This window comes from Convolutriloba macropyga, chromosome 13, assembly GCF_964194025.1.
Source record: "Convolutriloba macropyga chromosome 13, txConMacr16.3, whole genome shotgun sequence".
In the NCBI taxonomy this organism is placed as follows: domain Eukaryota; kingdom Metazoa; phylum Xenacoelomorpha; order Acoela; family Convolutidae; genus Convolutriloba; species Convolutriloba macropyga.
The window spans coordinates 38,909,129-38,981,217 of NC_134480.1; the positions used below are offsets into that span (position 1 = coordinate 38,909,129).

A 72,089-nucleotide genomic window follows, 5' to 3' on the forward strand; every position below is an offset into this window, starting at 1 on the left:
GCGCGACAATCTTTTTATCATCAGAAACACATAGAACTAAAAACACCTATTTTTGCCGAGTCCAATCATAAAACTAAAAAGTGGCAGCAAAAAAAATTAAAAACGCACAATCCTGCCGAGAAATAATGTCCAGTAAGTTAGCTAAGTTTTATCATAAAAATCATTTGCTTAGGCGTAATTGGATAGCCTCAGCAGATGAAATATGTCAAAAAAGAAGCTTAGCGGCAAGGGTAATAAATGCAAATAATTAATTGTGAATCAAAATTCAAACCAAAAATTGTAAAATTTTGATCAAGCATTAAATATAAACTGACGCCAACAAAATTTGTTTTTGTCTGGTTTGGAGATGAGATGCTTCATTGAAGATACTGTATAAAAACACAAAAAGCAGCAAATACAGCCGAAAATCAAAATCCCACGAACAACTTATGATACCAATTTTGCATCACAGTCATCATAAATGTTTAAACGTTTTAACCGAAAGACCCAAAAAATGAACCAAAGTTTCACTGGCAGTTTATGAAAAGCAACAAAGGCAAACTTATAACAGTATTTAGCTGTTATCTAAAATACCTCTATTTATTCTTTTTCCGAATGGGAAGACGGTAGGAACGCTCATTATTTAGCTTATGCATATGACATTAAAAAGAGCGGCAGTTGCGGGTAAAACTTAAAAAAATTGTTGAAAAAATTTGCGCAAATATCATTAAATGCATTAGATATCAACTTGAACACTCGAATGCAATTAGGAGTGCCTCATTGGAAGTTCCGGATTAGACTTTCGTGAGCCAAGGGAAAAGATATCAAAGACCAATAGTTACCAATAGGCAAAACTCGAAAGTTTTTGTTGATATGTGAAATTCAAAGCCAGTTTTTCGGCCGTTTCTACGTTTCAGACAATTTAGAAGGACTAATTAAGCATGATTGTCAGGAATTAGAAGTTACTAAACTTGTTTTCTAGAAACAGCTTAGTTCAAAAAATGTTATTAACAGGTCAATCAAAAGACTTCCATTCACAGCTTTGCAAGTTCTTTTAGACGTGATATTCTCTACGTAAATATATTTAAGATTAAGCGATAAAGAGTCAGTAATTGGAACTAGTATGCGGATTTTGGGATAAAAAATGCTTTTTCGTATTGATTTTGAGTATGTACTAATTTCAGGTCTGCACCGACTTTTACCGGCAAATATCTATCGGTTTTCAAACTAAATTTAAGCTACGGTGATATTTTGTAGGTACTGAGATAAAATATTTTGTCAATAATTTTTTCTTAATTTTTAACTAAAAAAGATACTGGATATTTAGACTCGCGCTGAGTTTAGCATAGTTTTTTTTAAAAAATATATTGATTTAATATTTGTCTCCGTCTATTTTTAAGCGGTGAATAGCTCTATTTTCTACTGGGATGCGTCGTTTGAAAAACGAAGTCTTTTAATTTTTCCTATTTTTGCACCCATCAGTAAAGTTGATGATACCAGATATTGCTAAACATCATAGTACAAAAGTTCAATAGAACTACTACTCCTCAATCGGATCTATCCTAAATTTCAAAAGCAATCAGAACCTAATGTAACAGTTTTGGATTAGCTTATCATTGGATTATGAGACTTTTCACGGGAATTGAAGTAAAGATTATTGCTTTTTAACTTATTTTCACTTTTTAACTTGACAATTGTTATTTTGAGGCTGCCACTCTAGATTTTTTTCAAATTGAATCTGGTTTTCAATTGAGTGACTTCCATTTGCACTTTCGCGAGATACTTGATATAATCCACGTAAAGTTTAATTAAGACACGTATTAAGACAAAGGGTGAAAAAGCCAAACGATCGATAAAAATGAAATACTTTAAGTTCTTTGACGATCGAGATTCTTAAATGATAGATCCAGTTTTCAGAAAACTTTTCACCGGCAACAATTCGGTATATTTTCGGAAGGTAAATTTGTCGGTCAAAATTGACTAAACAAAACAAACAGGGTTCATCCTTACCCCAAAATAAAAATGAGGCTGAGAATAAACGATAGCAAAATGGTCTAACCAATTTTTTCTCTCCGCGGAGTGAAGTAGATTTTGTCGTTTTTTTCTGATTTAATTGAAAATGCGCTCACCTTGCAATAATGGTTTTGATGCAATTTTGTATTAATTAGCTTGTCTTGAAAAGCATTATCAAGAGGTTCCATATCAAAATTTATAGATGAAAAATAACAATAGTACAGTATGGTTTCGTAGTTTTTCAGAAGTGGCAGTTTAACCCTGATAAAATACTGCTTAACATCGAAATATTGCGCATAGTAAATCTACAGACAAGTGGATTTAGCGTGCGCACTTCGGGCTAACAAAATGCTTGCTTTTTGGTATTATTGCAATTTTATTTGGTAGTAGTTTCTGTTCATTTCTGGTCTATGCCAGCTTTTTTCCTGCAATTTTTGGTCTGTTTCTCAATTAGATTCATCCTGCGTTGATAATCTGCAAAATTTGTGCTTAATTACTTTTTGGATTGTCTTTCCTTGCTTAATTTTTAAATGAAGAAGATTATTTCGATATTTAGAGTTGCACCTGAATTAGTATAATTTTTTAAGAAATAGTTTCAATTTACTGTTTTTATGCACTACTTATGTAGTAGTTATAAGCTGTGAATATCTCTAAATTTTCTTCTGAGGATGGGCCGTTTGAGAAACCATGACTGTTACCTGTGTTTTTCAACCACCATACTAAATGTTGCTAAACATCATGACAGGATGTTTGTGGAAACATGATTGTTCAAAAGTTCAATAGAGTTCAATAAAGATTAAGAAACTGTTCCATCGGATCTATCCTCAATTTCAAATTCAATCAGATTTTAATGTAACTGATTTGGATTAACTGATAGTTGGATTATATAAATTTTAATTGGAAAAAACGCTGCGTTTATTTTAAGACAAAGGTTACATTGTTAAGCAATTATTAATTTTTAGCTTGAAATTTGTTATCCTCTTAGCCTGCCATTTTTGGCCTTTTTACTTCGAACCTGCTTCAAGAGATTCCATTAGCAATGTCCTTTACACTTGATATTCTCTACATAAAAATTATTTGTTAGAGAGTCGGAAATTAGAGTTAGTGAGTTGATTTTGGGCAAACATTAAAATGTTTTTTTTTGGTACCGATTTTGAGTAAGTAATATTTTTGGTTCATTTCTGGTCTACACCGACTTTTTTACTGCAAATGTCCATCTGTTATTAGCATAAATTCAAACCATGGTGATGTTTTTGAAGAATTGAGGTCAATTAATTTGTTCAGTGGCTATTCTTCAGAGAAAGATCTTAGAAAAATGATTCTGATTTACTCTTTGTTTTCGTATATCTTAAGCTGTAAATAGCTCTAAGTTTTTCACTCGGGAGACGTCGTTTGAGAAACAAGAGCCTTTATCTTTTGTTACCAGATTTTTTAGCCCATCAATAAAGCTGACGGTACTAGATGTTGCTAAACATCTTTGTTCAGAAGTTCAATAGAGCTAAAACTGTTCCATCGCATTTATCCTCAATCTCAAAAGCAATCAGAATTTAATGTAATTTTGTTTAACTTGTCGTTGGATTATATAGAATTCTAATTGAAAAATAAACACTTTAAAATTTTCAGTTAAAGATCGTTGTTTTCGATGTTAATTTTTTAGCTTGCAAATCTTGATCTTTTACTTTGAACCTGATTGTCACTGAATTGACGTTCTTTCGCAGAGATCTTTAAGACATGATTTTATCTGCTTAAATTTTATTAAACACAAAGCGTCAGAGAGTCAAATTCGATAATTTTCTTAACGCTAATTTTTTCATCTACAATGAGAAAAATAAATTTTCTCCACAACCGAATAGACTTTTGTGAAGAATTTGGGCAGCATCAATTTTGTATCTCTTTGCAAAGTAGATTGGCCGGTCAAATTGACTACACAGGCAAAAAGCCAGGGTAGCGAGTTAGATTGAATTTTTAATGTTTCAGATAGAATTTTTGCCTTATTTCGTTATTTAGCTAAAATTATGCTTACTGTGCTCTAATTGGTCTTTAACAGCACACGCAAATAACGCTGCAATCATTTTTTCATGCAGATTTGTATGAATTACCTTGTCATGTAATACATTATCTAGAATTTTTATTTCAAAGATTTATATATGAGAAAGAGCGACAGTGGAATATGGCTTCTTTGATATTCAGAAAAAGCATTTTCAGCACGAACAAAAATTTACTAAACAGCAAAATATTGGGCAGAATGAAATTACATCAAATTACGGTGTTTGAAGGATCAATTGGAGTTTCATAGATGTGGCTTTTGGCCTCAAGTTTGTGTAAAATTGTGGATTTTGGGTTCATAAAGCCTGTTTCGTGACCTTGTTTCCAAGTAAGTACTAATTTTAGTTCATTTCTTGTCTACGCCGGATTTTTCTTGCAAAATATCTTCTGTTTTTAATTTAGATTCAAGCTACGGTTATATTTTGTAAGAATTGAGGTCAATTATTTTTTCGCGGTTTTTCTTTTTAGTGTATTTTTTAAAAGATTTTGATGCACTATTTATGTAGTAGTTATAAGCTGCGAATAGCTCTAAATGGTCTACTTGGGATGCGCCGTTTGAGAACCAATGACTTTACCTGTTTCTCTCCCTATTTATCTGACCAACAATAAAGCGGACGATACTAGATGTTGTTAATCATCATGTTTTTTTTTGGAAACTTCGTAACTTAAAGGTCCAGTGGAACTAAAATTGTTCCATCGGATTTAACCTCAATTTCAGAAGCAATCATAACCTAATGTAACTGATTTCGATTGAATTATCATTGGATTACATCAAAATTTAATTAGACGATAATCAATTTGAAATACTTTGAGGTGAAGCTCATTGTTTTCAGCTATTTTTCAACTTTTAACGTGAAATGTGTTATAGTTTTTGTCTGTCATTCTAAAAATATTACTTGAAATCTGGTTGTCGATCTCCGTTTGCAATTCAACGAGATCCGTGATGCTTGACATACTCTAAACAAACGTTTTTAAGACAAAGCTTGAAACAGTCAGAAGATCGTAAATATAAAATATTTTAAGCCTCAATAAGTATTAAATTTATGTATTTTACGAACGAGAAGTTTAAATAATCCCAACGATCGATCCTGTTTTCAGAAAACTTTTCGTTGACAAAAATTTAGTATTATTTCGCAAACAATACTGGTCGATCATATTTTTCTAAAGGGGAAAAGTCAGGGTAGCATTCTTTTCCTTGTCTCAAAATGAATTTGAAGCTTGGAACAAACAAAAAATAGGGTGTTTTAACCATCTATTCTCTGTAGGCGGAGTGATGGAGAGTGAAGGAGATTTAGATTCGCTTAGGATTTTTGCCGTTTTTCATTATTTAGCTAATACTGAGCTTGCTGTGTTCTAATCACATTTTAAGAGCTCCCACAAATAATGCGGCTTTTAAGTTTTTGATGTCATAATTTATGAAATAGCTTGTTTTGTAATGCATTCATTATCTAGAGATTCGATATCAGAGCATAATGATGAAATATGACAATAGAGTAGAATGGTTTCGTAGATAATCAGAAATGGCAATCTCAGCTTTGAAAAAGTTTGCTTAACATGATAATATTATGCAGAATGAAATGTGGATTTTACCCTCCAATTTGAGTTAGTGCCTGGGTTTTGGGTTCAAAAAGTGCGTGATTTTTGGCATCCAATTTGAGTTAGTACTGATTTATGTTCTTTTCTGGTCTACACCGACTTTTTTCTATAAAACTCCGTCTATATGATTCAATTTTGTCCCATGAGATTCAAGCTAAGATGATATTTTGTATGAATTAAGATTAATTATCAATTTTCACCTCTTTACTTCTCAATTTTTAAATGAAAAGAATACTGTGGATATACAGAATTGCGCCTAAATTAACATAATCGCTAAAAAAATAATCACAATTTAACATTTTTCTTCCTAAATTTGCAAGCTAAGAATGTCTCTTAATTTTCTACCAATGCGTCCTTTGAGCAACGAGGACTTTTATTCTTTTCTCCCTATTTTTTCGTCCATCAATAAAGCTCACAATACTAGATGTTGCTAAACGTCTCAGTTCAAGAGTTCAATAAAACTAAATCTCTTCAATCGGATCTATCCTAAATTTTGAGAGCAATCAGAACCTAAAGTAACAATTTTGGATTAAATTATCATCGGAGTTTGAAATTTTTAATTAGAAAACAAACAATTGGAAAGTTTTTTGAGGTAAAGGTCATTGTTTTCAGTTATTTTTCACTTTTTAGCATAAAATCTGTTATAGTCTGCTCTGTCTGGCATGCAACCATGGGTCTGTTGGGTCTGGTCCAGGGTTCGTCTTGGGTCTGTTTGGTCTGCCCAGTGCCAACCTTGGGTCTGTTCAGTCTGGCTCATACCTGAATTTGGGTCTGGTCGGTCTCAATCCCCTGTCTGAGACCCAAGTCTATTTGGCCCATACCTCATCTTGAGTTGACAAACGTACTTGAAGATTTTAACCGATATTTGTAAGATATTTTAAGATATTTTTCCTTTTCACGGCTAAAATGAGCCTTCGCTTCGTTGATCACCACCGTGGCAACTTGAGCTGTTACAAAAAAAACCGAAAAAGTTGAGCCTCGGGCTAAGTCAAACTGATTTTATGACAAATTAAAACGATCAACTGAAATATTTTGATTTAGAAGGCTACATATGAAGTAAAGTGGTTTATTGACGTCAATTAGTCTGTTTCCGTCTTATGTACTGTTTCCGTTTTGTTTGAACTTTTTGCTTATGCGTCGGTATGAACAACTAAAAACAACATTTGCACTGATGATTATCTTCTCTGTGATCTCGTTACAGCAAAGGCGCTCTAGTTTGTTGATACAAACTATGATAACTATATATGTACATTGTATAATTGGTAGTGTTTTTCTCGGAAAAAAAGGAAACAGCCGTGTTTGGTCAAAATTGTGATTTAAAACAAACTGAAAGTCAGATTCATATGACTACTATTGGTGACCCGGGTTGCTCATATTGTCATACAAAATTGTTCGCAGTCTTATTAGGCCATATATGGTTCTAAGCAACATACTAGGTCATATATGATTCTAAAACATACTGGTCATATCCCGGGATGCTCATCATACAATATTCTTAGCAGTCATACTAGGTCACATGATTCTTAGTAATCATACTAGGTCATATATGATTTGTATGAAATCTTGGTAGTCATACAAGGATCATATACCATTTCCTAGTCATACAAACAATTTCAGAGCCTAAAAACTGTTTAAATTTCATTTTCTATCGAGGTTTAATAATTTTCTTAAAAATCTTACAAGACCATATATGACACATAATACATTGACTGGTGCCACAAATTCCCGTATAATGTAGTCAAAGGCATGTCAAATAAAAATATCGCATATGCAATCCACATTTGAATTTTTGTATGCAGTAAAAAATAACTTTCCAATTTGGACATATTCACAAAACGATTTTGAGGTTATATGCTAATTTTTTTCTATGTTTCATATAAATGAGCATTTATAGATATTAACAGGCTTCAGAGAGTATCAGATCTTTAGCTATTTATTTGGACTTATTTCTTTATAGTGCCCAACTTTGGAAACAGACAAAGCTGTAGACAGACTCGAGTAAACAGACATAGCTGATTGATGCTCAGCCCTTCTTCTAGTTTAAGTTTACTTTAATTTCTTTTTTCTTTTTTACGTACTTATTCTTTCTTTCTCTCCCTGACAAAAGTTACTTTCCTGCCAAACAGTGACCAATCACAACTGCAAACGTGGCTAGCCAGAAGCACACAACGACATGTAATCGCAATCAGGAAAAGCCAGTAAAAACCCTCCACGGTGTTTAAAATGGCTTCGTACCTCATTAACAGTGTACAGTTCAGAGCAAATGTCTCATTTTCAAGCTCAAACTCAAAAACTCTTGAAACTGCTATTGTAATAAACTTGATTGTTAATGGTTGTACAAGAATTTCTCCTTTCCTATTTAGTGCCCAACTTTGCAAATGATATTGTAGTAGGTTAGGGTCTTTTGGCGGATCACAAAGTGATGGCGGGGAATCCCAAGGTGATGCCTATCAGAATAAAATTTAAAAAACATAAATGAAAATGAGTTATAAAAAATAGATGTATGATTCTTGGTAATCATACTAGGATCATATATGATTCCCTGGTAATCATACAAGGATCATATATGATTTCTTAGTAGTCGTACAAGGATCGTACTAAGAAATACGTTATGATTTGTATGAAATCATATATGATCCTTGTATGACTACTAAGAAGTGGCGATCCGGGATATGATTCTTAGTAAGCATAGTTTAGGTCATATATGATATATGATTTCTTTGTACCCAAAAAAATAGTCATACAAGTACCATACAAAAAATTAAACTTACTCCCAATATGCTTAATCGTTATGCTTTAAATTATTGATATATGGTCCTTGCATGACTACAAAGAAATGGCCACCCAGGGATATATATTTAGTTTATAAATTCTGTATGAACTTGATGAAAGTCTCAGTGTCGATGTGACCCCCCTTGCAGTTGACCAGCGTGTCATCGAAAAGGGAGTTGAGTTCTTCTGGGCTGATGTTTGGCATGATCTTCTGGGCCATATCTTTGATCTGTCTCATAGTAATGTAGCCCTTTTCATCTTGGTCTATGATCTGAGAACAAAAATTATGGTGAATAATTAGAATTATCAAATAGTTGATAGTGCAATTATATGTACGTTTTTCCGAGCAGTGCTTCGTAAGATTTGTGGTTTTGCATATAGCTGTGAGAATTTGTGATTACTGCGGTAAAATGTAGCTTTATTTCGCCCTAAAACTCACGGCAAAGCTAATTACAACAACAACAGTGTCGAATGTCCTGCTTAAATTCCTCTCTTTTTGTTGTAAGAGTGAGGGGCAATTTTTGAAGTGATGTGCATAAGTAAAGTTATGTCGGAGAGGGGGAATAAATTATTCAAATGGGTAAAATGATATAAGAGTGGGGCTGCAATGGGAGGACGTTCTGGGGCGTCCTCCCATTGCGGCACCACTCTTACAAATCGTTTAAGTGAAAAAATTCGACCCGGGTGTGCTAGAAAATTGTGAGTGGTAGTAAAATTTGCCTTTTAAATCTACCGGAACCCAGTTCAATTAGGCTCAGTTTGACAGTGATCTTTCTTACGCCTTATGCTTTTGCAGAGCTGCTTGCCTAGAAAGCAATCACTGTTTGGGGACGGTAGAGATAATTTAAAATTTTCATAACTTTTGATTTGAATTTTTTTTTCTCGTTTTATCAGCTGATTTTGGGTATTGTAGGTGTTGTTTGGCGCTTGTAGGTGTTGTTTGGCGCTCGTCTAGTCCCTAGTTGAGAAACAATCGATTTTTAAACATATGAAATCGTCGGCAATGTCGTTTTATTCTAGCCAAAAAGGACAAAATTCTTAGGAATTTTTAGCCGGTATTGTCGTTTTGTTTGGTATTTAACACAAGAAAGATTCGATATCGTAGTTTTTAAACGCAACAGAGATTCGGTATCATTCAGAGAATTACCATGAACTATTAAATTCAGGCACTTAAAAACAGAGCAGTCCAGTCAGAACTCAGGGATTTTGAATTAATCAACAGAACTCTCATCAATGAGCAACAAGTGTTTTAAAAAATATCTCTAGTCTAATCATTTGTTAAAAAGAGTAGGTCTAAGTTTCACGTTGTTGGACAAAAGAGTCAAAGTTTTTGTTGAAATTTGGGCGGTTTATTTGAATCATCTTGAAAGTTGCAATAACATTGCCAACATGCTGCAAGGGCACAAAGGGGGCATCAAGGGTTTCCGGAGGCATCAATTGATTGAAGTCTTTTGTCATCCTCTTTGAAATTGGCTCTGAAACTGTAGGCTGAAATGTTGTCAATATCATCAGTACATCAAATTGTGGGAAGGGGCCAACTCACGTTGCCTAAAACCGAGCGAAGAAAATCGAAAAATACTACGGAGAAAAAACGCCGGAAACGGGGCGAACGAACGTGCCTTAAGCCGTTTTTACCTTTACGACTCGTGTTTCTCCATCTCGTCCTGGCGTTGTCTCCATGACTCTTCCCAGTGGCCAAATATCTCTTCGTGTTTGGTCTTTCAACACCCAAACGATGTCGTTCACTTTGAGTGGGCGATCGTTGCTGTTTGACAATTTTGACCGTCGGCTAAGGGTTGGCAGATACTCTTACCAAGCGTCGCCATATGTGGTTCATCAGCTTCTGCGTGTTCTTCCATGTCTTCAAGCTTGCAGGTTGCTGGTCTCAAATTGTCCTGGTGGCAAGCTATTAAAGGGACGCTGGCTGAGAAAATGGTTTGGAGTCAAGGGTTCCCCGTTGTCGGGCTGCTCAGCAACGTTAGTCAGTGTTCTGGAGTTGAAGATTGATTCTGTTTCCACCATGATTGTTAGGAAAGTGTCAAAAGAGAGTTTTGTGGATCCTAGAATGAGAAGGAGCGTTCTTTTGGCGCTCTGGATCAAACGCTCCCAGATACCACCAAAATGAGGGCCAAATGGTGGGTTGAATTTCCCCGTTGTATTGGCTACTGCTAAAGCTTTGTAGATCCTATCATTGTTCAATGCTTCAACTGTTTTCTTATGTTCTTCAGAGGCGCCTACGAAAGTTTTCACCTTGTCGCTGTAGAGAAATTGGGGTTGGCATTGACGACTGCAAAATCTTTTGAAGTCATTGAGAAACGTATCTGTATTTAGGTCGGGACACGTTTCTAAGTGAACTGCACGCGTCACCAAGCAAGTAAATATTAGACCATAATGTTTTTCTATAATGCCTTTGGAATCTTCGATGTAGAAGGGTCTAAAGAAATCTACACCAGAATTAGCAAAGGTGAACTGTGTTTCTGCTGTTGGAAACCGAAAACTGGGTAATGGTGCCATAATTGGTTGATTGTTTTCGTGTCAAAGATTTGACATAAGAAACAATGAAATCGTACGCTTGCTAACGCTTTCCGAAGGCCAATCACATGGTAACGTTGTTGAATGAATGCTTCTGTGGGTCCGTGGACTGGTGAATACATATTTGATGGACATTTTCCAAGTACAAACGAACAATTTTGTCCTTGGCGTGCAAAATTATTGGACGTTTTTCTGAATCCAGTTGATTTGGTGCATACTGCAATCGACCACAAGATCTGAGTAATCCGTTGTCATCCGACAATGGATTTAGGCATCATATTTTGCACTTAGAATCTAGTTTGATTCCACGTTGTAAGGAATTAATGGCCGAATAGCAGAAACTGTCCTGAGATAATTTCAGGAGATAATTGAACGTCTTCAGTTGTGTATTGGTGATTGTTCGTTCCCACTTTCTTTGCGCGATTAATTAGGTTGAACACTGTTGCAACTGTCAAAAGAAGTTTTTCCATGTTGAGAATTTACTCGGATCGAACATAGGTTTAATTGTCTTGGGAATTCTCATGACTGCCGCACATGTTGCGCGTCGTTTGTTTATCTCATTCCAGGCCAACTCGTTTTCGCAAAGAAATTGGGTGGATCTAACCATTTCTGGTGAATTTTGTTTGTCTCAAGACCGCGAGTTCCGTGATCGGCGGGTTTGAGATAAGTTGATATTGGATGCCATTGCTGGGGTGAAGAAATTTTATGAATTTCTTGCAATCTGGTTGAAACAAAAACGTTTTGTTTCTTATTTGAGGCTATCCAGTCCAAGACTACTTGACTGTCGGACCAGAGAAAAACTTGGTCGAATGTCATTGTCATTTCTCTTTGGATCAGTTGTAGAAGGCGCACTCCTATAACAGCGGCTTCTAGTTTCATTTTTGGCACGCTTATTTGTTTAATGGGAGCGACTTTGCACTTTCCGATGAGGAAAGAGGCTTTTTGATGACCAGTTTGGCTATTTGTGGTACGGAAGTAAGAAACAGCTGCCACACCTGCCATTGAGGCATCCACAAAAATCTGAAGTTGGCTGGCTGGTTTTTGCTCAAATCGTGAACAGTTCTTGGTAAGCGAATTTCTGGCATGGCAAAGTAGCTGTTAAGAACTTTCTGGAGGGCATTCTGTAGTTCCAGTGGTGTCAATTCATCCCATTTTTTTCCAAGTTTCCAAATCTGCTGCAGAATCATTTTAATCCTAATTGCCAGAGGAGACAACAAGCCGAGAGGATCAAAGATTGAGGATACCAAACTGAATGGTTTCCTTTGTGTGTACACTGCTGCATCTTTAGGAAATTGTTCAGGGGAAACATGACAAAATTGTCATTTGTTACGTTCCATTTTTGACCGAGGACTCTCATGATCCCTTTTGTTTCGTCTTTGTCATCGTCTGAGATTTCAGCGAGAACCTCTGGTTTGTTTGAAACAAATCTTGTCAACCTGAAGCCGCCTATTTTCAGGCACTCTTTAGTGTGTGAAATGGATTTTTTGGCATCCGCTGGTGTGGGCATAGGCTGGATGTAGTCACCTATATAAAAGTGGTGCTTAATGGCATTCAAGGCTGCTGGAAACTGAATTTTGTTGTCTTTAGCACATTTGTGAAGTACATAAATTGTTTAAAGTGGTGAGCATGTAGCACCGAAAATAAACCTAGTAAACTGGAATTGTCGAATGTTGTTGTCTATCATCCAAACAAATCAGGACCAGTTGGAGGGTTTGAGTTCAGTGATTCACCACGAAACTTTGATGCTGCGTTTGCAACTCTTCTCACTTTTCCGGGTTTGTTTGGATTAGTGACTGGATGATGAGGTAAGTACCATATTGACTCTGGAGGTGGTGCTTGCATTTCGACTGGCTTGACGACATTTTTATCCAAGTCTGTTTGGAGTGTCTGGTTGTACGTCTGATCGAGAACGGGATCGTTTTGTAGTCGTTTTTGTAGACGTTTTAGTTTACTGACAGCTGAGAAGTAGTTATTCTGGAGTTTCTTTACAGGTTTCCAAGGAAGACCAATCTGATATCTTTCACTGTTGTGTCAGGACAGATTGAGTTTTCCATTGTTTTCACTGCTAATTTGTCTAGTGAGCTGTCTTCATTTTGTTTGGGTAATGTACCTTCAGCTTCTATTTTCCAGAATCTTTGAACCAATTCGTCCAATGGTTCTTCTTCAATGTCTTTCCGGCAGACATTGTAAATGAATGTTTGGCGCTGGGGCTTGTTTGCGTTTATTGTTTTATGAGATAGCTCGTACTCTCCAGGGAGATTCCAACCAAGCTTTCTTTTGACGCCGAATGGACGTTTTTTGCTACCTTGGATTATATCGACTGGATATGTGAAGGCAAACATATTGACACCAAGAAGGGTGCCTATTGCAACGTTGGCTATGTCAGGGAAACAATTGTGACTAAGTTCCTTGAAGGTGTCGCATAATTGATTGAGTTCAAGAACGTTAGCGGGTGATACATTGAGACACGGCGTGCTATAGGCTTTTGCAATGCTTAATTGCTGATTGATTTTTTCAAAAGGCGTTACTGTCACTGTTTCACATATTTTGGACAGTGGCATTTCATGTTCAGTGTTTAGGTACTGCAGAGTTTTTGATGCTTTTGCTTCGCTTGGAAGCTCAAGAAAACTAGTAACTTTATCCAGCAGGAAGATGAACTGGCTTCCGGGGTCGATCAAGGCGTAGGTATCAAATACTTTACTTCCGTTTACAAATGAAACTGGTAGAATTTGTAGTTGTTCATACCACTCAGGAGGAGGAATTGTGTTTCGGTTGATACTGAAGTTTTGGGTCAGATTCGAAGCATTCAAATGAGCGCAGTGAATATTCTGTTGTTGTGATTGTTGCTAACCAGAAAACGATTGACCATATCTTGTGTGCTGGCTCTTTTTACTGCTGACAGTGTCAGTAGTTTTGTTTCGATTTTTTTGCTGAAAAGATGGCTGTTTTTGGCGGCTTGCTAGATTTTGTGTCGGCTGATTGAAATTGCTTGTCGAGAAAGCAGCGGTGGACCGCTTAAATTGTTTTGAAGAATCATGCAAAGTTGTGTGGTGAAATCCTTTACATGTTTGGCATCGTTTTGTGGACAGACAAGACTGCTTAAAATGTTTGTTGCTTAAACAGTTCGAGCAAAGATTGTTCTTGGTCACAATTTCATACCTTTGGTCTGGCGATCATTTCTGGTTTTCAGGGCATGTAGCGACTATGTGACTTTCTTTGCATTTCTCGCAATATTTGTTTGACTGATCAGCATCTTTACGAGGAGGAAACGGTGGTTGACCATGCTGGTTTGCAGGGCGACTTGAGTGCAATGAATTTTGTTTCCAGTTGTTTTGTGAATTATTAGGAAATTGATTCATCGCATTGCTGTTTCTATCATCATTGTTGTTGTTGTTAATTGTGCTAATGTCATTATTGTTTTGACCAAAAGTGTTCAAATTAATAAACGGCTTATGAACATTTTCTCTGTTGATTTTGTCGTATACTCGGGCCTGTACTTCAAGCCATTTTTGGAATTCAGAGAGTGTTGGCTGATTAACAATTGATGTCATTGTGTATTCTGTCCATTTTATCAAAATGTTATGTGGAATTTTTTCTTTTGCTTTTTTGTCAAAGTTGAGCTTTGCAAGTCAGTTTCGAAACCTAAATAGTCGAAAGCTTGCACTAACCGTTTGAGAAAAGAAGCAAAAGATACAAAATTCTGTTTGTTGTAATCATTGTTCGGGCGCCAGGCTTCCAATTGATTGATGAAAGCATTCACAACAATGATAGGTTCCCCAAATTGATTCATAAGCTCTTTCAATGCAATCGGGTAGTAAGCAGGGTCACACGAATAAGCTTGAATTTTTTCCTTGTCTTTTCCTACGACCAAGTTTTGCAGGGTCGTAGGAATCCAGGTATGGATTTCCATTGAAATTTGGAATTGTTTTAGGAGGAAGTTTAATGGAACTCTTATTTGTGGTTTGTAAATTGAAATTGTGTTCAAACGGTATTCTTTCTGTTTGTATTTCAGATCGTGGCTGAAACTGGCGGCTTACGTGACAGGACCGAATGTGCAACTCATTCGAGTTTCCCGAAACGTTTGGTTGGCTAACTTGTTGATCAATTGGAGGAACGATGGCCGTTTGGTAGTTTGAAATTGGGTTTTCCGGTGTAGGCGGAAAGTGAAGTGGTTGTGAGGGTGTACAACTAACGAGGGTTGTTTCAGTGTTGCTGAATGTTGTATTTCATAGGAAACAATTCCTATCATTCGGTTCTTGTGTTTGAATTAAATTGTTCAGCTGAACTGCAGGTGGATTTTGTTTGGTTCGATATTGTTGAGAATTGTTTGGTTGCACTAACGTAGGCAAAGACATTTTTGTGACCAACCTCTCGCTATTCTGATTTTGATTGGTTGAAAAAATTGACAAAGTATTGTTTAAAACTGTTTTGAGCAGTTGAAAACTGGTTATTGTCAAATTGCAAAGGAATGTGACTACAGTTTTCAAAAGTTTGTGGATTGGGAATGGCGATTTTTGTCATTGTTATTCTTCCTTTTTCAGAATGACATTGATTTTGAAGCTTTTGCTCATTTTCTCTGAATGCATTTGAAATTTGGTTTTTTTTTTTTTTTTTTTTTTTTGTCAGCTGAGCTGTTATGTTGAAGTGTGTTTTGAAAATCAAATGCAAAACATTGCATATTTTGACCTGTTTTGCTATTTAAGGGATTAAAGGATAAGTTTTTCGGTCTAACTCCGGTACCTGTGGTTTGATCCAATGGAGTATTAGGTGTTGTGATCAACATTGAATTAGGGAACTGTTGCATTTCTCCTACTGATGAGTGAATCAGTTCCCGCTGATTATCATTAGATTCAACAGGAAATACGGACGCAGTTTGTTTCAAAGGAATGGACGGTTGCTGTATTGAAGCACACTGGTTGAAATTGTTCTCTTGTTCTCTGAAAACAACGTTGTTTTCTGGGGATTGAGGATTACTGAAGACAAATCTGTCTTGAAAGTTAGCTCTGGATAATTGGGTTGATGCTGGTGTTGGGGCTGCTAACGACGACATTGATTGATTAATGTGTTCAACTGTCGTAAAATTTTTTCCTGATTCTTTAGTCAATTCTGTAGTATCCTGAGAAAATTGTCGGTTATCCGGAGAGGAGATTGGGTTTATTTTCTCCTTGCGGAAGGAAAAACGATGGTTTCGCCGGTCTTGGGGGCACTTGAGGGGAGACATCGCTGGCAGGGTTCTTTACTGTCACGTCGTTTTCTACTGAGTTTTGGGAAACCGGTGTCAATCGCTGCGACTCGAATTGTCTTCTGGGGGACTGTGAGACGCAGTTGATGTCATCGCGTACTCGAGTTGATGATTGACTCAATTGACCATCATCGTCGAGACTGTTGACTTCTGCTTCCAACTTCTCCAGACGAGAGATCAAAATCGATTGACGTTTCATGACTGAGTTTATGCTACTAGAGCTTCTTTTTTCCATCATGATGCTGTCGAGGTTTGTCTTCAGTTCTTCAACGCTCTCTTTGCTTTTGTTGATCAACAAGGAAAGAGAGCGGAAGCTTTTTCTCTGCTCAACGGAGGTGAAGCTGATTTTTCCTGTTGAGCTCAGTCATTTTGAACTTGTTCATTGCGTATTGTAATTTCTGGCTGGTTTCTTTTGTCATCTTGATGAACCGGCTATAGTCAACTCGTAATTGTTCTTTCGTATGTAAAGTAAAGGTAAACAGCCAGACTTTTTGTTAAATTAAAAACCTCTTATGTTTATGTAGGCTAATCAGCCTAGCTCTTTTCGTTCAAAAGTAGCGACACAACTTTTCACGAAAACAATAGTCCTAAATGTTTTTTGTGGTGCTAAATCTAGCTAAAAACTTGCTTAAAAAAGGAAAAACTAAGCGTTCGCGCGTGTGTACCGTAGATTTGTTGAACAGGACCAAATAATTGCTATCAATTTTTTTTACATATATGACTTCGCAGCGATTTTTCTGCAAGTTTTAGTTCTCCTTTAGTCACAATCAGGGTACCAGAAAAATTTTTTACTGAAATGTTTTCTTTTTGTTTTTGTGTGGAGTCTTAGGAACAAATAAAACCTAAAAACCAAACAAACTAAATCTATATTGATACTTCAGCAAAACAGTTAAATTTTTCAGTTAAATTCTTTTTAGAATTTGAAATGCAGTGCTGCCAGGCAAGTTGAGCTACAGACAAGCAGAGAAAATTGGTTGCTTAAATGCTGGGTCTTTTTTGATGCTCTTTTCCAAGAATTTCTGTTTTGCGATTCTTATGAAGCTAAGGACAACTACTACCATTAAACTGCTTGTTTTCGTTTCTGGATATTATCTGCTACCTATGATTTTTTCCTTTTTACTTTGGTGACTACTGCGACCCAAAGGAACACATTTCTCTTCAAATGGTGACTACTGAGACCAAAGGGGAAAAAGGGGACTTCTTTCGGCAACTTTTGAGACCGCGGAAAAAAAAGAAGAGACGTTTGAGTTTTCCAACTTAAAGAGATTATATGCGTGAGCGAACTTTGAGTGGGGAATTATTCGAGAGCGTTTGATTTCCTGGTTTCTGAGAAAAAGAAAATAGATCCTATCTTCTCTTTTTTATTTTTCTTGAGAATGTATTTTCAGTGTATACTACTCCATTAACTAGATGCACTGCTAATAATATTCAGAAAATGAAAACAAAATAGGTATAAATGTAGAATTTTTTTAGGCTCTTAGAAATACATACTACCCCATTAACTAGGCTCGCTGCTAGTATTATGCAATTAAGATCAAAGAAAACGCAAACCTCTTTTTAGGTTTTTTTGTGAGAAGCTTTTCAGGAATTTTTTGTCTGTTCTTTTCGGTTTTGCAGAATGGTTATATAATTTCTCACCTTGTTTTGTATTAAACTGAGGAAGTTTTTTAAATAGCTCTTTTTGAAACTTGATTGAAATTTTCAATAAGATTTTAGAAAAAAAACGTTAGAGAAAAACGTTTTTTGGTCTTAATATAACAGAGAAGCAATTTTGCCACTTTTTTGTTGCTTCTTTGCAGTTTTGCAAATGGATGAAATAAATTTTTAGCTTGGTTTCAAACAAACAGAAGGGGCTTTTTCGAACGCTTTTTGTTATATCCAGAAAGTTTCCAATAAACGTTAGAAAAACGTTTTTCGAATTTTTTTTTAAAGAAGAAGCAAATTTGCAAAGTTCAAATTGCCTCTCTACAAACTTGTAAATTCAATCAAATATAGTATAAGCTTGTGTTCTTTGAAAATAAGGGTGGTGATTCAATAGTTTTTCGGTATCTATTAAAAATTTCAAAAAAAAACCGTTAGAAAACCTTTTTTTTGAATTTCGTAAGTCGAAAGAGCAATTTTGACAATATTAAGTTGTCTACTACTAAAAAGCAAAATCAATAAAATGCCTTTGAAGCTTGTTTTCTTACAAAACCAGTGGGGCCAATCGACAGTTTTCAGTGTTACTATTAAATGTGTTATTCAAAACTTTAGTAAAACGTTTTTTGTATTTTTTGAGTCAAAGAAGCAATTTTTGTCAAAGTTGAGTTGCCTCTTTACAACATTGCAAAATCGATAAACTGATTTTGAAGCTTCTTTTCCAACAAACCCAGGGGGCTAATCAATGGGTTTTTTAGATTTATTACTAAGTTTTCCTTAAAAGGTTAGAAAAACGTTTTTCGATTTTTTTTGTCAAAGAAGCAAATTTTGTCAAAATTGAGTTGCCTCTTTACAAAATTGCAAAATCGATGAACTGATTTTGAAGCTTTTTTCCAACTAATCCAGTGGGCTAATCAACAGATTTTGTGGATTTATTAAAAAGTTTTCATTAAGACGTTAGAAAACGTTTTTTGATTTTTTGTAGTCAAAGAAGCAATTTTTGCTAATTTTAAGTTGTCTCCTTAATAAAAACCAAATTCGATAAACTAACTTTGAATCTTGTATTATTATAAACTGAGGGGCCCAATCAATAGGTTTTTTGATTTTATTAAGAAATTTTCAACAAAACGTTAGAACTACGTTTTTTGATTTTTGGCACTCAAGAAAGCACTTCTGCGTTTTTCATTTTTGAGCAAAAAATTTACATGAAGAACTCAACTTTAGGAAAAGTTGATTTGAGGTCCAACTGAAGTATTGAATTCAACTAGTAAACTTACTTTCATGTAGATTTTTTGCGACAAATTCAGAAAATAGTTTTTGGGTTTTTCCGATGCAAAAAAGCTATATCGTTTTTTCGTGCAATTTGTGTTTTGTTTTCGTTAATTGCTCACATGTAGTTTCTCACGGCTATTTCATTCATAAACTATCAACAAAAGTTCATTGGGGGACAATTTTTGGGTGTTAAAGCTTTTTTTGTCGCAAAAAAATCAGGTTTTCTTTGATGCGTCTAACTGGGGAAAGGACTTTTGAGGTGACGTCTGGAACCTCGGGCGATCATCTCCTGGTGACGTCTGTAACCAAAAAATGTCAGGCCTTCTTGGTCGGGTGACGTCTGAAAACCCTTGAAAAAAAGAACTCTTCGTCTTTGGTTGGCTCGTCTGCAATAAAAACTCTTTCTCTGGGGTGACGTCGTAGTCTTGGATAATTGTCTTGGGGTGTGCTCATGCTCCCTCTTTGTTTCGACAAAAAATTAATTTAAATTCAGAAGGTTTTATGTCCTTATCAAGGCGGATGGTCGCCAAAATTATGTTTTAAAACATATCTCTAGTCTAATCATTTGTTAAAAAGAGCACGTCTAAGTTTCACGTTACTGGACAAAAGAGTCAAAGTTTTTGTTGCAATTTTAGCGGTTTTTTTTAATCATCTTGAAGGTTGCAACAACATTGGCAACAACAAGTATGCCACTTTTTTGAATTAAAAATAACAAGAAATTAATATTCGTTGAATTTGTTTTGTGTACGGGCTGAAGACGATTTTACAATAACTTTGCTCATTTTTTCAGAATTTAAAACTGAGAAATGCATTTGAAATTATTCAAAGAACGCTATCGTAACGTTTCACCACATTCTTAACAGAACCGAACATTCCGATGATTCCTTACGTTTAAATACTGAACATACCGAATCATCTAAAACTGAACATACCGAGCATACTATGAGACAAAAGAGAGCACGTCCTACTGGGGGCGTGAAGGCAAATTGCCAACCCAGATGGAGGGACAAGATCATATCCAAAGAACTATAGTGCGAGTTTTTAAATTGAATACGCCAAATAGACAAGTCAAAATTCAAGCCATGAGAAGATATGCTTCCTTTTCAACAAAGCTTTCTAAAACCAGTACCCCTATTTGAGTTGGAGAACAACCAACAGGAGTAAAAAATTATGTTAAATCCTTCATTTGAGAGCAATTAAAAAAGTTATTTGATGTCAAAATTTTGTACTCTTCTTCGAAAGTAGATAAAATTCCAACTAATTCAATACTCTTTCACCAACTAATGGAAAATTGTGGATAATCTTTATAATGTTTTTTATTCCCGTGATGACTAAATTTTCCAAAACAGCCACAAGTAAATAAATTTTGTTCGAAGAAGAAATGTTTTCTTTAAAAACGTTCATTAAAAAAACTGTTATGCAATTTTTCGCGGTTGTGCATTTTTTCGCGGAAACTGACAGCTAAATAATCGATTGGCAGGTTTATGTAAATACCAGCGAGAAATTTTTAGCAAAAAGTGCTCGAAATGTAAACATCGGAGCAAATAAACTTCAATTGTTTTTTGGTTTCTATTATTCGTTTTACTATTTTCTTTATAATTTTTACTTTTTGTTTTATAGAGATTTTAGCATTGCAGACCCTTCGGGTGGTACTCTTTTCCAGAATCTTAGATGCGATGAATTTGTCGTTGTAAACTTATCAACGTTTCGGACGAAATTATGATAAGAAATAGTCGACGAAAATTGTTGTCATGGTTCTACTCCATAAATACTAAGAATTTGTTTATCACAAAAGAAAATTCAACAACAGAAAACTTTGAAACGTTATAATTGTGTATGCCAATACAGTCCTGCTTTTATCGTTCAGGTTATAGTAAGACAATAACTAAAAATCAATGTTACATTTAGTTTTCAGTCTATATGGAGGAGACAGTTTTGACAGAGACAAAAACTTTTAGCAAACAACAAACCGACCCAAAATGTTTTTGAAATCTTACATTGGTTATTTGTTCAGCGCTGCCTGCTTCCTGGCAATAGCGATGTATGAAAAGCTTAAAATTTTGTTAGCCGACTTTATTTTTTTCTGAGCGGCATATCTCTCGGTACCAACATAACATAAGTTAAAAATTTCTTTATTTAAATCACTTTTTAATGACACAAACAACGTCGGGTTCAATTTTCAGCGCTGTTCAGTTTTTTTTTTGGTGTAAATGTGGCATTTTGGAAAATCTTTCAAGTTTCTTTTGAAAATCTTTCGAGTTTCTTTTTGCCACAACTATTCAACTCTTTTTTAGTGTTCTTATAGTTTCTGTGTTTCAATCATTGAATTGTTTCAGCGTCTTCACAAAGAACACTTTCTATAGAATTGTCGACAAAGTAAAGTTTAGGCAGACTAATTAATGAATAGCTCGCTAAGTTTTAAAAAAATATAGGAAAAAATTGCCAATAGAACATTTTTTTGCGTTGAACATCTGCCCGTTGCGTTTTTGGTTCATAGAAAAGAGTACATAATGCTGTCATTTATTTAGCGGTTTGGGTTTGCCGTTGGACAAAATGACACAAGGAGACTCTTCCATGTTCGCCTTGCAAGCCTCACCTCATAACTTCCAGTCATGTGAACTTGGTTTTCAAATAGGGAGACAAAATGAGTAACCTTGATTCTTTGCGCTTATATTAAAAACGTGTTGAATCAATAAATTTGCGAGGCTTAATGGAAAATTTCCCCAAAAAGTTAAAAACCAACTCCACAATTTTGACAGAGACCAAAGTTAAAAACCAACTCGCATTATCTGACAATCTGCGGAGAAAAAACTGTGAACAGGCAGAAACGAGAACTTGTCAAAGCGATTGAAGATTAAGTTTTCGGCGTTTTCAAAAGTAAAAGAAAAAAATTGTGAGATAACAGTTCATCAAGAATGCAATTAGTAGTAAATTTAAAGTACCTGTTAGTTATTTTTTTGCAGTCGAGAAGCCACTTTTCTTCTGTTTCATGCCTACACTATACAAATTATATTGCAGCAATTAAGTACAAAATAATCGGCAATGCATGTTATAAAAATTTTGCATTAAAATTTGGACATAGCAAAAACTCTCTAGTTGGAAAATTTTATAACTCTTGTTTCTCATTTTTCCAGTCTGCACATTAGCAAAACGTTTCAGTAGAGCCATTTAAAACCGTTTTATACAAAAACAAAACATCAATAGAATAGGTATGTCAATTTTAATAAAACGGATATGGTTGATTTTTTGATTATCTTTTTTTTAATTCTAAATTTTTATGACAACCTTTGTGTCAAAAGTCAACTTAATTGTTTCCTCGTCGTAGACACAATGGGTAACGTGATATGTGGTCAAGAGCTTTCAAAATAAATATTAATTCTAGGGTTTCAAAATTACTTTTAGAGCCTCAATCATAAGTTATAGTTCCCTACAATTCCAACAAGGGATCTAAAATGACTGAGTTCAACTGCTAAAAAGATCAACAGGCTCTGGTAAACGGAGATGTTTGACAAATTCCTTGACCAGAGCAAAATTTTCCAACAAGGACCTTGAACAAACGAGCACAGGAGGCTATGAAATAGTTATTGAGAACGTTTTTTTATGCATTTCAGGATTGATTTATGTGCCGGGAAAAGTTGAAATTAAGCTAAGCTGGGTTGAAATTGAACCCGACTCCAATTAACAGGAATCAAAAATAGTTCTCAAAGTGTTTTAGGCCACCTATTTAATTAGGCCAAAGGAATTAGCTTTTCAAAAAACTTTTGTTGTGTAACTTTCGAGGAGAACAGTTGAAGAAAATTGCTCTGCTAACACTTCCATTTTCCAAACGAAAAAGGACCATTAATTTCAAGAACTCTAATTTTGTCAAAGGAAATGAATCAATGGGTGAGCATCTTGCAATCAATTGAAATATAGTAACCATAAGGTCTAGACTAATGTTAACAATAAAGGCCACTTAGGGCCGAAAATTAGAACTGAGTTTTTGATTTTGTTCTGTTGCACAGTACTACATGCAATTATACTAGGTGATACGGCACACCATTGCATGTTGAATTGATTTGAGAATCATAATAAAACTCTTTTTGTTTCGGTTAATAAATTTTGATTTTCTATTATCTGTGATGTGCAATTCGTTATTTTAGCATAATTTCAAAAATGTTCACTCGTCACTGATTATACAGATTAAATCTCTAATGATTTTACCGGGCAGAAGAAATGGGAAACGAATCCCCTCGAATAGCCAAGTTAAACAGCGCGAGTTAAGAAATAATAATAAAATATGTTATGCTGAAATTCTGAAGATTTTTCTCTTAATGAAAGTAACTTTGTTAAACTTTTCAATAGTTTTTGTACTCGTGTTAGAGTAGTTCTCTTACGGCAAGGCTGTTAGAATAACATTAGAGCTATGTACTGTTTTTAGAGTACTGATATACCTTGCAAAAAGGTGGTCTGAATTTGCTCTCCATATATTGTTGAGTAGAATTTTGTTAACATAATTCTTCAAATAGCAATATATAGCTATTTCTAAAAATACCGTATCTGGGAATATTCAACTTAGTTGTCGTCTTCTGAATTTCTAACTAGGCCAACAGTGAGGGGACTCTGTCGCCCAGAAGATCGATCAAATAAAATAAACCAAAGGTTTTGAATTGGTGAAGCAAGCGTTACTTTGTTACTCTGCAATTTCCCCTCTTCCACTCTTGTATGCTGTTGCAAGTTAGATTGCCTTGAAATAAGTTAATTCACAATTGGGCTCGTAATATCAATTCTGGCTATATGGATAACAACGGTAAGAGAATTACTTGCACATCAAAGGAAAAGACAAATTCAAGACAATTTATAATAGTAATTAAAATAATATTACCAAAATCCGTGGTTCACTTCCCAAATGAACTAAATCAAAACGCTCACAGTATCCTAACTGGTCTTGCAATTACAAATCTTTCAAAGTTTAGTCCCACTAAACTAACTACTTTCTCTCGCTTGATCAATACCAAACTTCTGAAGTTCTCCCAAAAACTCCCAAAATCTGTTTCTCTCTCTCTCTCTCTCTTTCTCTCTCTCTCTCTGCCTGTGTGTGTGTGTGTGTGTTCCTTCAATTTATACCCTACCAATACGCTCTTATCTTAAGCAAACAAACCTTAATCTCTTAAGTAAACATTGCAACTTAAACTTGAAATCTGTCACACTCCGTAGGAGGGCTTTGTTTGCTATGCAAGCAAACCAATAGCAAATTATGCTCTGTCATTCAACTGCTACCAACCATTGTTCAACTTTCTTCTTATCTTAAGTACACAACCTTTGGACTCATATAAACAAATCCACTCCACTTTATCTCATCTTAGTTAAATACACTCTTGGAACTTAAGTAAACACCATAAGTCATTTTGACTGATTGATACATCCGCAGGAGGAGTTCCCTTCACTAAACAAACAGATTAACGTCAACGTCCGCGGTCCTTATCGCCCTTATTTGCGCACACAAGGTTGGCGCCAAGTTAATTTCGTCGCTTTTGTTATTCAAAGACTATTAGTCTCCATGTGTAAATATACCACTAATTCACGCTCACTAAAGCTAAAATAATGGCTTGGTATGCTTTTCCCGGTATTTCGTGCAATTCCCCATACAAAAATTAGTCAAAAACCCAAATTTCCCAAAAACCCAAAAATTTGACCTCTAGAGGTCAATTAGAGGTCAATAGTCGAAGATGAAGGGTCAACTTGGTAAAAATAACTATTGGCGCGGGAAGTCCTTCCATAGTTACACCTACCCACCAATTTTTATGACCTAACTCCTAATAGAACACGAGCAATGACCGCGCACACTTTTCATCAACCTCCCGGATGACCCCAAATTTCCAAACTTAATAACTTGCGAAGTAGTGGTCAAAACGTCTTCGGGTAAAGTTTTCTAGTAACTATAGGGTGCCATCAACTTGCCTGCCAAGTTTCATGACCAACAGATCAGCCGTTGCGAGTCGTTTGCAATTTGAAAATTTTTAACGAGTCGTGGGTGCCGAAACCCGAAAAATCCGAGTTCGTCAAAATTGACCGGGGTGGTTATTTTTTGTCACTAACTGTCTCAGGTTATCGTATTAAAACTATTTCAAAGTCATTCGGCCGCTCAAAAAGGCCAATTTCCGGTTTTCGGCACTCGGGTCGTCCCGAAGCACCGACTTCCGGTCAGAATCTGGGATTGAAAATATCACCAATCGAAAGCCCTTGAAAGGTTACACTAACCCTCCAAAAATCATATGGCTACTACCAATACTCCACGAGCAATTCAAATTTTACGTTCCGCAGCACGGGCGTGCGCTAGTTCCGTGCAGGTTGGTGTGGGGTCAAATCCGACCTCAAAATTGGATTCCCCGTACCCAAATTAGTCCATCCCCCAATTTTCAGGTCAATCCGATTTCAACTTTTTGAGAAATTACTATTTCAATTTCAGTGTTAACTATTTTTAGTGAAAACTGCCTATTCTTATTTTAAAATGCTAATAAATTTCTCCCACAACTTCCTAAACCCTTCCCATGATCACTCAGTACATTAATTCACACGTAAACCTAGTTTCGACTGGTTAATAAAGTTATTTCTTACTTAAAAGTTCATATTTCCACTTAAAATATCGAAAACCTTCAAATCACCCCACTTCCGGTGTTAATAGCTCGGGGTTGGGTAGTCGGATTGGCCCAAAAGCTATATCAGCCTGAGAGGATCATTGGGTGTACCTGACATTAAAATTTCATAAGCGTCCGCTTAATATAACCCTCATAGTTGTAGGGCACCAAGTTCGGCTACCCCCCTTATCTTTGTCACTTCAAAATAGCACATTTGTTTACTTAAAGCACACAGAACGTGATCAACTTAATTTATTTCACCCTTAGTTACTTTCATTTGAGCCTCCCTTTATATTTTAGATTAAATGGACAGCAGAAAATATTTTGAAGTCGTGCATTTTTTGCAATCAGGTCTTTTCCCTCGAAAAAGCACTGAAACTACCAGACATTCATTGCGACGCCGGAGCAGGAAATATTTCACTAAAGATGGTCGACTTTATCTCATTGTTTCCAATTTGGAGGTTCTACACAGGGGAAATGCTCGTATTAAATTATTAGAGCTGCACCGAGAAAGTGGACATCCCGCGGGAAGAAATTTGGAGAAAATTGCAAAAAAAATATATATTCCGCACTTGATATTAGAGAGTTGTGCACTGCAATATCACGAGAATGTTCAATTTGTAACGACAAAGTGCTTTATAAATACCGCAAAGGTCCAATGAATCTTGTGTCAGAAAATGTGCTCGATCGGATATGTCGTGAAACTGGCCTAATAAAATACAGAAGACACTGCTACAAGCTATTTGTAAGGTAAGTCCAGTACATTTTTTTTTAAAAAAAAACCGTGACAACACACATTTTCTGTAACTCTGATTACTTTCAGCCAGTCGGATTTCGATACTGCATTTTATGATCCAGTTACGTTAGATACTGCTCATCCGAAATACAATTGTGTCAGCGCATGTTTATCTACTATTATCACTGGTAATCGTTCACAAGCTGGTGAAATAGAGAAAATTTTTATAAAACTACGCAATGGGCCCAATAAGCATCTGTACACGTTACCTGGTAAAGTGGTTTTGTCTAGAGGGATTGGGGACACTGAATTTATTACCACAACAGACTTACGACTCTTTGCTCGGCAATATCGGATTAATATTTTTGTGTATTATGACTCTGGCGATGGCGAGCAACCCTTTTATCTGGGTCTGAATGGTACAAAACACGGCGTACGTTATGGGGGAATATTCTTGAAATTTCAAATTGTGGAAGGGGTGCCTCATTGCCTTATTGTGTGGCGCTGCAAACCGAAAGAAATTCTCAAAAGGTAAATTTTCCAATTATATGAATACTTTTCATAATCCCCACTGTCCTTTAGTTCTCACTTTCTATATTTTTCTCTTCCTCAATCATGCGGAGGAAGGCTTCTTTCATTTTGGGGTCTTCAGTTCCCCCTGTAACAGTCTCTTTTGCTGCTTTTGGCGCCATTCTTTTAGTGTTTTTCTTTGACACTTTCTTTTTCTTTTTTGGCTTCAGCCCCACTTCAACCAAAGCTTGTTTCCCCGAGGCTGATGGCTCAAATAGCGAGGCCGGAGGTGAAGGTGGGGGAACAATTTCGCTGTCGGGAGATCCTGTGGTCCTGTCCTGATCTCGGTTAGGCGACAATTTCAACTTTTTGATAATACTCCTTGTATTCTTTGTCCTTGCCATTTTAATTAACTTATTACTATTTTGCTTATGTATACAACTCAGGTCTCCTATTTGTCTCGTTAATCTGTTTTGACAGTCTTTTATTACTAAACTCAACCAATTTGTTATGCCTTTATCCGGTTTGTAACTTTGCTTACTTGTGTGCATATTTGTTTTAATGAGAACTCGGGGCACCATGTGTTTGCTTTCAAGAGAGTACTTAAATTTGTTCAATTTAGCTTTGGTGTTATTGACTTAATTAGATTGTCCTAATTGCGAGCTTTCCAACAAGCCTACATACAAGTAAGTTCGTACTCGTTGCTCTTATTTTAATCCGCGTTTAATTTGCATGCGCGCTACACTCCCCCCCTCTATTCTCATCATACTCCCGGATGATGGCAAAACCTGCAAGTTAAAATAAATTATTAATACAGAAAAACGAGAAATAAATTTCCTGACAATAAAATTTTTTAAAGCAGTACTTAGTCTTCGTCGCTTGACGACAATCCCAGTTCTTGTACTCTTACTTCCCTTCGCTCCAAAAGAGATAATTCCTCCAGCAGAGATCTTTCACGCGCTCTGCACCTCTCCAACGCTCGCTCGATCTTGCGCTTGTATGCAATGTGCGCGTTCCTAAACGTGTTCACCCCTCGAGTGTTGCGTCTTCTCCCCACGCAGTATGCCACTCGTTGTCCAGTGGTTCTACTGGCCCAAGGGGGAATTTGCCTCTGGCTCCATCTAGGTGCCCATCCCCTTACCGCAGCGGATCCTTCACCAGTGGTTTCAGTGTGCCTTGCATTTGTGTTGTTTTGATTCTGTTGATCCTCCTGATCCAGATCATTAGCCGACTCATTTCGTTCTCTGACTTCAATTCGGCTCGCAGTGTTTACTTCACCTTCGCTGTCACTCCACGGTCGTGGGCTGCTCATGATTCGCTTTAATGGTCGAATTAAATTCTCTTCAACTACCCCGGATGCTCTTATCTTATGCCTCGAGTCAAGTTCTTTTGTCTTGTCAGTTCTTTGTTTACTCAAGGATGTTTAATTTGTGATAAGAAAACTTCACTCATTCTAACCCATTGTTTAAACATCTCATTAATCACGCCATCTGTCAAGTAAGCCGTATTCTATATTTGCTCAAGATAACCATTGTTTCAATCAGGACATCCAATCTTTGCCTAACCATAAACCAGCTCAATCGTCAAACCGTTCAGCATTCTCAAACGCAGTCATCCAACAGAAACCCAAAATGTAAGGAAATTTTAATCTTTTTATATACTTATATCTTCTTTTTCTTATATACTGTAACTTGTGTGTTGATCCAAATCTTGTATTTTTTTTAACTCATTGCTCATTGTATATTTCAGGGACACCTTCAACAACAGGACTCTGGCCTTTTTACTTCCTCATGGATTGACCAGCAAACCATTTGATTTCCTCCCAACCATGGAAATTGATTGCATTCTGGTCCAGGTGGTCTCTAAAAGCCCTGTGCCAACCAATCCGGAAAAATTCTATCTACTAGATGTCTCGGTTATTCCACAAGGCCAGGACACCAAGCTACCGCTTGGAAATTCGTCAGCCCCACTGCAACGACTAAAATTGGCCCTAAAGAATGAAGCCGAGTGGCACGAGAACGGGTCAATTGTGCACTCAGCTCTCATTTGGTTAGAGAAACCTAAACTCGCGTGTTAAACTTTCAGAAACCTTTGACTGGACTCGATGTATATATATATTTTTTTTAAAAAACACAGTATTGTTTCTTATGGGACTTTTACTTTACTTAGCGCTTTTATACTGTAGACTTTTATGCCTTCTTCCTTCTTATTAATTTACCTTAAAACCTGTTTTTGTTTCTCAATCGATGGTTTTTTTTTGAGTGAATCACGTTAGTAATTATCTAGGTTATAAGGCCCGGTAAGATCTAGCATTAGAGTATAAGTTTGAAGATTAAACTGCGCAGCAAATACAGACTAAGCTACAATAAACCAAAAATAAAACTGAGAACCGCCTCAAAGATCAAAACACTTTAAATCCCGTTGGTACACTGTTAAATGAACTTTAACTACTAGCGTCTCTCAGTTTCACTGTTGGATCTGAATAAACAGGTAACAAAAGGTTCTGAATAGCACATCAGTTTTGTATTTAAAATATAAAGACGATTTGACTATAAAGTCATCCGATTAGCACCAAGCAATCTTGACTAACATTAGAAAAAGGAAGGTCTGTACTCACGCGAGTCCTTTCTGTTTAAAGAAGAAAAAAAAACTTAGTGTTGAGGGCCAGCGTGCTCTCTCCGCAACCAAACCACGTCACTTCCTACCGAAGTCCTTCTGCAACAAATCGCGTCCGGGTGAGGCCTTAGAGGGTCTCGGCATTGTCCTTTCTCCCTGCGAGCTGACCAACAATTTGGCCGCTTCAGGCTCGTACTGCGGTAGGTCGGCCTCCTCAGGAAGGAGTTCACGATTATGAATCCAACTGCGTCGTCTGCCTTCCATGTCGTCCAAAATCATCCTGGTTGAGCTATGGGACGGCGAACCGATTACCACCTCATCATTGCTGATGCGATCGATGCTACCTCTTTTGTGTCTACGGTGGTAGCGCACAGGGGGAACCACAGTCCGTCTCAAGTGTTCGAAAAACGATTCGTCGTGCAGTCTCTCCTGACAGGGACACAATTTGAGTTCCTGCAATTTTTTCCAAATCATCCAGAGTATAACGAGCAGAATTGTTATGGCTACCAGACCAAGAAGAATGCGCAGGGGTGAACTGTGGTACGCCTTCCAGTGGAACGGCGTATGTTTGTCAAGAATGTGTTCCGCAAAAGGCCTGGCAATCAATTCCAATTCCCCATGGTCAACTGTTCCCTCTGGTAAGTCTACCAAATTCAGTCTAAAAGATTCTATCATCTCCTCATGGGCGGCGTTTACAAAAGTTTCCGGAATTTCGACTCCTATTTTCTCGTTTTCCACCGTTCTCAAAACTTCAAACAACGACTGCAGTAGCGGATGCTGTTCAACAATAACAACTTTGCTTGAATTGTGCTGACATGTTCTGGAATCCGGGTACAGAACGATCGTTCCCGTGGGGTTTTCAACCCTTCCAAGGCAACTAGGTCTAATCAGACAACTCTTGCATCCAGGTATCTGTTCGCCTTGTGATTGGTCTTTCACTCTAGTATAGTTAATGAATTTAAAATCATCGTTGCTGGACGTGATCAGGTAACTTGAGTCATCCAGGTATTCCGCAGCTGCTTCGTCGGGTAAAATTTCAACTTCACGAGGACAAAGTCTCAAAGCAGAGGTTGGTAAGTTGAAAAATAGGCTCGAAAGACATGTTGCCGAGGAGCTTCTTGCCATTGGAAAAGGTTTCATGCAGAGCAACAACCTAGAACTCCCCCTACAGTGCGAGTTCATCTTTCCTTCGGTAACTTCTGCAAAATTATTATTATATTCCGAAACCAACAAATAATTTTTATCAAATCTGTACTTGGTAGCCGTCGACCCATTTGCTATTGGTTGTGGAATAGGTACCGCGCGGTAAACACGATGAAAACCATTCGTATGATGAACCGGAATGTTGAGCAGAATGTTCAAACTATTGTGTGTAACTATTGTCGATTCCACAAGTTCAAACCCATAATACGTCATAAGATCATGTCGTGGAATTGCCTCTTTCTGGGTGTCAAGTTGAAGACCGTCTAGGACCTGCAACAGAACTTCCGGTGGAATCAAAGTAGCAGGAATGTGTCCCTGAGCCAGAGAACCCAATGCATCGTCCAGCACGTAGCCAAAATTGTGCAAAGCAACTTTGTAGGCAATTAACTCCAATCTTATAGCGGTCATATGATCGCTGAAATTTCGAACTCCTGTTGTGAAGGCAATGCTCTTTTTAAAAGTTGATGCCCACTCATGACTTTTGTCGCACTGTCCTGATTTTTGGTCACCATAAGCTCCATAAGATACCGCTTTTGCTAGTTGCGAAACCGCAACTCTAATAGTGTGAAAATTCGCATTTGCATCCTTGGATATCAGCCGTAATTGACCCTGGGTCTTGTTAAGAGAGTGGCCAAGCAAGTGAATCTTTTCTCCTGATTCCAACGTAACTGTTCGAATAGCTCCGTCCAAGAATTCCGATTCTTCGCCCAAACGGTCAATGTCCTTACTGCTTCCACAGAAACCAAAGAAAGACATATAGTGACAGAAACCTTCCTTAAGTACAGGAGCAAGTACAATTGAGGAAACTACTGAGACGGCCGCAATACCGGCAAAAATTGCTCCAGCACCGCGACGTTCGCGGCCGTGACGGGGATTAGTCGTTCCATTAACAAAAGTGCCTATTCGGTCCTTAATGTCCCTCCAAACCTTTTCAATCTCCTGGACTTCATATTCCACTCCTTTGATTGTCACATATGTACTGTTCAACAATCGTTCATGTGTTTCTTGATCCCCACATATGGTTCCATCATATCCTCTCCACTTTATTGCCAAATTCAACTGGAATTCCTGGTAAGCCAAGTCTAAGTGAGTCAAATTTATCGCCGGTAGTCCGGGAATTGGCACGGTTACCCACGTCGCTTCAAGTCCACTTGAAATTATCACTGGCGTTTCAGGGATGAAAACCGCTCCAGCCGTGTTTCTTTCAGTCTCTGATTGCACCACTCCGGCAAACGAGAGCAACGCAATGGCCCTCCACACAACCACCCCTCCCATTATGAAGGATTGTATCTAAATAAATGTCAATATTATTTTACTACGAAATACTAAATTAAACCTTATTCGTTAATCGAGATCAAATAATTTTGCCCAATATACTAAAAGCAATTTTTTTTTGATCTGATTTTATTTTTGCAGGGAGGGGTCTAAAAAAAAAACTAAAACCTATCAATAAAATCAAAATAAAATGTCTATTCGTCAATCCCGAGTCGGATCACGGGCTTAATGTCTCGCCGAGGTCGTCTGCGCGCCAAAGGAGTCTCTTCTAGCGTTTCAGGCGTTTCATTAGCTTGGGTCACCGGTCGTTCCTCCAAGTCAAGTCCTTGGTCGTTTCTAACAGCTGTTGGACTCTCCTCGTTGCTCTGGTTGGCTTTTGTTAGATCACTAGCGTGGCCAATGTTCGTGTCAGCTAACACGTCTACAATCTCTGCCACATTGCAGGGATTAGAGACTTGTTCGGCCTCAACTAGCGGGACGGAGGGCTCGTATGATCTCTCATCACGTGAACGGACTTGTGCCGCAGCAATATTACGTCTGCGTTGTTGCCTTTCATGGAGCGTGCTTTCGGTATTCCTTATGACCTCCCCATCATCATCATCCTCTTCCGCTTGATCATCAGGAAATTTATTGAAGAAATCCTGCGAACGAAAAGGTGTAGGTCGCTTGGTCCTGCCACTTGCGTCGCCCGTTCGCTCCTCATTATATGGTTTCAGCAAATTGAAATGAACTATCCTCGTTTTTCTCGGTCTTCCTTCTTTGTAAATCATGTAGTTGACTTCTGAAGTCCTTTCTTGGATAATGTAAGGGCCTTCGTAGGGAACAAAGAACTTCTTTGACTTGGCCTTTTGCTTCGAGTAAAGCCAAACTTTTGCACCAATTTCGTAAGGTTCACCATAAACTTTTTTGAAGTAAAGGTCCTTCTGTCTCTGTTGGTTTACTCCTAATTGCTCCCTGGCGTTAGCATGAGCTTCACGAAACTGTGCCTCGAGCCACTCGATAAATTCTCCTTGGCTACGCTCTTCATCATGGGGTTTTGGATAAAACAAATCGATTGGATACTGGCACTCCTGTCCAAACACTAGACTAAACGGCGTGGCTTGTGTGGTCCTGTGAACGGTTGTGTTATAAACGAAATCTACGTAGGGTAACATCTCGTCCCACGTCCAAGGATTATCAGCACAATACTTGGATATGACATCCGCCAAAATTCTATTGTGCCTTTCCACTTGGCCGTTTCCCTGAGGGTGATACGGAGACGTACGTGTTTTGTCAATCTTCAGTAGTTTGCACAGGTCGAAGATTAACTGACTACCAAAGTTTTTTCCTTGATCTGTGTGCAAAACATCTGGTACTCCGAACTTTAAGACCCACTTCTCAACAATTGCTCGCGCGACATCTTCCGACTCTGTACCTACGAGAGGTGTGCTCACAACGAACTTTGTAAACATATCGGTTATCACTAGAATATGTTTTGCTTTCGAAGCTTTGGCCATTGTTACTGGTCCCAAAATATCGGCCGCAACCTTATGAAATCGAATTCCAACTTTGAACGGCTGGAGGCCGGCAACACGTTTCCGGCCTGCGGTTGTCCTTGCAGCGCAGGGAAGACACCACAATAACCGTTTTTCTATATCCAATCTCATTGACGGCCACCAGAACCTTTGTCTCACCCGGTTGAGTGTTTTTTCGAACGCAAAATGACCTCCACTAACGGGAGAGTCATGTAGTTGTTCTGATATCTCTTTACGACCACTTGCTGGAACAATCAGTTGTAGGACTGGCTCCTCCGAGGAACCACTCTCGTTCTTAAACCACTTACGATATAGTATTCCGTTCTTAATCGACAGTTCATTTCATCTTCCCCATAGTGCCATCACCTCTCGCCCGTATTGGGCAGCTTCATCTTTGGTTATCAGGTTTGTTCCAAAGTTTAGACAGTTTTTGTTTTCATCTACAGTTGCCCAAAAAAGAATGCGGCTGATCGCCTCATCTTGTTCTTGCATCGACCTCACGTCCGATTCACCACGAGTCCAAGTTATTGAAACTTGTTCTTCATCGTTTTCTAGCAGTTGGTCATCTTCTAGATTCGCTGTTTCGTCATACTGACCCTGAACTGTAAGCCGTAGATGATCAGTGGCCTTGGAAATGGCTGTGTTTATATCCACAGCCTCCGGACAATTTCCGGTCATCTCTTCTCTTTCTCCGGGTTCCCACTCAGGACTCTCCTCTGTTTGTCTTGTGAGTCCGTCTGCGTTGGCATGTTTCGATCCAGCTCGATGAACTACTTGAAAATTATACTCCTGTAGGAACTGACACATTCGGAACGTCATTCCGGTTGCATCATCATCATTGTCCTGCCTGAAGAGCCATCGAAGGCTAGCATGATCGGTTCGAATGATGAACGGTAGTCCCCATATGTAGTTCTTATACCATTTCAATGCCTGTATCACTGCAAGTGCCTCGCGTTTGGTGGTGGAGTACATCATTTCTGTTTTTGTGAGAACCCTACTTGAGTAGACAATTGGCCGTTCCACACCATCGACAACATTAGAAATCACTGCCCCTAAGCTTACTTTGCTGGCATCTGTATCAATGATGAAGGGGCAATCAAAACGAGGAAATTGCATCACTGGCGCGGTAGCAAGTTCGACTCGAAGTCTATCAAATGATAATTGGCAGTCGGAATTCCACTCGAAGCGAGCATCATTCTTTGTGAGATCCGTGAGTGGCCTTGCAATTTGTGCAAAATCTCTCACAAAGCGTCGATAGTAATTGCAGAAGCCAACGAAGGACCGAATCTGTTTCACCGTCTTTGGTACTGGCCAATGCTTTACCGCCGAAACTTTATCGGGGTCCGGTTTTGCTCCTCCGTTGCCAATAATATGACTAAGATATACAACTTCTCGTTGAAATAATTTACACTTCTTGGGCTTTAATTTCAAGTTCAGCGCCCGCAGTGTTTGAAAAATAGTCCGCAAATGTTCCAAGTGATCAGCTTTATTGGTACTATAAGCCAGGACGTCGTCTAGGAAGATGAGAATAAATTTGTAGAGGTAGTCTCTGAAAACTTCATTCATCAATCGTTGGAACGTACCAGGTGCATTTGACAATCCGAAAGGCATTCGAACGTATTCATAAAGACCTCCATCCGGTGTCACGAAAGCCGTTTTGTGACAATGCTCCGGGGCCACAGGAATCTGCCAATATCCACTTGCCAAGTCCATTGACGAAAACACTTTTGCTTCTTTCAGTGCATCGAACGACTGGTCAATCTTAGGAATTGGGAAAGCATCTTTGATTGTTACGTCATTCAATTTTCGGTAGTCAATACAAACCCGCACACTTCCGTCCTTCTTCTTTACAAGTACTACTGGGAAACTGTAAGGACTTTGGGACGGCCGAATGATCCCTTGGTCCAACATTGCATTAACTTCTTCCCTGATAATCTCTACTTTAGGTAAACCCGCTCTTCTGGGAGGAATTTTTATTGGAGGGCTGTCACCAGTCTCAATCCTGTGTTCCACAACATTGGTGCAGCCTAACTCGTCGTTGGTCAAGGCAAAAACATCACGGAACTCTTGAACTAAGGCTCTCAAATCATTCAAATCGTTGCCTGTCACACCAGGTGCCGCTAAATCAAGAATTTTTTGGACGTCATCTACAAGTTGAGACGTCGGTTTCAAATCATTCTGTAATTGAACATCAAGATGTGTTTCAGCAGTCTTGGCTATGCGATCAAATCGGTTTGGGTCAATCTTTGATCCATTAGAAATTTCAGTAGCATGCACAGTCATTTGACGGTCATGAGGAACTGCCTCAATAAAAGTTGCCAAACTTTTCGGTCCTTCAATTCGTATTGGCACTGTTGATCCCTCTTTCTGACCTGTCCAAAGCTGATCAGTATCCAAATCGATAATGCAACGGTGCCCCTTTAAAGTCTCAAGACCCAGGATCATGTGGTTGTCGAGATCATGCATGACTAAAGCTTCAATATCAGTGTCGATTTCGCCCAAACGTAGATGCAATTTTGTTCTGCCGATAACGTCAACTCGTTTACCGTCCGCTGTCTCAAGTCTACCAGTATACTTTTCCATTTTAACCGGAATGTCCAAAGAAAATAAGGTATCGTAACTGATTATGTTCGTGTTTGCTCCCGTATCGATAAGGAAGGCTAGCTTCGTGTCATTCAATTCGCCCGAGACCAGAATGCTGTATGGATCTTTTCCTTGCTCAGGCAACTCACACATTTGGTCTGTTGTGGATGTTTTCGTAACCAGGGGCTCGTCCAACTGATGATACATCCTTAACTGATTGGACTGCGCTCCTTCGTTGCTGGTAGCAACCGTTGTTTGGGGTTTATTTTTGTATTCGGCCGGGATAAACCCTTCCCTCCGGAATTCCCCGGTGGGCCCGGCCCTTTCTAGTTTAAAGGACTATTGGCAAGTAGAGGACACTCTCTCTTGAAGTGATCCTAACTTCCACATTGGAAACAGCCTGTACCACCTTGTCGTCGTTGTTGGCCAGGGTTGTATTGTCCCTGCGGTCGAGAAGCTGACGCAAATCCCTGTCCGTATCGGCTATCTGGAGGGTACGGATTGAACAACTGCTTTCCAGTGTTCTGAGGTGCACGAGCTTGCTCTGCTGGGGGTCCCGGTTTGACAGACGAGACGAACTCATCGAAGATATATTTGACATAAACTTTTCCTGACTGTCAACCAGTTTGTCGATTTTTGTCCCCAGCGCATCATTTGTCAGAGGAGTTTGTGCAATTGAGGTGCCCTGAACACCTCTTGACGCTTGTGAAGGCAAAGGTTGAGCTACCACCGGAGGAAACGAAGTTGCCTCTGCCATAGTCCTTATTGCTGATATTCTTTTCCACTGTCGAAATCGTGAACCTTTCGTAATTGCTTCAAGACTCAGCGCTCTGTTTACAGCTTCGTCGAATGTCTGTGGATCCTCTCGAAGAAGCAATTCGTAAATATCGGAGTCGAACAATCCATCGATAAATTGTTCTCTGTTCATGTCATCTCGGGACAAAGCGTTCATGTGTGTATGTGCGATATCACCCAATGCCCTTACTCTTCTAGAGAACTCACGCGTTTCCTCCTTGTCGCCTTGCATGAGTGCCTTGAACTCTGCTCTGGCCGTACGTTGATCTCTGTAAGGCGACATTCTTGGATCCAAGTACTCAAAAACCCTCGCTAGTGTTGGCGGCAAATTCCTTCCCACTTGTCTCGTAAACCTGGCAGGCATGGCAGTGAACTCATCAAGCGCCCACGACGTTAAACACGTTGGAAGGGCCCGAATTGCTGTAATATCATCCCAACCATTGGTGTCAGCTAGCCAGAGAAAGTGCTGCTTCCACTGGATCCACGTCGAGTGTTTTTTCGAAGGGTATCGATCCGGCCTCAGCGTGCCCGGTCCAAAAATCCCGCGGCCGTTGTCTGGAGCTTGGTCATCTCCGTCCTCGTCGCCTCTGTCTAAGGCGAGAGGATCGTTAGGTAGATCGTCTCCGTTTTCGCTCATTTTGGAAAACTTCACCACTTAGCGGATAAAAAAATAATCTTACAGAAAATTACAAGGAGCGATGCCCACCCAGGAGCGCCAATGTCGTCTTCTGAATTTCTAACTAGGCCAACAGTGAGGGGACTCTGTCGCCCAGAAGATCGATCAAATAAAATAAACCAAAGGTTTTGAATTGGTGAAGCAAGCGTTACTTTGTTACTCTGCAATTTCCCCTCTTCCACTCTTGTATGCTGTTGCAAGTTAGATTGCCTTGAAATAAGTTAATTCACAATTGGGCTCGTAATATCAATTCTGGCTATATGGATAACAACGGTAAGAGAATTACTTGCACATCAAAGGAAAAGACAAATTCAAGACAATTTATAATATTAATTAAAATAATATTACCAAAATCCGTGGTTCACTTCCCAAATGAACTAAATCAAAACGCTCACAGTATCCTAACTGGTCTTGCAATTACAAATCTTTCAAAGTTTAGTCCCACTAAACTAACTACTTTCTCTCGCTTGATCAATACCAAACTTCTGAAGTTCTCCCAAAAACTCCCAAAATCTAATTCTCTCTCTCTCTCTCTCTCTTTCTCTCTCTCTCTCTGCCTGTGTGTGTGTGTGTGTTCCTTCAAATTATACCCTACCAATACGCTCTTATCTTAAGCAAACAAACCTTAATCTCTTAAGTAAACATTGCAACTTAAACTTGAAATCTGTCACACTCCGTAGGAGGGCTTTGTTTGCTATGCAAGCAAACTAATAGCAAATTATGCTCTGTCATTCAACTGCTACCAACCATTGTTCAACTTTCTTCTTATCTTAAGTACACAACCTTTGGACTCATATAAACAAATCCACTCCACTTTATCTCATCTTAGTTACATACACTCTTGGAACTTAAGTAAACACCATAAGTCATTTTGACTGATTGATACATCCGCAGGAGGAGTTCCCTTCACTAAACAACAGATTAACGTCAACGTCCGCGGTCCTTATCGCCCTTATTTGCGCACACAAGGTTGGCGCCAAGTTAATTTCGTCGCTTTTGTTATTAAAAGACTATTAGTCTCCATGTGTAAATATACCACTAATTCACGCTCACTAAAGCTAAAATAATGGCTTGGTATGCTTTTCCCGGTATTCCGTGCAATTCCCCATACAAAAATTAGTCAAAAACCCAAATTTCCCAAAAACCCAAAAATTTGACCTCTAGAGGTCAATTAGAGGTCAATAGTCGAAGATGAAGGGTCAACTTGGTAAAAATAACTATTGGCGCGGGAAGTCCTTCCATAGTTACACCTACCCACCAATTTTTATGACCTAACTCCTAATAGAACACGAGCAATGACCGCGCACACTTTTCATCAACCTCCCGGATGACCCCAAATTTCCAAACTTAATAACTTGCGAAGTAGTGGTCAAAACGTCTTCGGGTAAAGTTTTCTAGTAACTATAGGGTGCCATCAACTTGCCTGCCAAGTTTCATGACCAACAGATCAGCCGTTGCGAGTCGTTTGCAATTTGAAAATTTTTAACGAGTCGTGGGTGCCGAAACCCGAAAAATCCGAGTTCGTCAAAATTGACCGGGGTGGTTATTTTTTGTCACTAACTGTCTCAGGTTATCGTATTAAAACTATTTCAAAGTCATTCGGCCGCTCAAAAAGGCCAATTTCCGGTTTTCGGCACTCGGGTCGTCCCGAAGCACCGACTTCCGGTCGGAATCTGAGATTGAAAATATCACCAATCGAAAGCCCTTGAAAGGTTACACTAACCCTCCAAAAATCATATGGCTACTACCAATACTCCACGAGCAATTCAAATTTTACGTTCCGCAGCACGGGCGTGCGCTAGTTCCGTGCAGGTTGGTGTGGGGTCAAATCCGACCTCAAAATTGGATTCCCCGTACCCAAATTAGTCCATCCCCCAATTTTCAGGTCAATCCGATTTCAACTTTTTGAGAAATTACTATTTCAATTTCAGTGTTAACTATTTTTAGTGAAAACTGCCTATTCTTATTTTAAAATGCTAATAAATTTCTCCCACAACTTCCTAAACCCTTCCCATGATCACTCAGTACATTAATTCACACGTAAACCTAGTTTCGACTGGTTAATAAAGTTATTTCTTACTTAAAAGTTCATATTTCCACTTAAAATATCGAAAACCTTCAAATCACCCCACTTCCGGTGTTAATAGCTCGGGGTTGGGTAGTCGGATTGGCCCAAAAGCTATATCAGCCTGAGAGGATCATTGGGTGTACCTGACATTAAAATTTCATAAGCGTCCGCTTAATATAACCCTCATAGTTGTAGGGCACCAAGTTCGGCTACCCCCCTTATCTTTGTCACTTCAAAATAGCACATTTGTTTACTTAAAGCACACAGAACGTGATCAACTTAATTTATTTCACCCTTAGTTACTTTCATTTGAGCCTCCCTTTATATTTTAGATTAAATGGACAGCAGAAAATATTTTGAAGTCGTGCATTTTTTGCAATCAGGTCTTTTCCCTCGAAAAAGCACTAAAACTACCAGACATTCATTGCGACGCCGGAGCAGGAAATATTTCACTAAAGATGGTCGACTTTATCTCATTGTTTCCAATTTGGAGGTTCTACACAGGGGAAATGCTCGTATTAAATTATTAGAGCTGCACCGAGAAAGTGGACATCCCGCGGGAAGAAATTTGGAGAAAATTGCAAAAAATATATATTCCGCACTTGATATTAGAGAGTTGTGCACTGCAATATCACGAGAATGTTCAATTTGTAACGACAAAGTGCTTTATAAATACCGCAAAGGTCCAATGAATCTTGTGTCAGAAAATGTGCTCGATCGGATATGTCGTGAAACTGGCCTAATAAAATACAGAAGACACTGCTACGAGCTATTTGTAAGGTAAGTCCAGTACTTTTTTTTTTAAAAAAAAACCGTGACAACACACGTTTTCTGTAACTCTGATTACTTTCAGCCAGTCGGATTTCGATACTGCATTTTATGATCCAGTTACGTTAGATACTGCTCATCCGAAATACAATTGTGTCAGCGCATGTTTATCTACTATTATCACTGGTAATCGTTCACAAGCTGGTGAAATAGAGAAAATTTTTATAAAACTACGCAATGGGCCCAATAAGCATCTGTACACGTTACCTGGTAAAGTGGTTTTGTCTAGAGGGCTTGGGGACACTGAATTTATTACCACAACAGACTTACGACTCTTTGCTCGGCAATATCGGATTAATATTTTTGTGTATTATGACTCTGGCGATGGCGAGCAACCCTTTTATCTGGGTCTAAATGGTACAAAACACGGCGTACGTTATGGGGGAATATTCTTGAAATTTCAAATTGTGGAAGGGGTGCCTCATTGCCTTATTGTGTGGCGCTGCAAACCGAAAGAAATTCTCAAAAGGTAAATTTTCCAATTATATGAATACTTTTCATAATCCCCACTGTCCTTTAGTTCTCACTTTCTATATTTTTCTCTTCCTCAATTATGCGGAGGAAGGCTTCTTTCATTTTGGGGTCTTCAGTTCCCCCTGTAACAGTCTCTTTTGCTGCTTTTGCCGCCATTCTTTCAGTGTTTTTCTTTGACACTTTCTTTTTCTTTTTTGGCTTCAGCCCCACTTCAACCAAAGCTTGTTTCCCCGAGGCTGATGGCTCAAATAGCGAGGCCGGAGGTGAAGGTGGGGGAACAATTTCGCTGTCGGGAGATCCTGTGGTCCTGTCCTGATCTCGGTTAGGCGACAATTTCAACTTTTTGATAATACTCCTTGTATTCTTTGTCCTTGCCATTTTAATTAACTTATTACTATTTTGCTTATGTATACAACTCAGGTCTCGTTAATCTGTTTTGACAGTCTTTTATTACTAAACTCAACCAATTTGTTATGCCTTTATCCGGTTGGTAACTTTGCTTACTTGTGTGCATATTTGTTTTAATGAGAACTCGGGGCACCATGTGTTTGCTTTCAAGAGAGTACTTAAATTTGTTCAATTTAGCTTTGGTGTTATTGACTTAATTAGATTGTCCTAATTGCGAGCTTTCCAACAAGCCTACATACAAGTAAGTTCGTACTCGTTGCTCTTATTTTAATCCGCGTTTAATTTGCATGCGCGCTACATTAGTTAATTGCTGTCAAGCAAAGTTTGTTGCAATTATGCAAGTCCTGCGGTCTTTCGGAAGGTAATTTTTTGCTTGCTCCGGACGCTTTTGACATTTTGTCCTTAAAAGGCAGAAACAAGAAGACCGGAGGCCATTAGGCAGCTCTCTTAGAGCCTTGCTAGTCTCCAAGAGTACAGTTCACCGACGGTACACAGAAGGCACAAATTAATATGGTGTGTACGGCAGTTTTTTCCGCGATTTAGATTTCACCACTACCTCTAATCATTCCTGGATTAGTCACCCCTCACCTCCCCTCACTCATCCGCCCCCTTCTCTCAGCCTCCCTAATCACGCTTTAAATACCCCTCATTTCACTAAATCCGTTCGCTTTATCCTTGACTAAGCAAAGGTAGCTAATGCCAAGCCCAACTGATCGCTAGTCGTTTGCGAATACTTCACCCTTCGGTCGTAGGTTCTTTTTTGTTTTCACGTTTTTTATGCCATGATTGCTCAAAGAAGTTTTCAAAAATTAGATGTGAGTAGAAAAAATAAATTTATGCTCGCAAATTGCAATCAATGTTTCTTTTATTTTTTGAAAAAAAAACTAATTTTTACATTGGTTTCGCGTTATTCTCACGACAATACTAAAAAAAAACCTCTTTGCATTTAATGTGTTCTGTTTCCGACTATTATTCCAAAGAAGTCACACATTTTTTTGGGTATAAGATCCTCCCCCCCCCCCCCCCCCCCCACTGTATGGAATTGGAGCAACTAATGCATATATGCACAATTGGAAAATTGAAACCTTGATAATACATTAGAAATGATGCCAGGGGGTCGAGGTTAAAGTAATAAGTGAAAAAAGATTACTAATAAGTTGTTCATGTTCAGATGTTATCGCACCATATTTGAGGTGGAAGCAGTCGAACAAAAAGATGAAAGTAAAAAATGAATGATATACTAAAATCAGGAACTTTATGTTGATTGAGAAAGTGACAATTGAACCTCCTATGCAAAATTTTCCTAAGCAAAATTTCTGCTGTCAATTTCCAATTTTCCTATGCAAAATTTCCCTGTCAATTTTTGCTGCCAAAATAGGTCCCTGGAACCTTAATTGCACCTAACTCCCACTGAACAGAGTCAATATTGGTACTTGGAAAAATTCCAGTTGTAAAAATCGACGTTCGAAAAAAATAAAAGTCTATTGTGTGTGTGTGTGTGTGTGTGGGGGGGGGGAACAATTCTGATATGAAATAAAAAGAAAGCTCCTAGTCATATTGAGCTGAAGTCGTCATTTCATGGGCCGAGAATGATCTTTTCACAGCAATTTTTGCTATTACTTAATCTTTTCATAAGCCGAGGCCTAAAAGTGGGTTACGTTGATTTTGATCCAGAAGCATACCTTGAAAGCCTGCTTGAGCTCAGAACGGGAACAGGGCTGCAGATCATCAGTCATGATTTGCATCTTGTTCAGCAAGTCAGGGAAGTCGAGGAGGTCTTGTTCGTCTGAACATTGAGACAAGATATGTTGCAAGTCATCGTGGGAGAACTTGCGACCCATCATGTGACCCAGACTCATCAGGTCACCCACTGTCAAAGTGTCATCGCAGTCAGAACCATCCTGCAACACCTTTAGGGATCTATTCTGTACCCCAGATTAGTGCGCGTTTAAGTTTCACTCCCCCGGCGCACGTGCTATCTCTTCATAGTGACGTATATGCTATATGTTGTACTCAGGGGTAAAAAATAATCCGGGGTAGGGGATGACAGAATAACCGAATTTTACTATCAGTACATGGAATGCAGCTCCTTTCAAAAACTTAAATCTACTCTCACCCAAAGGTCCAGAAGAACCCCAGAGAAAAGATGCACATAATTTTAGATAGGGAATAAATCACCAAGAAAATGAACCCCGACAAAAAAGTCGCATAAATTTAAATAGGGAATAAACCCCCAAGGAAAAAGACCCCCTAAAAATATTTTTAGATAAGGAATAAACTCCCGAGAAAATACGCCCCATAAAAAAAATCTCACATAATTTTAGATAATGAATAAACCCCAAGAAAATAAACCCCTCACAAAAAACTAACCTAATCTTAGATAAGGAATAAACGCCCCATGGAAATAAACACTGGCGGAAATAACCCATCATTTCAAAATTGAATTTTGATTGTTATAAATTATTCAGTTGGGATAGTTTCATATCAAGTCCCACGGGCCGCTAAGGCATGGCCAAACGAGCTAATGGCGCAGATCTTGAACATTCAAATAGTGGTTTTATTCCGACCTGATATTTTTTTTACTTGAGAGTTCATTTCCTATCTAAATTTAAGTGGGTTTTTTTCGTGGTTTTTTTCCCCGAAATCTACAGTGCTAGCCGAAAGTAAATGCTTTTCCCTTTATTTTTTTTCTTTTAACTGATTACTCTCTTGTGGTATCACAGCTGTTATTCGGAGGAACTTTCCGATATTTATCCGGCATGATTTGAAACGAAGCTGAGATTTTCTTCTGCCTTTTTGTGAGTTATTGTTGGACCATTCCCAGAATTTGCTCTATTAATTGACCAGTTCGTCCTTTTTCCCTCTGGTCAGATTATCTAGTCCAGACTTGTCATATCAGACATGTTGTTAGATTTTTCCCTATGATTTGATCAGATCGTCGGGCGGTCATTGTCCACACAACTTAATCGACCACGGAACTTTTCAACCATGTAGTTTTTGAACCTCCAATATCATGGCACATTACGGAATTTTGGCCCAATTCAAAAATTTCAATCAAAATTTGATTGTTTCTATATTAAAAATTATTGAAACACCAGTGAATATCATGATTTAGGTGAATTTTTGCCGAATAGAAGCAATAAGCTAGTGTATAGGAGTGAAAATCCGTTAATGCTTGTCTTAATGAGAAATTTGTAATCATAGAACTCTCATTATTGAAAAGTCGTAGCCATAAAAATTTCATTTATAACAAAGTTGAAGTCCTGACTTTTTTCAAGTCGATGCACCTTAATATGAAAGTTCTATAATTAAAACTTTTTGATAGCTCTGGTTTTCTCTTCGGGTGCAGCCGGGCTCAATACAAAGCAAACCTGAGTGGTGATTGTAGACGTTGAAGTTGAATCCAACAAGGTCAACAGGTCAACTTTCTTATCACTTTTGAAGGTGACCTTTGATGGTCGTTTGTTGAAGTTGCGCTCGTGATTTTGCTGAGAGGAGTCGTCGTGAACAGATAGCAGAGTCTCTCCGTCTGAACAAAAAATTACGGAAAAATTGTATACCCGAGAAGTCACCGGTATTCACTGCAAAAATATGTAAGATTGGCGTTGAGTGCGTTTGAAGTTAGGTAAGATATGGGCCGAATAACGAGAATTAACGGTGAATGCTAAACATTCGTGTAAATTCACCGCGCGGGCAACTCACTAAAACTGGACTATCAAGCAAGCATTCATGTAAAACGTTCTTTCATCCCGGGTCGTGGAAAAATCGGAAAAATATGTAAGATAAGCGGTGAAAAGTTTTTTTCACCGCAAATTTCGTCAATGATTCTGCGGCGTGAATGCGGTGAAATTGCATATATTCACCGCTCAGAGTAGGGGTGAAATTACATGAATTCACCGCTTAAAAAAACACTTAGAATTGTTTTTTGTCCAACGTAAGATACATTCATTAAAAGACGCACGGAAAATCATACATCTTTTTGAAACTTTTTTAAGCTGCGATTTTATGGAATTTCATAATTAGAGTAAGCGGTGAACCTACAAAAATTCGCCACATTTCAACGCGCACTACAAGTTACCACGTTTGCTCGGATTCGAACCTCTCGCCTTCTGGATGTCAGCCATTTCTTCTTCCACTGCGGCACCTCCAACGAATTGCTAGCATATCCGCTTTGAAATTAAATCAAATTCGCTCTATTTTCTGTAAAACATGCGCGTTGAACTTTTGTAAAAATAGCGGTGAAAATACAAATTTTAGCTTTGAAATGTGGTTTCTTTTCTAATTTCACCGCTTACTATGGTGATGAAATTACGTAAACTCCCGCTTAAAAAAGTTTCAAAAAGATGTATGATTATTCGTGGGTAAATGTTTTGCGCGTCTTTTAATAAATGTATCGTAACTTTGCTGCACAAAAAACAATTCACGCGTTTTCTAAGCGGTGAATGAATGTAATTTCACCACTAAGTTAAGCAGTGAATATATGTAATTTCATCAAATTCTTTCCTGATCTCGTTAAGCGGCGAACTTCTTTAATTTCATTTCTTTCAACGCTTATCTCACATAATTTGGACACTTTTTCCAAAACGGTGAGTAATTTTACCGCTAAATACAGCCGTGAAATTATGTAATTTTGCCGCTACCAGGCAATAAAGTTATTATTCACCACATTCACTGCCTGATATATGTAATTTTACCGCATTCACCGCTAATCTTACAAAATTTTCTACATTCACCGCTTATCTTACATAATTATACGCTAAATGGCGGTGACGCCTCGACCCGAGATGTATTTGAATCTCATTTAGAGTATTTGCCAAAACGAAAACTAAGAGATGTAAGCATATAGTTGTGTTTTACGTGTGACAAACATTTGGGAAATTTTTTCCAAAAGCTTTTCAGCCGTTCCAATAAATTCATCCTAGTATTTTTTGTTGTCACGATCTTGTTGACTCCCCGAGTCGGGTTCAGATGCTAATCTTGCAAGATCCTGCTAGAATCTTGCATAAATCTTGCAAGAGAATTCAAAATCTTGAGAATGCCATGCATAATGTTGCAAGAATAACATACGTCTTGCAAGAATCCTACAAGGTTAGAACCAAAATTTACAATAATTCTACAATTCCAAACTTTATAGAAAACATCTAAAGACTTCTGCTCTGGTATTGTTCTGCTTTGCAAAATCAATCATTAAAATTTTTTTATTTAACAATGTCAATTATAGAAACATAACCAACTAAACGTCGGAAGAGTTGCTCTCGAACGACTAGTGGGAGCTGTAATCAATTACAGCCTGTTCAGTCGGGGGGGGGGAGGAGTCTAAATGGGACTAAGAAGTTCAATAGCGGGCTCCAAATAACCACATTAGAGGTTAACATATACCACTATTAAGATTTAAAGTAAAAATGGCACCAGTTTCGGCGCACTTTTCATTTGACTTTTAGTATTAAATTGCCGCCAATGATTACTTCTCTTACGGGCATTCCTAAGCATTCCTAAGCAGTCTTACGACTTGCTTCAGGTGAAAAGAGCGTCACAATTGCCGACGTTTAAGCATCTTTAAAACTTTGTAGAACCCTTCTCATGATCACCAGGAGGAAATAATATAAATCAAATCTGACCTTTTATGGCTAACGCAATTCGTATGTGATCGTAAATGATTTGATTGGATTACTCGAATTTTGCATTAGTGGCATCCCGAGACATATGATTTGCAGATATTTTCAAATTTAGTGTTGGATATAACCATGTAGGTGATATATTCATAGCACTGAGTGTCGATTTGTGGCGTGATAGCCGAGAGGTAAGTTGTGTGGTTCACACGCCAATGATTGAGAGTTCAATCCCCTGCCTCCGTGAAGCTTTCTGTGTAAGGATGAGCTCTTACTTAACCATAGCTTCAGGTTGATCATTGCCTGACCAATGTTGGCTGCAATGATGGTACCGCGTGAAAGTTTCAGACGCAAAAAAAGTGGCTAAAGTCACCAAAAAAACAGTCTGAAATGTGGGGAATAATAAGAAAAAGGGCAGCTGAAAACAGGCTACTGTAGGCCTAATGCTGTTCCACTGCGATTACGCAGAAACCACAATTATTATTATTATTATTATTTAAATATAGCATGATAAATTTTATGAATTATATTTTTTCCAATCGCTATTACTCTTGTAGTATAAAAAGCTGATCAGCAACCTCAACGCGAGGAGAGACACTTCTCGCAAAAAATTTTGAATCCCCCCTTCAAAGTTGAGGTTTCCGTCAGCTGTTTGTGCTATTATTACTCAATGGACAAGGTAATTAGTCAGGCTGAATTTTAAAACAAAATGATGTTCAGATGTTAAGTAATTCATTTTCATCTGTCGAGACGTTCAAGACTTTTGAGAATTCTTAGCACTCCTAAGCAGTAAATCACAACTTACATATTTGGAGTCCATCTTTAATATCGTCCAGTATATCTCTACTGCAGCAAAATTGAGCCAGCTCCGTTTTTGGCTCATCCTGGTTAGTTCTGTCTGGCATCGTTTCCTCTCCAGAACTCTGCCCGACTTGACCGTAGACTGCAGAGCTTTTAGCACGAATATCCATCTTTTTTTTCAGAAAAATGGGAAAATCCTATTTTTTGCAAAGCCCGACTGAAAATTTTTATTGCGAAACGACTTGTTTCTATGGTAATAGTAATTTTAATGAAGAAAATTGTCTAGTAGAAATCTAATCTCATGATACGAAGGAAAGGTCACGATATTTTGTTGAAAAAATGAACTTTATGGAGAGGGGTTTTAGCTGTTCTGTTGATAAAAATGATTAAAAACGAATAATTGAATAGTCTTTTATGAGTTTGTAACAATGAAATCTATCAAGCGTTTGAAATGAATCGAAACGGGGCTGCTATATGCAATTTCAGGCAAGCTAATTGTGATTTGAACGCCCGTAAGATGATTTGTCACGTGAAGACTTGCTTCCTGTATTTCCATGGAATAATTCCGTATCTTGGAGTCCGATCACAGGAAATGAAGCAAGCTCTCCTTTTTCTTGTTCACGGGAATTGAATTTGCTTCACACGTATTTCATCACTGTTCAATGCTGCAGCTCTTGTTATTTCTGTTTACGTATTACACACTAAATGGAAAATTGGAAAATGACCATTTTTTTCGTCAATTTGAACGAATTTGCGTTGAGTTGAGATGGTACATTGCGGGGGGGGGGGGGGGGGGGTGAAGGCACACGATGGCAGACATTAAGTGGTGAAAACGGGCAAAAGGATGGGGATCGGGGGAAATGCAAAAAGGGGGCACAAGACCGTGGAAGGGGGGGTGGTAAAAGAACGGGGACGAGGTTCGGCATAGATTTGATTAAAAAATTTTAAAGCTTAATTAAGTCAACCTCAATTAAGGTGCATTTAAAAAATAAGATTGATAAGATTGCAGATTGCCCGCTGTATGAAAACCAATTAATGAGAGCGGTAAAAAATTTATTAAAAAACACTTGAGTTTAATGTAATTGCAAAGAGTGTTCGGAAGATAAACAAAGCGAAGTGAACTGCTTCCATGGCGCCGATTTTTCTACGTTCTATGATGTTTGAAAAAACTGAAGGCTAAAAAACACAAATTCCAACTATCTATGAGAGACAGAAGATGAAAAGGCTTTTATAACGCCAGATTCTGCAAGGCCAGACTTTCCTATTCATATTAACAGATTTCAAACTGGCAACTTTGTGTTTCAAGCAAGTTTATGTTGCTCTACATAAGTGAAGTCGAATATTTCTTTTACGTCTCGAACCGCTTGGAGTTTCTCAATTAATGTCTAATTTTCTGCATGAGTTCGTTAGAGTCACATAACCTATACAAAGAAGATTTCTCTGGTCTTTCCCATTATAGCTCCCCCCATGAAATGGTATAATTACTATGACTGGGGGGCTATAGGTTTTCTGACCACTAAGCTGGGGGGGGGGGGGGGTTATGATGGGAAAGACTCAATTTCTCCAGGAAATTTTTTTTCCAAGACCTAAACGTCCCGAATCGACAGTGAACTTTTGACCTTGGGATATCGTAATCTCTTGTCCTTTGTTAAGTTTTCAGTGAGTTTTAGTAAGATCAGAGGCGGAAAAATCTAAACATTTGACAAACAGTGCATTTATTTGCGATAGAGAGATCCAGCCGAATCGACTTGCAGTTACTTGAGCTGTTCAGGAGGTCTTAAGTGTTGGAATTATGAAAGCGCCTCCCTTAACCAAAAACCGGAATCGAAGGACCATACCTGAATCATTGTCTACGAAATGCTACTTTTCGATTCCAATGCGCACCTTATCTATGTCTTTATTGTTGACCTAAGTTCTGTCGTACTCAATTTTTGGCTCAATAAAAATGTTATTCTAGGTTTTATTAATTAGAAAAAACTGCTCAACTCTTGTCAAACCGAGAGTGTCAAACTCTACCCCTACTCTCCTGAATATTTTGTCTATAGACCGACCAAATATCACCCCCTACCAACTCCCTCCCCCCCCAGTACGTAATACCATTAGCTATCAGCATCTCTGCTACCCATTAGAAAGAATGGCTAATATTTATTCTCGAAATTGTCTAAAGAAACCGATGAAAAATTCCATTTTTTCTCCATTTTATGCAATTTTTAACTTCGCAATGGGCAAAAACCAAATTATGATCAATCAGGACAATATAGTTCCCCCACCCCCCAGTTGAGCATTTTTTGGAAGCCCAATGTCGTCTTCTGAATTTCTGCTAGGCTTAACAGTGAGGGGACTCTGTCGCCCAGAAGATCAATCAAATAAAATAAACAAAAAGTTTTGAATTGATGAAGCAAGCGTTAATTTGTTACTCTGCTATTTCCCTTCTTCCACTCTTTTATGCTGTTGCAAATTAGATTGCCTTGAAATAAGTTAATTAACAATGGGGCTCATAATATCGATTCTAGTTATATGGATAACAAAGGTAAGAGAATTACTTGCACTTCAATGAAAAAGACAAATTCAAGACAATTTATAATACTAATTACAATAATAATACCAATATCCGTGGTTCACTTCCCAAATGAACTAATTCAAAACAGCTCACAATATCCCAATTGGTCTTGCAATTACAAATTTCCGGAGTTCAATCTCACTAAACTGTCAGTATCCTCTCTGCTTTTCACACTAGCTCCTATAGTTTAGTCCCACCAAACCAACCAATATCTCTCGCTTGTGCCAAAATCTTTTCTGTGTCCCACTTCTGCTGTGTCTCAGCAAAATGTTTCGACCCTCTCTCTCTCTCTTCTCTCTGCGTGCCACCTCAATTTATACTCAACCAATACGCTCTTATCTTAAGCATACAAACCTTAATCTCTTAAGTGAACATTGCAACTTACACTTTAAATCTGTCACATTCTGTAAGAGAGCTTTGTTTGCTATGCAAACAAACCAAAATCAAATTATCCTCTGTCATTCAACTGCTACCAACCATAGTTCAACTTTCTCCTTATCTTAAGTACACGACCTTTGGACTCTTATGTTAACAAATCCACTCCGCTTTTTCTCATATGTGCGCTTGAAATGTCAATCAGTGTTTGCTTAGTAAACATTGAACGTTGCTCTGAAAAGTTTGTATTCCTCTTTTTCCGCTATCAAACTAACTAGCTGCAATCAAGCCCTGTCAATCATTATGTGTTGAATAAATAACCAAGCTCAACCCTAAAACTATGAGCAATTGTTATTCTGAGATTTCTCAACAACTCATGCAATTCCCCAGTTAAAAACCGCCAGAAAATTTATTATTCCTAAAAACCCAAAATATTGACCTAGGGGTCAACTAGGGTTCAACAGCCAACGATGAAGAGTCAATTTGGTAAAAAAAACTATTGGCGCGGAAAGTCCTACCATAGTTACACCTACCCACCAATTTTTATCACCTAACTCCTAATAGAACTCGAGCAATGACTACGCACACTTTTCGTCGACCTCCCGGATGACTCCAAATTTCCAAACTTAATAACTTGCGAAGTAGTGGTCAAAACGTCTTTGGGTAAAGTTTTGTAGTTAATATAGGATGCAACCAACTTGCCTGCCAATTTTCATGACCAACGGATCAGCCGTTGCGAGTCGTTTGCAATTTAAAAATTTTTAACGAGTCTTGGGTGCCGAAACCCGAAAGATCCGAGTTCGTCACAATTGTCCGGGGTGGTTGTTTTTTGGTCACTAACTGTCCCAGGTTATCATATTATTACCATTTCAAAGTCATTCGGCCGCTCAAAAAGGCCAATTTCCGGTTTTCGGCACTCGGGTTGTCCCAAAGCACCGACCTCTGGTGTTAATAGCTGGAGATTGGGTAGTCGGATTCGCCTGAAAATTATTCTCGCAATAGAGGACCACTAGGGGTAACTCCCCATCATTGACCAGTTATCAACCAATAACTCCTTCCCATCCCGAGGGGGTCGGACAAATTTTTATCGGTAGGGTATTTGGAAAACTGACAAATTGCCTTGTTATTTACTTTAAGATTCCAACAAATTTCTCCCACAATTTTCTAAACCATTCCCATGATCACCCAATACATTAATGCACAAGTACATCCTAGTACGACTGGTTTATACCGTTATTTCATCCTTAAACTATCAAATTTATACTGCAAAATATCAAAAATCGTCGAATAACACCACTTCCGGTGCTAATAACTCTGATCGAAAAAAGTTTAACCGGCCGTTTATCACTTTTATATATGGAAAATCATTAGGGGTACATCCCTACAAATTTTCGGAAGCCAACGATGAATATAACTTAAAGAGTTGAGGGTACCAGGTTTTGGGATGCGCAATATTTTTGCAAATTCGAAATCGCACTTTTATTTTCTTCAAATTGAAATTCCAATATTGTTCAAAATATCTAGTTCACTTCAAATGTTCGTTCTCTGATTCTCTTCTAAATTTAAGTCAATCATTTCGAGTTTGGCCTGATACACAAATACAACTTTGCTAAGTAATCAAATTATTTCGACAGCGCAATATGCTTTTGTTCATCAAATTTGTTTGTTTAAGATATATCACTCAACTACCCTCTCTTTTGCCTTCAAAACAATAACCCTTTACGAAAGATTAATTATTTCAAACACCTTATTAACTTGTCTAATTTGACCTAATTTCTCTAGCTTACGAAACGAAACTTACGAAATTATCTAACTTACAATATCTGTTTATAACAATTTCTATTGAGTTTATTCTTATGCGTTCTACACTCCTCCCTCCTAGATTATTATTCTCCCGAATAATTGCAAAGCCTTATCCTGTGACCCGAATAACTTACTCCTGCGCACTTTAATAATAGTCGACCTAGTGAAGTGAACCATTTTGCTTTAGCTCCGGGTTAATATAAACTAACTGCACTAAAATTTGAATAGCGGTTGACTAAATCAGATTGGAAAACACTCCTGCAATTTCACATTTTATAATATTCTACCTAACTCATCAAAATTGATATTTGATCAAACTCTATTGCTTCTGACATACATCGTCCCCGGGAAACCCAAAATCACTGAAGTAAAAAAATCTACAAAAATAGATCTACCAGATCAACACATTTCCCTAAATCATCTTTTTAAAAAAAATGTCTACGGCTATAGTGCTTGATCAACTTGTCTTGTTAAAAAAAGTTAAAACAGTGGAGACAAAAATTGGGTAAAAAGAATTGAATAACTTAGCTGTCAACGTCCCTCATCATACACTCGTTCACCTGTACATGAAAATTTTCTTCCTTAGATGCTTGAATGGTTGTCCACCTCTTCTTCCACTGTAGCTAACATTTCTTCTGTAATCCTGCCATAAGTGCTGTCCTGATGCTTTCAAACGGCTCCACTGCTCTTTCCGGCTCAACGATTGGTTCTCCAGCAACAGCTTTGCAATCTCCGGAAAACGCGTTGCAATCGTTCTCTCCACATTCTGCTCAACTTCCCTCAAAATCGCTTGAGTCCTCCCTCCTAGGCTGTTGATCGTCTTGAACCCATCTCTGCAACACTGTAGTCATTGACTTCTGATCGGACTTCCCTGTTCTGTCAACTCCAATACTTTCCCTTTGATGCTCATCCGTTGGTTTGACCGAAACACTACCATTAAGTTGACATTCACTCAATTGCGATTGCACCCATTCCTCCAGTTCCTTTCCCAACTGAGCAAAATCACTCCGGTCACCTGCTGCATTATCGTTTTTGACTCTTCTGTGTTTCAGGTACCAACTGCCGATCAATTCCTCCTGAACTTGTCCAATTCTCCAAAGACACTCAGTTGTACACATTTGTGTCTCATCAGCCCCGTGTGTTGCATTGCAGAACTTCTGGTCCAAACCCCCTGTCTTTAACTCCATCAAGGCCAAGGCTCCCAACATATCGTTTCCGCTAGCTTTGACACCACCGCCAAAATTGCTCGCTATTGCAGTTACATTTTCGCATGCTGTTGAGTCCCAACTCGAGGCAAAACTTGTCTCCCTTCTCGCATCGTTAACATCAAGTTCCTCTACATTCGAAAAATCTGTGTCCGAAATATCTTCAAACAAATTGTCATCATCCGATTGTTCATCGCTTAGCTCCTCAGACTCTGGTGACAGTACAGACTCCTTTTCCATAGCATGATGCTCATCTGGTCCACAAGACTCAACTCTCCGCTCCATGATTTTTTCTTCTGTCAGAATTTCTCTGAAGCCACTGTTTTAATATTTGCTCAGCGCTGTTCTACAAATCTCCTGATTTGTTTGACCACAAATATCCCCCGTAAACTTGGCCTCAGGTCCAGTTTGCACTTCATCGCCGTCACCTGGAATTCTTATTCTACTACCACTCTCAGCAACTGTATCTCGCACTTCTCCAAACAGATCTTTTCTGAAAGCTCTTTTTCTTGATACACCACAGCTGGGCTCAATGCCAAACCCTTCAGAACTTTTGTCAGGTTGCCGAAATTCGTCTTTTAAAGAAATATCAACGCTTCTATTTGTATCAATCACCTGCCTTTGAGAACACTGCTGTCGTGTTTTCTGATCCACAGTTTCACCGGTTTCAATGAATTCCGCTCTACTTCTACCTTTCCCTCTAACAAACAAATTGTAGCTTTGCTCATAGAAGACTGGATTGTCAGACAATCGTATGTCAAACTGATACAGCGTCTCGGTCAGTGTCCATGCTTGCTTTCCTGGAGTCGACAGCTAATAACCTTTTGGTAAATCACTTACCTCGTTCAAGGTCCACCCACACAATTTTGTAGGCAACCACTTCACCATCTCTTCTTCCGTCCATCCCAGTTTCATGCCTGTGCTCAAATAATGTTCACGCCAATCTTCCCAAACTTCGTAGCGTGGTGAAGGAAAACTCTTCACCAACTGATAACCAAACATAATCAAACTATTGGTAACCCAAATCTTAAATGTAATTCAAATTTCGTTGCGCTCTCAGCAGTTTCGCCGACGAAAAATATCGCACGCTTTCCAAATAATCAGAAAATAATCCACAAAAAAAGTAACAAAGAAACAGAGCCCACCCAGGAACGCCACTGTCGTCTTCTGAAATTCTGCTAGGCTCAACAGTGAGGGGACTCTATCGCCCAGAAGATCGATCAAATAAAATAAACCAAAGGTTTTGAATTGGTGAAGCAAGCGTTAACTTGTTACTCTGCTATCTCCCCTCTTCCACTCTTGTATGCTGTTGCAAATTAGATTGCCTTGAAACAAGTTAATTCACAATGGGGCTCGTAATATCGATTCTAGTTATATGGATAACAAAGGTAAGAGAATTACTTGCACTTCAATGAAAAAGACAAATTCAAGACAATTTATAATACTAATTACATTAATAATACCAATATCCGTACTTCACTTCCCAAATGAATAAATCAAAACAGCTCAAAATATCTCAACTGGTCTTGCAATTACAAACTTCCGGAGTTCAATCTCACTAAACTGTCAGTATCTTCTCTGCTTTTCACACTAGCTTCTATAGTTTAGTCCCACCAAACCAACTACTATCTCTCGCTTGTGCCAAAATCTCTTCTGTGTTCCACTTCTGCTGTATCTCAGCAAAATGTTTCGACCCTCTCTCTCTCTCTTCTCTCTGCGTGCCACTTCAGTTTATACTCAACCAATACGCTCTTATCTTAAGCATACAAACCTTAATCTCTTAAGTAAACATTGCAACTTACGTTTTAAATCTGTCACATTCTGTAGGAGAGCTTTGTTTGCTATGCAAACAAACCAAAATCAAATTATGCTCTGTCATTCAACTGCTACCAACCGTAGCTACCTCCCCATCATTGACCAGTTATCAGCCAATAACTCTTTCCCATCCCGTGGGGGGGGTCGGACAACTTTTTATCGGTAGGGTATTTGGAAAACTGACAAATTGCCTTGTTATTTACTTTAAGATTCCAACAAATTTCTCCCACAATTTTCTAAACCATTCCCATGATCACCCAATACATTAATGCACAAGTACATCCTAGTACGACTGGTTTATACCGTTATTTCATCCTTAAACTATCAAATTTATACTGCAAAATATCAAAAATCGTCGAATAACACCACTTCCGGTGCTAATAACTCTGATCGAAAAAATTTATACTCAACCAATACGCTCTTATCTTAAGCATACAAACCTTAATCTCTTAAGTAAACATTGCAACTTACGTTTTAAATCTGTCACATTCTGTAGGAGAGCTTTGTTTGCTATGCAAACAAACCAAAATCAAATTATGCTCTGTCATTCAACTGCTACCAACCGTAGTTCAACTTTCTCCTTATCTTAAGTACACGACCTTTGGACTCTTATGTAAACAAATCCACTCCGCTTTTTCTCACATGTGCGCTTGACATGTCAATCAGTGTTTGCTTAGTAAACATTGAACGTTGCTCTGAAAATTTCTTATTCCTCTATTTCCGCTATCAAATTAACTAGCTGCAATCAATCCCTGTCAATCATTATGTGTTGAATAAATAACCAAACTCAACCCTAAAACTATGAGCAACTGTTATTCTGAGTTTTCTCAACAACTCATGCATTTCCCCAGTTAAAAACAGCCAAAAAGTTTATTATTCCTAAAAACCTAAAAATTTGACCTAGGGGTCAATTAGGGTTCAACAGCCAAAGATGAAGAGTCAATTTGGTAAAAATAACTATTGGCGCGGAAAGTCCTACCATAGTTACACCTACCCACCAATTTTTATCACCTAACTCCTAATAGAACTCGAGCAATGACTACGCACACTTTTCGTCGACCTCCCGGATGACTCCAAATTTCCAAACTTAATAACTTGCGAAGTAGTGGTCAAAACGTCTTTGGGTAAAGTTTTGTAGTTAATATAGGGTGCAACCAACTTGCCTGCCAATTTTCATGACCAACGGATCAGCCGTTGCGAGTTGTTTGCAATTTACAAAATTTTAACGAGTCGTGGGTGCCGAAACCCGAAAAATCCGAGTTCGTCAAAATTGACCGGGGTGGTTTTTTTTGTCACTAATTGTCCCAGGTTATCATATTATTACCATTTCAAAGTCATCCGGCCGCTCAAAAAGGCCAATTTCCGGTTTTCGGCACTCGGGTTGTCCCGAAGCACCGACTTCCGGTGTTAATAGCTGGAGATTGGGTGGTCGGATTCGCCTGAAAATTATTCTCGCAATAGAGGACCACTAGGGGTACCTCCCCATCATTGACCAGTTATCAGCCAATAACTCTTTCCCATCCCGTGGGGGGGGGTCGGACAACTTTTTATCGGTAGGGTATTTGGAAAACTGACAAATTGCCTTGTTATTTACTTTAAGATTCCAACAAATTTCTCCCACAATTTTCTAAACCATTCCCATGATCACCCAATACATTAATGCACAAGTACATCCTAGTACGACTGGTTTATACCGTTATTTCATCCTTAAACTATCAAATTTATACTGCAAAATATCAAAAATCGTCGAATAACACCACTTCCGGTGCTAATAACTCTGATCGAAAAAATTTAAACCAGCTGTTCATCCCTTTTATATATGGACAATCATTAGGGGTACATCCCTACAAACTTTCGGAAGCCAACGATGAATATAACTTAAAGAGTTGAGGGTACCAGGTTTTGGGATGCGCAATATTTTTGCAAATTCGAAATCGCACTTTTATTTTCTTCAAATTGAAATTCCAATATTGTTCAAAATATCTAGTTCACTTCAAATGTTCGTTCTCTGATTCTCTTCTAAATTTAAGTCAATCATTTCGACTTTGGCCTGATACACAAATACAACTTTGCTAAGTAATCAAATTATTTCGACAGCGCAATATGATATATCACTCAACTACCCTCTCTGGCGCCTTCAAAACAATAACCCTTTACGAAAGAATGCTTATTTCAGACACCTTATTAACTTGTCCAATTTGACCTAAATTCTCTAACTTACGAAACGAAACTTACGAAATTATCTAACTTACAATATCTGGTTATAACAATTTCTTTTGAGTTTATTCTTATGCGTTCTACACCCAACTTTAACCCCAGACAAAATCAGTACTGAACGATATTATTTAACTTTGTGTTTTAACTCTGACCAGTACTATGATCATCTCGTGATTTGAGTCCCACTTTGAGCATTAAGAAATACCTTCTGAGCCCATGCTGCAAATATTATCCTACAGAAAAAATATAGTGTCCAATACAACCGGCTGGGGGAATACACGTGTTTTCTACGTTTGACATCTAGTATGCACTTACGACGTATTTCATTAGGTAAAGACGAGTTTAGAACTTACGGCAACAAGAGCTCACGTGTTTAGAGTTTTTTGTGTGTTGGGGGGGGGGGGGTGTTGGGAGGAAAGATGGTATTGAGGACCTGCTGGGTACTCTAATACTCAATTTTGGGCAAGATTACAACTAACTGCGGAAAGGGCTGAAAGGGCTGAAAACTTAAAATGTAAAGTAATAACAGCCATTTTAATCTGAAAAAAGAAACAAAACATTAGCTGTTCTTCAGTTTTCAAGTAACAGACAATTTTCTGGAACCCAGATACCTAATTACTAGTTAGCACTGGTTTTGTCAAGATTTTGCTCTGAAAAATTGTTAATTTCATCATCAAGTTTTTGCGTAACGTAAAATTTCAAAATTGGTTATTCAATTTTTTCAGACAAGAATGTAAAACCGAAAACATGATTTTCAGTCCAAATTCATACAAAAATTAATTCTGCTTTTAATCACTACACGCCGTCTCTGTTAAACACTTGAAAAACTCAGTACTGTTTCAGTACTGATTTCAGGGTTTACATTCTGAATTTGGATCAGTACTGAGTTACTACGCTAGCAGGATAGGGCAGGGCATATCGTAGAAGAGAAGGGCGGGAAAAGACTGAAATTAATCACTTCCTCTATTTTCTTTAATAAAGAAGACAGGATTAAAAGCGTAATTGAGCGACTAATGGGTAGCACGTTTTGAAATGCTTACAGACAATTGACTTGGATATGATGTGGTTGATTATGGAACATCGCCATACAAGTACTACTGACCGTTTCTCTTTTTCTTTCGCTTATAATGGATCCTCAAGTGGATGATAGTGGATAAAAATCAAATGAGATAATTCAGAGTTTTTGAGATAATTGAGAATTCACTTTTTTTACGTGACTGAAATCTAAGCAACTGGAAAATAACGAGAAACTATCAGATAAATAAAACACTTTTAATTGTTATATTTAGTGACTATGCGATCAGGTTGTCTGATTTTTGGAAATTTTCGCAAAATTGAATTTACAGTTTTTTTAAATTTCTCTTCACAGACGGAACTGTGAATATGATGTGTTTTGACTTGGCGTAATGAATAGTTATTCTCTTCATATAAATTGCTTCAGAACTACTTTTAATGCAACCGCTGGTGGGTCAGCCCGGACTACAATATAATTCATAATATTGTACCGGTGATTGGCCTATAACGTGATTGATGCTATCCTCTTCCCGAAAATGTCAATTTTGAAAGTAGAGAAAAGTCGGTAAGTCGGTATGTTCAAACTGAGATAGGGAAAAATGACAATAGTCTTGACATTTTTCTTCGTAATTGATAACATGTTCTAATTTAAAACGTACGATTTTGTCGCTATGTTTGGTTACAAACGTTGCAAATCTTTGGTTGTTAAGTTTTTGAAACGTAAAAGAAAAATTGTCCGTATGTTTGTTTTAAAGCGTAGGAAACCGTCCGTATTTTCGGTTTCAAACCAGAACAAATTATATGCAGAAAATTATAGTTGTTCTCTCATGATCAAACTGAAACTCCGTAAATTTTAGTTATTCTGCTGAATCCCATAAATGTTCAACCTGTTTTAGATTTTTAGATTTTAAATATACAAAGTTCATATTTGGTCAAATGAGGACATCAAGATGAGGAATAACGTTCAATCAAATTGAGTAATGCTCACAAACACTTCTCCAAAAACTACTTTTGTAATTCCTACGAATACGACAGGAATATCAATTTATACGACAGGATTATAATCAGAACCGCATATTATTGTAAAGAAAAATTAACCGTGTCTTCGGTTTCAAACCGATCATAAAGACGCTTTCTCCTAATTTTCAAACCGAACATATCAAACCTTTCTTTCCTTCTAAACCAACAAGGAGTCTCGGTAATGTGCAATAGCACATAAGGTTCCGACCCGCGGCTCAACCACAATTTTGGCATAAATGTCTACCATGAGGAACAGCTAGAAAGACCCAAAAACTCAAGTATTTTTCAAAAAAAAGTGTATGAACGAAACGATAGTCTCCAAAGCAAAAAACTTAGTGGAGTAATAAAGGATGCAATAGATTGATGATATATGCCAACATTAGGAAAGCGAACCAAGACGAGCAGCAAAATCCAACAACAACAAACATTAATTACATCAAAACTTTAAGTCCGTTTTAAAAAACAAAACTTGATAACAAGGTCAAAATAGCGTCAGACAAAGCTGAAACTAAACAAAATAATTTGTAATTCACCAGGAAATATATGGACCAGTCCTTAATAAGGCCTGATAACAATTAGACATTAAAGAACAAAAACAGTAAAGTTGAAGAATTCGTTTATTTTTTTTTTAAATTCAAAGTAATGAAAACCATTAGAAATCAACTATATTATCCCGTAAGTTTTAGGATTAGCAATGCTTCTATAGAAGGGAATTAAGATTTGTCGGTATTGAATTTTTTTGTGCGGTTACAAACAGAACAACAAATAGACAACAAACAAAAAATCAATTGAAAAAATTGCCTGAAAACGTTTTCGATGTGGTAAAGCCATACTTTGGCCCTCAAAATGTGTTCGAATGCACATTCTTCGAACACCGATAATGCTTTATGTGAGGTCTGATTAATGAAACTAGATACCAAGTAGACAACAATGGAAAAAAAGTAAAATTGGATAATAATTGTTTTTTTTTCGAAAAAGAAATTGTTTCCAAAGTGATGAAACTTAATAAAGAAAAAAGAATAATTTCGATGAAAAGAAAAAAATAAATATGTTCTTTTATTCTTCAAAGGAGTCCCCGGAGACCTGCAATAAGCTAGAATAATTCTTACGTCTACAAAAACGTCAAATTTGACGAAAATCAAAAACTCAGTTATTTTTTTGTGAAAAACCTGTGTCGAAGCCAGTAAAGTCATAACGAATCCTTTAAAAATAAAAAATATTGCGACAGCAATTCCATTTGACACATTCCATTGACACCAATAATGTCGCATTTGGCCTATAATAAACGAGACTAGGTAAAAGCGAAGTGACTAAAAGGACATAAACGGAAGAAAAATGCGAAGTTAAAAAGTGTTTCTTTTTATTTTGGAAAACAATTTTTTTTCAAATTACTGAAAGCCATCAGCTATCTATTAATATCAGAACATCGGATCATCTATTCTTCTATGTAGAATTGAAGAAACCGTGCCACTGTACAGTAAATTGTACAGATACGACTAAAAAGACAAAGTAAAAACGACAGTTAAAGACAAATTAAAAAATTCAATTAAATTCTTCGAGAAAGTAGTGTCGAGGCCGTTAAAACCATAATCTATATTTTTAAAGATTTTGATATTATCCAATGCGCCTCATTTTGGACGCCCGCCAATAATGTGATTTATAAACTGTCAATAACGTGATAAGGTGACAAAACTAGAAAACGTGAAAAATGGACAAATACCTAAAAATAAAAAAAAGTGTGAAATCTAGTAGTATCAAAGTCAGAAAACCACAAAATAAGGCGTTAAACCGCAACAGATATTGAGTTTTAAATCTTTAGAATGAGGAAGCATTCTTTCTTTGCTGACACTAAGCTACAAATTGACAAACTTAAGAAAAAAATAGGCAAAGTTCCATAAGCCATTATTTGTTTGAAAATCAAATATTTTTAAAAGTCAAAACGACCATAGGCTTTCAAGAAAAAAACTACATGTGTTATTTTGGAGCAACGAAGGAAATCAATTGGACCTATCACTACTGAGTTTTTTTTTAAAATGTTCTGTTTTTTATTAATAAAAAAAGATCGACTAATTTAATTTAAAAAAAAAAGACCGATTGATAACAATCCAAATTATTTTTGGATTGTAACAGTCCAAGATTGGCCCAAAACTTGCCCTGCTAATACTATTTTTCCACTAGGAATACTTAGTATTTTGAATGTTATTGATATAGTTTATTTGTTAGTTGAAAAATCAAAAAAATGCTGCTTTTTTGATAATCAACGTGTAAATTAAAAAAAAAACAGCACAGTTTTAATAACAGAGCACTCTCAACGTAAGTTGAAGTGGAAATAGCCCCCTTTTTGAGTCTACAAAAATTATGTTAGTGTTGTTTGGGTGTGTACTTCCTGCAAGTTTAATCCAAGTGGACTAAGAAAGCTTATTTCGTGCTATTTTTGATGAAAAAGTCTGAATTTTGAAATATTTAGCCAGAATTTTTGACAAAAAATTAAACTAAACGGGTCGACAATATTTTTTGTCTAAAATCAACAACACTTTTTTTTTAAAAAAATTAGCAAATAAGCAAAATTGACGAAATTTTATTAAAAAATTACGGAAATTGTGAAAAATGTCAACCGAGTTCACTCTATTTTCTCAAGTTTAAACCACGATAACTCCCTGTAAAAAACCAAAATCAATAAAATCTATTTAATTCCATATTCTAAGCTGGACGAGCTTTCTAATAATACCAGTGTCCACTCTCCACGATGAAAATATCGATCGGCAAAAATTGTCTGAACAAAAAAATCCATTTGAGTATATAGTTCCCCCCCTCAAGAGGGGTCGGAACAAATATACCGACAATTTCGTACGTTTATAAACCAAACATTTCTATTTTTTTACGTTCTAAAAACGAATTTACCAAAATCTTTTACACTTAAAACTGACGATACTGGCAAAAACGAGCAATCTGAAGCCTTCTTTCGTTTCAAATCAAAAATACCAAAGATATATGATAATTTTGTTGTCGTTTTTGTTCAGTTTTCTGGACTAGGGTGGTATCAAACTAGCTTTAGCGTTTATGAAGTTTTGTTGATGGTGCTGGGAAATTTTTGTCCTTAAGTTTTTAACAGTTTACCTATGCAATAGGTCAGAATGGAATTGACAAAAACAAGGAATCAATTGCTGCGAAAATCAATGGGTTCACTTTTGTTTTACTGACCAGTAACCATAACAAGAAATGGTAACGTGTACCTTTGATAAGGCTTCATTTTGTTTCTAAATCGTGCCCGTTAACTGTTTCTATAGCTAGTCAATCAACAACCTCTGGCTATGGTATTTAGGTTCATGTTGCTTTAGATATTTTCAGGTATGCGTCAAATATTTGGCAATTAAAAACGCCCGGAAAAAAGGAATAGCGCGTAATTTTATTACATGGATGGGTTCCCTAGTCAGAGTTCGCCTACATTCTTGTCCGTAATAAGCCATTGGCTGTCTAGGCTTCACTGATTTTCTCTTTGATATAAAAAAGAACACTGAATTTCTCCTAATATCTGTAAAATTTCAGTCATAGCAAAAATTTACAGAGATAGGCAGTGTAGATATTGAGCAACGTCAGCTGTAGATGACTTTCTGTGTTGAATGAAAGCTAATAGATGAACAATACAAGTTGCTATGAAACAGAAACTCTATTTACAAAAAATCTTACGATTTTTTTAAACTCTATTATAACAGTGTCAATATTTTTCACAACTCTTCAAAAAAAATTTCTCACATGCAAATCGTAAACTAAGTATGCGTATTTTTCCAGAAAATTTTATCCGTTTTTCTTTCGGTAATATCTCCGTTCTTCAAGTCTGCCTACACGGCTCTGTTTTTCTTGACTGAAAAGTGCCTTGGTGGAACTAGCGGGCACGCATATTATACGTATGCATAGCAGTGAACCTTAATTTCTATCATAACAACTGAAATCCTGATGATAAAAAAAAATTGATAAAATTTGCTCATTATGTGAAACCTAGCTCTTAAAAAAACAGACCACATGTAATTGCAGTTGATGTGAGAAAATGGTAATCTTTTAATTGATTGTATTGCGATCATCATCGCATTACGCATATGATGACTATGCAAATGATCATCCTTAATGCTCTTGAGTTTTAATCCTGTCAGATCTGATGGAAAACTGAATGCTATTCTGAGCCCATTATTGGGTAATTTTCATGAGACGTAACACGTTATTTTTTTTTGATATAGAAGATTTAGAGGCTCAAAAACAGTTCAGATGATAATTCTAAACTTGTTGTTGTTCTCTTAAAAAAGCGCATTGAAGAATCTCAATTATAAAAATTACGGAAACATGCAAACTCAAGTATTAAATAACGTACTAAATAATTTATTATTTAGATGACATATCATCGAGAACAAAACTGCCGTTAGTTACTGTGCACAGAACTCTACTTTTCAAAAAAATGTTGTTGATTATAACTGACAGTAGTTTTTCCAAAAATTTTTTGGAAAACACTTTTTGTTTCATGAAACGAACAAAATCTGTAGTTTTTCCCAGAATATTATTAAATTATTTGCAATTATGCACAAAAATGACAGAATTTTACTACCGTTTGTAAAGAACTTTTGATTTTGTTTTTTTGACATAAAATGTGTTTACGTTTTGTAACTCGCGACATATTTCACAAAGGGGCGTCATGAACTCTTCTGGGGCGGGTGGGGGGACTGCTTCTGACCTTTGCTAACTGCCCCCCCCCCCCCCCCACAGCACCATACCACCACCGGACGTCGGGAATTGGTTAGATCTAAACATCTACATCAAGTGCAGAAATTCGAATGCCCATACTCTACCGCCTACGTTTAAAAGAGTGGGGGGGGGGGGGGGGGGGTACAGAAGGAAACAGTTTTTTTTTCAAAATTTTTTTAATCAGTTGTTCAAAGCTGTACAAATTGGCTTTTCTCCATGTCGAGAAGACTTAAATCTTCTTCAGTGACAACTCGTGGGCTGCTAGTGTAGAAATTTCTGCTAATTGTCTCGACAGACGCCGGCATGAATGAGGGCAGAGAAGGTCCGTGGGACGGAGGTGGGGGGAAGGTGAAGTCGTGCATCAATGAGCTCTCTCGACCTCCTGGACTACGCACGATGGCGGTGGTGTGGGCAATTTGTTCACGTTCCGGGAGTGAGCAGATCATAGAGCGGGCGCAGTGGACGAAGTTTTCACGAAGGACTGTGCTCAGTGGAATCTATAAAAATGGAACATTTGAAAATAATTTAGTGAATCAAGGATTTTTGTAGAATCAAGAATTGAGTTTCAATGGGTTTGCCGTAATTTCTTTCTAGCCATCATCAAAAATTCTAGTCGTCTTTGGATCTTATCTGCAGAGGCTCGTCTATACTGTTTCAAAACAATAATTAAACATTTTGTCTGGGACTGTTTTGTCTGGGAATATTTTACAATTTGGGACTATTTTGTCTGGGACTGTTTTGTCCGGACACGCAAAAGACCCAATGAGTCAATATTATAATTTATTTTGCACTATTTGTTAAAACTAATTAGCATATTAATGAGATATATTCCACGGGGCTAGGGGTGTCAGCCGCGACACATAAATTAGAAGACACGCCAATTGGCCGACAGATTTTATCAAGACGACGCGAAAAAGACCGAAACCGAAACTGTAATTTAAATAGTGTTATTAGAAGCGTCGCCTTAATTATGTTCGGCCGTAAAAATTTATTCGGTTGTGATAGATTCATATCAAGTCCCACGAGCCGCTGCGGCATGGCCGAATTAGCTAGCAGTAATAACCAATTAATGTTTGTTTTACAACTAAGGGACGCTACTTCTGGTACTTCTGGTTCTACTTCTTTTCACCCCGATTTATTTAACCCCCTATAATTTAACCCCGTATATAATCACCCCTCAGTCATTTAACCCCGCAATTTATTCACCCCGAAATCGGTTTAACACCGAAATCTTTTATCTATTTCGGCATCCAAAAGAACAATTAGCAAAGCTAAAATTCAAAGGACTTAAATAACACAAAACTACTGACCTTCAAGAGTGCGGCATTGAACAGCTTGCGTTTGTTTCAAATCAAAGAATAATGACGAGACTGCTTTTTAGAACAATGCCTTTGATCGAAAAAGAACACTTGACAAGTCTGACCTCTTTTATGTTGCACTTTGATTTGAATCAAAAAAGTTCAAAAACTGTCCTAGTCTAGAAGACGGAAGAACGGGTACTTTTCATATGAAAGGATGAAAGCTTAATTTTAAAACCTACTTTCTGAGCAGGCATAAATTAGCAAATCAAAACAAAATTCAACCGTGTATTTAACAGAATTTCCAATGAAATCCAGATTGATATTTTTGCTAGCAGCTACGCTGTGCAAGCTTCATATCTAAAAGTTGCAAAACTTTGTTCCCAATTAGGGGTCCCATCATAGGGTTAACGCCCGGGATCAAATTCCCTAATGAGTCACGATATGAGGCTTCGACGTAACTCCGTGAGGACGCAAGGAGGGCGCCAACTCAAAAATATTAAGATGGATTTCGAATTTAAATTAACACAAAAACAAACATAATAAAATACACGATAAATGCACAAATAAGTCAAACTGGCAATAGCCCTGAAAAAATGGATATCAGTTTCATCCCTGTAAATTTGCATCAAGTTTTGCACTTTCCCTTTCAAATTCTCATACTTCTTCTTCTTTGAGAAATTGTGACCGGATGAGGCATTCAAAAAGTTTAATTTTTGCACCGCAGCGTCTTTTTGTAAATTAGTCAAAAGTTTCCAAATTCCGGGATGGGATCCTCTGAATAAGGCTTGTATCCCATAATGCCAGCCCTCAACAGCATTGGTTGTTCTGGCAATTCCCTCAATGGCTGCGTCTCTTTGGTTCCATATTTGTGGGGGGAATGTGGCAGGACGGTTTAATAGTGGGCACTTGATATAATTTGTTTGGAAATATAAACAAAGCTCGTCTATTTTCTCAATAACGAATCTATCCAAATTCTGCTGATCCGTCACATTCGTTATTTCCTCGACAATCAATTCAAAAAATTTTTCTATTTGCTCACTTCTTTCGAAGGCTAGAGCAGAGATCATTTTAAGCGTCAGGGCCACCTCATGATTTTCTGACACCAGCTTTTTAGTTCAAGTTCTCCAATTTTTCTAACAAAATTTTGAGTTAAATGGAAATAACAGCCCGACAACATTGAAGCTGGATGATGTTTTTGAAAAGCATTAATAGGGGCAATTTCAAAATCTAACAGAACCTTATCCGGCTTACAATCTGGGGCAAAGGTGTCTAAGGCATCAAGTAATCGGCTGTACGTTTTTTCCGTTTTGTTGGGAAGGAGGGCATATAAACAAGCAGGGGCAATACCGAGAACATATACATGATGGGTGTAAATTTGATAGAAGTTTTTGGGCTATAGTTTAAACGTTCCAACCCCAAGACAAAACTTGGAGCTTTCGAGAACCGATGTCATATAGGGATCGCCAAAATTAAATAAGCTCGTTGTCATCTTTTCCGCTGTCATACCGCAAAAACTCTTGAAACTTATCGGGTATATCAAAATGCCGGTCCGATGGCTCTTGAACTGACACTGTTTATATAACCTTTCTTAAGCGCTGCGAGGTTTGTATTAAATTTGGTTTTGACGGCAACGCATACTGGGTCGAAAGAACGTCAGTTACTGGTAAAATTGCGGAAGCTACGGCTGCTGCGGGTGTTAGGTTTTCACTCAGCGCTTTAATCTCTTTTATAACTTTTCGTGTGGCCGGCTTTCCAATCGAAGCACTACAATTGTGCTCACCATTCACGCGAATGAGTTGGTCATCTTTTGTTAAAGCGGAAACGCGGCACTTGTAACTTTGATATTTTGAGCAATTCCACGCAGTGGTAAACTTATTTAATCTTTTAACATAAAACTCATGTCCCTCTACAACTAATATTTCTTTGTTTTTTGAAGAAATAGTAAACTCAAAGTCGGCAGTTATCATGCTGAATTCAAAATGCAATAAAACAAGAAATGTTCTTGAGTTACGTCCAGTTTTCAATCGCTTTTAATTGCCCCATTAAGGGTTAGTTGAGATAACTAATTCGCTAATTGTTATAGTTTTGCATTAAACTGTTGTGTCGTTTGCTCTATGTCCCTGACAATTATGATCCATGAATTTACAGATTAAAATCGGGGTGAAATGATTGAGGTGTGAAAAGCATGTTCACACCTCAGTCATTTCACCCCGATTTTAATCTCCATTAATTAAAATAGAAATAATTGAGGCTTAATTATCCTCAATTATAGGAAGCTTAAAATCGGGGTGAAACAATATAGGGGTTAAATAATTGAGGGGTTAAATGATGTAGGGGTTAAAAAATCGGGGTTAAAATATAGGGGGTTAAAAGAATAGGGGTGAAAAAACAGGACACCGCTACTTCTATCGTTCGCTTAATGCGCGGGTAATTATCGCGAACTTTGTTTTCCGAGTAGTTATATTTTCTCAAGTGTCGGCTAAAAGGGGTGTCGGCTATTTTGTATGTCGGCCAATTGACCGGTCACGACATTACACAACAAAGGCAGACTTGAATCACATCAGTCAAGTTTGATCGAGAATGTAACTTAATTCCTTTTTGCTATATTAATACATGGGCGGGACATACATGGACTTAGCAGAGTTTGGTTACATACAAAGGCTAGGCAATTTTGAAGGAAAATTAGTAGATTAATTCAACAAAATTTAAGTATCTAAGAATAGCGGAGTATGAATTCTGCGTTTGATTGTAACGCAATTCATTTTTTTAACAAACTTACCGAAATGGGTTCAAAATAATAATTAATGCCGAAAAACTCCTCAACCTAACAATTTGAATGAAGTCAAATGTTTTTCAAAATTTCAGCGTAAGTGTATAAAACAGTGTAACCAAAAATTTTTTCCGATTGCAATTATGTGCAATTTAGTGCATAATTAGCTATAAAACCGTGGACTTTAATAACACAAAATGTAGATTTTGATGTTCTGGAATATGTTTACTAAACTGCGGAATTCAGGTACCGGAATTAATAACCGCATTCCGTACTTGAAAGTAACGCAGTTCAACAAAATTAGTTTTTTTCTCAATTCTAAACACTTTATTCTAATGCAACGCAATTCTAAAAAAATTATTTCTAAATCTTTTTTTCCCAGTTCTGGCTATAAACGCACCCTATAAACGCAGTTTAACGCACCCGAATTTCACGATTCTAAAAGCAGCCAAATTCATTGCAGGTCTGCATTTGCGGTGCAATTAATTCATAAAGTAACCTAGGAAAATTAAAAAGTTTTAAAATTCTAATGCATTGATAAATTAAAATCAGACACTAACTGCTAATTTGTAACAGTATTATTGATCAAAAAGGTTTAAGAGTGTTAACTGGGTACTTGGCAGTGGGTTATATGATATAAACAGTCAGCACAGGTGTTCTTAATTACCCTTGAGAGTAAGGCTTACTTTTTGCTTTGATCGTTCTAACCACTGAAACTTAGCTCTTGTTTTGCACAAATCTGAATTGTAGTGCCAGTTGTCGTTAAAAAATTGTATGTGCCTTTTTTAACTCTGATGTGGTAGGGATTTTATTCGCTTGATCTTAATTACCACGCTAGAGCTAAACCAATGTTATTATAGCGACCTTAATTAAGTGCTAGAATAAGTCTCACTATATGCTCACAATGTTCTTTGCTAATTTCCAAATCTAAGTGTTATTTGCTAGAAATAAAATTGATTAGATATAAAGATTAATTATTAAACAGATAGAAAGGATAGAGCACAACTTGGGGGTAAATCCTACTTGAAAATATGGTGGGGTATCTAATCTTAATCAACAAATTAGATCCATCTTACTGCTGGATGTGAATATTATTTTAACTCTATTTTGCTATAAAATCGGCAGACTTACAATCGCTGCTGTTATTCCCGCTTAGTGGAGGAGTAGATGTTTCGCTCTTAGAGCTGAGAGAGGAAGAGAGAGAGAAAGAGAGAGAGAATATATTAGTGGAAAATGAAGCAGCTTAAGTTTGCGCTGGTTGAGTTTAGAACTGATTTCCTTCAGCAGCAAGCTCTAGGCTGGTGCGTGTTTATACTTGAGTCAACACGACTAAAAATCACAAGACTTATGACTAGCTCCGAATCGATTCCTGGGTCGTCATTCGTGGAGCCGACTATTATTCGTCTTTAGTCGTATTATCGTTTCAGACTTGCTGCTGTGAAGAGCGGCCTGGATAGCTTCAGTATCCTTCACTTAATACGCGTATCAATAGCGGCAGTGAATCAGCCGACATAGCTTGTGCAATAGTGTATTAAATAATACACAGCAGTATTCGGCTATGAATAATGTATTCATTCACTCAACGCATTTCACGCAGCATAGCTCTCTATTAATATTCCGTCAGTTTAGACTAAGTCTAAAGTGTTCACAAAGTCGACGGTTAAATAATTATACTCTCTGTAGTATCGGTAATTGCGGCGGCAATTATCCAATTAGCAATACTACACCTTGTGTAAGGGAAGTGTGTATATGTGGCCCAGTCAATATCAGTACGGGATAAACCCAAATGCAAATCTCAAATCAGCACTGAATCAGAGCTATTATCATATCAATTTTAAACATAGCAGCCTATATGCAATCCACATGCAATTCGAAATACAAGTCTTTTTAATGAGGATTTACTAACTAAGGTCTAATTTTTTTCAGCTACGATAGCAAAGACTGAAACGACACCCGAGTCAAGATTATGCGGAAAATTAATTTAAAATTCTCGGAGAAAACAAAAAAAAAATCTTTTAAATTTCTTTTTCACCTCAAAACAGTCAATTCGTTTAGTGGTCAATGCATTGAAAGTTTGAGATTTTGCGGATTTTAGCATTGACTTTTTGTTTTGATTTGCTATATTGTCAGCACCGCGCATACCGGACTCCTTACAAAAATGTCTTGATCACCAGGCTTCAAACTACTGACCTCCTGCTTGCCAGGTAATTCTTATATAACTGCTTGCCAGGTAATTCTTATATAACTGCGTGATTCTTCGACTCACCACTCTTGTATTTCACAAATACAATTATTTTTTTAGATCAGTTTCACTCCAATTTTTTGCGGAAAAATTGTGTCAAAAGATTGTAAGATCAGCGGTTTTTAGCGGCGTTGAATTTTTTTGTAACAAATTGCTGGTTTTAGTAGTGAAATTTTTATATTACCACTTTCACCGAATTGAGCGCAGAAAATCGCAATTCATCGCATTCATCGCACAATTTTTGCGATCATGTACCGCATTTATCACAGTTCTTACATTTTTTGGCAATTTTTAGCGTTGTTACCTAAACCCCATTAGATTTGTGTCAACTTACTCACTTAAGCTAATTTTGCGGCCTAAGGTGGAGGATCACAGATTTACTTAAATTTCTGGTCTTTATGAAAGTCTGAAATGTGTATTTTAAGGAACATAATATATAACCTTTAGTCTTCTAGACTGGTGAATTGAGACAAGTACAAACTCCACAATGCACACGAGGAGTCCGAAGATAGATCCACCGATCAGAATATAGAACACTCCCCACACGTCACCAATCTCCAGAGCATTTGCATTCTCACTCTATTCAAAAAGAAACATAAGTAGCAATGCACAATCATGCGTGGACTTTTGACCCACGCAAGGATCTAAGATCCTGTTTGAAATGAGCAAACGTTTTTACAGACAACTCTTAACTGCTAATTTTTGACGAACACCATTTTTTCATATATCGAGGTCCCCGGGTCAATGTTTTGTCGAAAAAAATAATGCAAGAATTGGGGTGAATAGAGGTAAAAAAATATTTTTCGCCACAAACCGCCCGCATCTCTTAGCGATAAGGTGAAAGCGGCGAATTTTTGTATGATTTGAGGTTTTTAGCTGCAAAACTTTGTAAGATTTGCGGTTTTTAGCCGTGAATTTTTTTTATTTTCACCACTTAAGCGGCGAAAAAAATTCACCGCTAACAACAGGGAACGGTGTAAATAAAAATTTAACTGCGAAAAAACGCGCAAATCTTAAAAAACACCGCAAAAAATATACAGTGATTTTTACCCGTGAAGTGACGTAAGACGTTTTTAAGGCTAAAAATTTTTTCTCACCGCTTTCACCGAAGAGAATACAGCTTTTTTATAGAGAAACTAAAACAAAAATTCTTTTTTTTGTTTCCATACATAAAGGACCTCTGACCATGAATTTGAATTGATTTGAATAACTTCTTATTCCGAATGAAATTCA

General features: G+C 37.6%; 2 protein-coding genes across 2 annotated transcripts in view; both read right to left on the minus strand.

The window, feature by feature from the left end:
• Positions 1–8,411: 8,411 nt before the first annotated feature.
• LOC142351554 (uncharacterized) lies at positions 8,412–48,471 on the minus strand. The gene is made up of 4 exons (XM_075403641.1): positions 47,808–48,471; positions 44,765–44,922; positions 43,076–43,294; positions 8,412–8,677 (listed from the first exon to the last, which is right to left on the minus strand). Exons 1-4 carry the CDS (start codon positions 47,971–47,973, stop codon positions 8,498–8,500), a joined length of 723 nt encoding a protein of 240 aa, XP_075259756.1. The 5' UTR covers positions 47,974–48,471; the 3' UTR covers positions 8,412–8,497.
• A 16,213-nt stretch (positions 48,472–64,684) lies between these two features.
• The window catches only part of LOC142352047 (glutamate receptor 3-like), an 80,292-nt gene continuing 72,887 nt past the window's right edge, over positions 64,685–72,089 (minus strand). Inside the window, exons 9-10 of the mRNA XM_075404394.1 lie at positions 71,298–71,435; positions 64,685–65,040 (exon numbers count right to left, since the gene is read on the minus strand). Of these exons, the coding sequence (XP_075260509.1) occupies positions 64,732–65,040; positions 71,298–71,435 (447 nt within the window). The 3' untranslated portion in view covers positions 64,685–64,731. The remainder of the gene's footprint in view (positions 65,041–71,297; positions 71,436–72,089) is intronic.

Excerpts from the sequence above, each read along its gene's own strand:
- LOC142351554 (XM_075403641.1), bottom strand. The coding sequence starts at position 47,973 with ATGGATATTCGTGCTAAAAGCTCTGCAGTCTACGGTCAAGTCGGGCAG. Across the intron at positions 44,923-47,807 it reads TAAAGATGGACTCCAAATAT|ACGGAGAGACTCTGCTATCT; the intron begins GTAAGTTGTGAT and ends TTTTTTGTTCAG. Across the intron at positions 43,295-44,764 it reads CGTCTACAATCACCACTCAG|GATGGTTCTGACTGCGATGA; the intron begins GTTTGCTTTGTA and ends AAGGTGTTGCAG.